This window comes from Anolis sagrei, chromosome 7 (genome assembly GCF_037176765.1).
Source record: "Anolis sagrei isolate rAnoSag1 chromosome 7, rAnoSag1.mat, whole genome shotgun sequence".
NCBI classification, from domain to species: domain Eukaryota; kingdom Metazoa; phylum Chordata; class Lepidosauria; order Squamata; family Dactyloidae; genus Anolis; species Anolis sagrei.
The window spans coordinates 32,798,560-32,870,648 of NC_090027.1; the positions used below are offsets into that span (position 1 = coordinate 32,798,560).

General features: G+C 43.2%; 1 protein-coding gene across 1 annotated transcript; it reads left to right on the top strand.

The window, feature by feature from the left end:
- The first annotated feature begins 21,352 nt into the window (after positions 1 to 21,352).
- On the top strand, positions 21,353 to 55,827 carry ADAMTS8 (ADAM metallopeptidase with thrombospondin type 1 motif 8). Its single transcript, XM_060787545.2, has 9 exons — positions 21,353 to 22,083; positions 42,743 to 42,982; positions 43,924 to 44,056; positions 45,531 to 45,698; positions 48,036 to 48,334; positions 50,008 to 50,191; positions 51,727 to 51,899; positions 53,279 to 53,454; positions 54,244 to 55,827. The coding sequence occupies exons 1-9, from the start codon at positions 21,415 to 21,417 to the stop codon at positions 54,992 to 54,994; spliced, it is 2,793 nt and encodes a 930-aa protein (XP_060643528.2). The 5' UTR covers positions 21,353 to 21,414; the 3' UTR covers positions 54,995 to 55,827.
- The last annotated feature ends 16,262 nt before the right edge of the window (positions 55,828 to 72,089 follow it).

Genomic DNA, 72,089 nt, shown 5'->3' on the forward strand with positions numbered 1-72,089 from the left:
CCTACAGGGTCCAATCCACCTATGCAAAACAAAACAAGCTAACCAAAGATGTGTTGGTTCGTTTTACAAGAAAATACATCAGAGACCAGGTGCTTAGAAAATCCAATCAAAACCCAATAACTTATGAAGGGGGAAAAATCATCGTCCTTAAGGAAATCCCCAAGCAAGTTCTGGATAGACGCAAGAAGTACAACTTTCTGACGCAAGAACTTAAAAGACTTCACTGTAAGTTTAGATGGGATAGAACGGAAGGTCTCATGACCACTATTAACGATCAGAGGTACTGGATCAACGATGTAGAGAAGGCCAATGATCTCCTAATACTCTTGAAAGATCATGCAAAGAACACAAATACAGAAGAATTAACCACAAAAGGTAATATGAGGAAAAGAGCCCGTCCAGACTCTCCCTCTAAGGAAGAAGAAACTGAGGAAACTACACCGAGAACGACTGGGAAATCGGATATCGGTAAAAAGGAGGAGGGACCAGGGGGAGGTATGAATTAACTACAACCATGTTGGAACGCCAAATAAAATGCTATTCGTTAAATGTAAACGGCCTTAACTCTGTCTGTAAAAGAAAACGAATCTTTCAAAAATTAAATAAAGGTAATTACCAAATTATTGCACTGCAGGAGACCCATATATGTACTAGACATGTTGCTCATCTGACTCAGAGGAAAATTGGCAGAGAGTTCTATTCAGCCGCAGACACAAAAAAAAGAGGAGTAGTAATATACGTTAAAGAGGACATACCAGCCGAACTATGCTTCAGAGACCAGGATGGCAGATTTGTCGCAGTTAAGGTCAAATTAGACAATACAACCGTACTGATATGTAACATCTACTCGCCAAATGGCACGAAAACGAAGTTTCTTGACTCCTTGAAGGAGAAACTATCAGAGGTAGAATATGATAGCCTAATAGTAATGGGCGATTTCAATGGTATTTTAGACCAAAATCTGGACAAAAGCCCAAACTGCAAGAAAAAGAAAGATAGGTCCCTGCTCCCGAAAAAATTCATCTCATTCAAAGAAGAGTTCGACCTCTGTGACACCTGGAGACACTGCCACCCGGATAAAAAAGAATACACATATTTTTCATCCCGCCACAGATCATGGACTAGGATAGAGTTGATCTGGGCCTCTAACTCGATTATCTCTAAGATACATAGTATAAAAACAAATGCGAGAGAACTATCAGATCATTGTTCTTTGGAAATGTGTATTTACAAAAAGGCAGAAGCCAGAAGGTGGAGACTGAATGATAACCTCCTCAAAACAGAGCAAGATATAAAGAAAAACAAAGAACTGGTAAGGGATTTCTTTAAGCAAAATATTACACCCGACATCTCCCCGCTGATAGTGTGGGACACACTTAAAGCGGTAATGAGGGGGCTCTTTATTCAGCAAAATGCAATTAAGAATAAAAATAAAAACCTTGAGATTAAAAAATTGGAAAAAAGAATCTCGGAACGAGAACAAGACCTAAAAAGAAACCCGGAAAACATAAAAATAGAAAGGCACTTAAGTTGGCTGAAAAAAAGGAAACACCATCTAGAGATTGAATCTCTGGAAAAAAAATATAAATATATCAAACAACTTGAATTTGAACATGCCAATAAGCCCGGGAAATGGATGGCAAGAAAAGTGAGAAAAAAAAAAGAAGCACAACGGATAACAAAAATAAAGAAAGGAGAACACTATTTAACAAAGGAGGAAGATATAATCGAGGTTTTCCAGGAATATTATACAAACATATACAATAAAGATGACACCCAGGAAATACAAATCACAAGCTATCTAGCAAAACAAAAACTGGGAAAAATTACAGAAGCACAGAGAGAGGCTCTAAATAAAGAAATTTCAATCCAGGAAATCAAAGAGGCGATTGCAAACATGGCCGCCAACAAAGCCCCAGGCCCCGACGGCTTCTCGGCCTGTTTTTACAAGACTCTGAAAGAGGAATTAGTCCCTCACCTCCAAAAAGTTCTTAACTTAGCCCTCAGCACGGGCCAAATCCCAGAGTCCTGGAAAGAGGCGGAGATCGTACTAATTAGTAAAGGTAATACAGATCAGACAGACAAACGGAATTATAGACCGATTTCTTTATTGAACTCGGACTACAAAATCTTTGCGACAATCCTCGCAAAGAGACTAAAAGAATTCCTGTCAGACTGGATAGGAGAGGAACAAGCTGGGTTCCTCCCTGGGAGAAGCACAAAGGACAACATAAGAACCATAGTTAACACTGTAGAATATTATGACCAAAACATCCAACAGAAGCTAGCGTTACTCTCCCTAGATGCCGAAAAAGCTTTCGACAACTTAAGTTGGAAATTCATGAAGCTTTTGTTAGAGGAGATTGACATAGGATATGCATTTAGAAATGCTATTGAGGCCATCTACTCAAAACAAAAGGCGAAACTCCGGATAAATGACCAACTGTCGAAAGCAATACAGATTACAAAAGGCACTAGACAGGGTTGTCCCCTGTCCCCGCTCCTCTTCATTATGGCGTTAGAGACTCTGCTAAAAGCAGTCAAAGAAGATAAGAACATCAAAGGCATGAAAATCGCCAAACAGGAATATAAGATCAGGGCGTATGCAGACGACGTCATCTGCATCATCGATGACCCCATAAAAAACATACGGAGCTGGTTGGAGAAGCTAGAAGAATACGGTACAGTATCAGGTTTCAAGATCAACAAAAACAAAACTACATTGCTAACGAAAAATATACCAGCTGACATGAAAGAAGAATTAAAAAAACGATCTGGCCTCACAATTAACAACAAAATAAAGTACCTAGGGATCTGGATTACGGCTAAAAATGCCCAGCTACTTAAGAACAACTATGAGGCAACATGGAAAAAGGTTAAGACAGATTTGGTAAAATGGAAACCCCTGAACCTATCCTTGCTAGGGAGAATAGGATTAATTAAAATGAACATCCTACCGAGAATATTATATCTAATGCAGAATTTACCAATAATAAGAAATAATAAAATCTTCGATCAATGGAATAGAGACTTAGCCAAGTTCATCTGGAACGGGAAGAAGCCCAGGATCAAACACCGAATTATGATTGATAGGAAAGAAAGAGGAGGATTCGGCCTCCCCAGCTTGAAAACCTATTTCGAGGCATGCGCCCTGGTCTGGGTAAAGGACTGGATTACCCTGGAAAAAGAAAATACCTTGACACTGGAAGGATTCAATCTTAGGGCGGGGTGGCACGCGTACCTTTGGTACGATAGGGCCAGAATAGAGGCAAACTTTGGTAACCACTTTGTAAGGTCTACCCTCCTAAAAGTATGGTTGAAATACAAAAAATACTTCCATGAAAAAACTCCCCTGTGGCTTTCGCCACTCGAAGCAAAGCAAAGACGCCTGTTAGGCTGGCAGCAATGGCCAACCTACAGAGAGCTACTCACCAAAAACGTAAAAGAAAATACATGGAAATTAAAGCCACAGGAAGAACTCGTGATATCCTTTAAAAATCTGACTTGGCTTCAATACTTTCAACTCCACGAAACATACAAACTAGACGAGAGGATTGGCTTCGAAGGAAGAACCACACCCTGGGAAACTACTCTGAAAACAGGAAAAAAAGTAATTACGAAATTGTACAACCAATTGCTAATCTGGGAAACAGAAACTGAGGAGATCAAGAACTGTATGATCCTCTGGGCTAAAAACATCGGACGCCCAATCAAACTTCACGAGTGGCAGTTGATATGGCGAAAAAAGTTAAAATACACCTACTCCTCTTCGCTAAAAGAAAATTGGCTGAAAACCTTCCACCGATGGTATTTAACACCACACAAATTAAGCCAAATGTACTCAAATTATCAAAACACATGCTGGAAATGCAGGGCCCACCCCGGCACTTATTTCCACATGTGGTGGACCTGCCCAAAAGTCCAGAAATTCTGGATAGAGCTTCAAGCAGAAGCACAGAAAATCCTCAAGAAACGTTTCCCCAGAAAACCGGAATACTTTCTATTAGGGTTGACGGACGAAGACTTCCAGCTCGATAATAATGAAGACATTCTATGGACATACTTTTCCACCGCAGCAAGAATAGTCCTGGCAAGACACTGGAAAGGTGAGCATATCCCAAATACCGAAGAATGGATAGACAAAATCCTGGAAGTGAAAGATATGGATAAACTGACGTTCCTTTTGAGGTCCAGTTCTGGAGGCCCAGTCAGGATGACAGACTGGACGCCCTTGGAAGAATATGAAAAACAGAGATATAAGTGACGAGAGGAAGCAAAAGAAAGAAGAGACACAGAGGTAAAGACTACTGGATAGTAAGGTGTAAAACAATGAAGGAAGTTCAAATTAGATCTCGGGAGAGAAACCGAGCACACTCTGTATGGAATCCAAACGGAAGTCGTTTTTAATCTCCCTACCCCCCCCTTTCCCACAAAGGGCAGGAGGAGGACCGAAGCTCCCTAAAGGATTAAATTTGTCAATGGTCCTACGGACTACGCTCTGTAAACTAATAAAACAGCCACTAAGGCTAAGGTTTCAAGACTGTCTCTCTCATGCAACATGTAGAGGCAACCACACGACAGCTACTAAAAGAAACATAACAGGGAACTTCCCCCCCCCCCCCCCAACCTGACCCATCTGGTCAAATTGTTCATACCTTAGAAACCAACTGCCCCTCCCCCCCTTAACCCCCCCCCCTCTACTTTCTTGTACTTACCTAACCCCCCCCCCACACCTTTCCCCTCCCCCTTTACCCCCCCCCACCCCCACCCCCCCTTTCCCCCCCTTCTTTCCCTAAGTGTATCTTTGTATTGTATTTTGTATTGTGCATTTTGTAACTAAAATCAAAACCAATAAAGATTATTTATAAAAAAAAAGAAAAGTTCTGTATTAGGGAGTAAACTACAGTCTGAATGAACACATATACTGCAAAACCAAACCCAAAGTTACTCCAAGGCCTAAAGCAAAAGGGAGAAGTTTCCCATTTGCTACTGTTCCAAATGGTTTACTTCTTATATTTCAGATTTTGGATTGCATCTAAATTGCAGAATACTTACTTACTTACTTACTTAGGTGATTCCTCATAGCTCAAGGATGATGGTCTTCCAGATGTAGTGTCTTGGTGGTAGGTCCATAGGTGGCTGTGGAGCCCTATTCTTGATCCGCATGTTCTCCCACAGTGTGGACATTGGTTTCCAGGTGGAAGGCAGTCCCAGTCAGGGTTGGCTTGATGTGCCTTCCTCTTGGCACTTTTCTCCCTTTCACCCTCCATTTGCGCCTCTTCGAATTCTGCAACACTGCTGATTTCCAGTCAGAGTGCTCAAGGGCCAGGGCTTCCCAGTTCTTGGTGTCTATGCCACAGTTTTTGAGGTTGGCTTTAAGCCCATCTTTAAATTTCTTTTCCTGTTCACCAATGTTATGTTTCCCGTTCTTGAGTTCGGAGTAGAGTAACTGCTTTGCAGAATACCATGCTAGCCAATGAAGTGTCACTGGGACAGGTAGCAGATAATTTTACTCCTGTTGCAATACAAATATGGTCCTTCACTGCTCTCCATAGATGGTATTCAATCATGGAGATTAATTCCAAGGATGCTTCCTCTGGGAATGGGGCTTAAACCAGTGACTGTCTCTGAGGTCGGCTGTGACCAGCAGTGCTGCAGAATTTGAAGAGGCACGAATGAAGGGCAAAAGAGAGAAATGTGCCAAGAGGAAGGTGCGTCAAGCCAACCCCGACCGAGACTGCCTTCCACCTGTAAACCAATGCCCTCACTGTGGGAGAAGATGCAGATCAAGAATAGGTCTCCACAGTCACTTACAGACCCACCAGAAGACTGATCCTGGAAGACGATCCTACTCAGCCAGGGAGGGATCAAGTAAGTAAGTAAGTAAGTCCCTGAAAAGACCTGCAATGAAGAACAGAGCTAGCCGCCAGCTGTATACTGAGCTTGGATTTCTTGGTCTCGCAAGAGTGTGGGGGGATCTGAGGAAATGCCTTTTTAATATACATACACAGTATACTTTAATTTGTGGAGTTCATTACCCCTCAATTTTTACATCCATTTTTGCAGTGAAAGTCAGAGACAGTAAGACAACACTGACATCTGCTGGTAGTTTTTTGGTGACAAAAAGATTAAGAACTTGAAGTCATTAGGTAGAGTTATGAGGTTGAGTCATCGCCTATAGTTTTGTATTGTCATGGATGATCTCTGATATGTCTTCTGGCATAATAACTTTGGATACATAAATAGAGAATCATCTTTGCGGACCATAAGACATATGTGGATCTGACAACACCATCAACTTATTTCCCTTTCATTGGATGTCTTTCTACCATCTTTGCTGGATTCAATCCCTGTGCCGGCAGGACTGAAGACCGACAGGTCGCATGTTTGAATCCGGGGAGAGTGCGGATGAGCTCCCTCTATCAGCTCCAGCTCCTCATGCGGGGACATGAGAGAAGCCTCCCACAAGGATGATAAAACATCAAATCATCCGGCCGTACCCTGGGCAACGTCCTTTCAGACGGCCAATTCTCTCACACCAGAAGCAACTTGCAGTTTCTCAAGTTGCTCCTGACACAACAAAAAACAATCTTTGCTGGATGAAGAAGATGCCTATGAAGCTTCAAAAGCTAGCTAAAAAGTTCTGTGTCTTTTGACTGATAAAAGCATCACCATAACATGGCATTTGGACACTCAAGTGTTTCTGCTAGTCCTTTGCTAGTCTCCACCCCACTAAAGTATTTATTTAGTTAGTTAGTTAGTTAGTTACAGCTTTTATATTCTGCCCTTCTCACCCCGCAGGGGACTCAGGGCAGATTGCAGTGTACACATATATGGCAAACATTCAATGCCAATTTTTGACATACAAACATACAGACATACACATAGGCTATTTAACTTTTTCTGGCCGCCAGGGGAGCTGTCACTTTCATCATCCATCTGCGACGCTGATGAAGCACTTCCGCATTCCCCGCATGCTTCCCCGCTGGAGTGCTTTGCTGGAGTCTTCTTTATGGCCTCATAAATCAGTTAATTTAGCCTCCCCACACTTTAAGGTGGTACCTAATTTTCCTACTTGACAGATGCAACTGTCTTTCTGGTTGCAAAGGTTGACAACAGGCTACACACAATTGGTTGGAAACCCACTCCAACCTGGGCTGGCTTCAAACTCATGACCTTTTGGTCAGAGTGATCTTAAAGCAGCTGACACTCAGCCTGCTGCGCCACAATCCCAGTGCTAAGTATCATAGATGATAAATATAACAACAGAATGCCTGTAAAGATATTAAATTTCAAGGGGGAAATTGTCTTTTTTGTTGTTGAGTTGATGCTTGAGATGAAGAAACGCATGCTGAGATAAATACACTGGAGAAGTCAATACCATTCCAAGGTACTGCAAATTCAGGAATAACTGTATTGGTTCTGGGCCATATGAAAAGTCTATACAGTCCAGTAATCTGTTTCATACTATGATCATCTAGATGACTCTTGGCAATACAGAATCCAAATAAGAAGGAAGTAGTTTTCTCCCTCTATTGCTGTTCAGCAATTGGCATTCTCAGGCATGCAACCATTGCGACCATTTTGTTTGTTGCTAAAGTCATCTCCAACTTCTGGCAACACTAAGGCAACTCAATCATGTGGTTTATCTGGGTGAGGTTTGTTCACAAGTGATTTACCTTTGTCTTCCTCTAAATCTGAGGGAGTGTGACTTGCTCAAGGTCACCAGTGGGTTTCATGACTGAGCAGGGATTTGAACTCTGATCTCCACAGTTGCAGCCCAACCATTAGCCACCGGCTAGTTAGCCAGCATCTAAACATTGCCCAATACTCATTTAAAGCTGCATATTTGCCCTATATTGACTATTGACTATGTAATATATGAAAATGCACTTCATTGTAACTCAAAACCCCTGAATTTCAATATCATTGGCAGGCCAGATAAAACCCCAAGGAATACATGTGGTGAAGACCCTTTGAAACTACCACAATACGTATTGCCACCATCTAAAACACTTTGGAGCCAGACAATAACTGCATCATTGATTAAAGTGTACATATTTGAGATATTGTTTAAACCTCTATTTCTGTTTTTTATTGCATTAACAACATTTGAAACTTAAATGCCTAATTTGGGGAGGGGGGGGGGGGACAGGACAGTTATCCACACTATATATAATTAATATATAATCTCAGAATTTTCCAACATCAACATTGTCAACTTCAAGCAAAACAAGGACAGCCTCAAGTGATCTAATTTTCTGTTGTTGTTGTTGATGACGATGACGATGATGATGATGATGCAAAAACTCACCGTAAATCCACAGCTTCAGCACATAGGAAGCAAATTATTCTTATTTATTTATTTATTTATTTACAGAATAAATACTTCTCACCCTGAAGGGGACTTGGAGTGGCTTGCAGAATATACACATATGGTAAACATTCAATGTTATATGTGTATATTCGGTAATACCGATTATATGATTATATGATTACACCTAACACGGACAGACAACACAAATAAAGTTAAAGGCAATGTTTCCCATCTTATTTCCAGCATCTTGGAGGCTGTGCTTGACTCTGGCCACAGGGGAGTGACTGTCTCTCCATCTTCGGTGCCAAAGAGCTTTCCTTGAATCGTTCAGTGTCCTTAAAGGTGCCTTTATTATCTCTTAAAAGCGGTACCTATTTATCTATTCAAATTTCTGCTTTCAGACTGCTAGCTGGGCAGGTAAGGTACCAGTAGGTACTACTCCAATGGGAAGGTAACAGCGCTCCATGCCGTCACGCCGGCCACATGACCTTGGACGTGTCTATCGACAACGCCGGCTCTTCAGCTTAGAAATGGAAATCAGCACCAACCCCCAGAGTCAGAAACGACTGGACTTAATGTCAGGGGAAAACCTTTACCCTAGCTGGGCAGGTGAGCTGGGGCTAAGACAGTGCTTCTCAACCTGGGGGTTGGGACCCCTGGGGGGGGGTCGTGAGGGGGTGTCAAAGGGGTCACCAAAGAGAATTAGAAAACACAGTATTTTCCATTGGTCGTGGGGGTTCCGTATGGGGTCGTGGGGGTTCTCATTGATGGAGTTCAGAATGCTCTTTGATTATAGGTGAACTATAAATCCCAGCAACTATAACTCCCAAATTCCAAGGTCTATCTTCCCCAAACCCCATCAGTGTCCACATTTGGGCTTATTGAGTATTCGTGCCAAGTTTGGGCCAGATGCATCAGTGCTCTCTGGATGTAAGTGAACTATAACTCCAAAGCCCAAGGCCAGTGACCACCAAACCCTTCCAATATTTTCTGTTAGTCATGGGAGCTCTGTGTCCCAAGTTTGGTTCAATTCCATCATTGGTGGAGTTCAGAATGCCCTTTGATATTGTAGGTGAACTATAAATCCCAGCAACTACAACTCCCAAATGACAAAAATCAACCCTCCCCTCAACGCCATCAGTATTCAAATCAGGGCGTATCGAGTATTTGTGCCAAATGAATGAAAATACATCCTTCATATCGGATATTTACAAGATGATTCATAACAGGACCAAAATTACAGTTGTGAAGTAGCAATGAAAATAATGTTATGGTTTGGGGTCACCACAACATAAGGAACTGTATTAAGGGATCGTGGCATTGGGAAGATTGAGAACCACTGGACTAAGAGCAGGCGCTCACCCCAACTTGGGATCAAACTGCTGACCTTGCGATTGGCAGGATTTTTCTGCAACAGGGCAGTTTAGCCTGTTGTACTAAACTGGCTGGTTGTTAAGACATTATAGCATGAATATGGTGAGCCAGTGTCTTAACAGCCAGCCAGTGGCTCCTTGCAAAACTGATCATTGTCCCTGCATGACTTCTGGTGCTTCAGAGGCAATGACCTAATGGCTGGCTACCAAGACACACTTGAGTGTTATTTCGCATCCACAGCTGTTACTCCTGCATCTGCATTCACAGGGACTAAATAATTTGTCTGCTGGCAGCCAACAGCTGTCAGAAAGCACCAGCCGCTGGCACCTTGGGGTGTTTTTCTTCAAAAGAGATGCATATCACTCCATTTGCCTTATGTTAACATCCGTGAGATACTGGACCACCCCGGCTTGCTTTCATGAATGCAGAGATGTGGGAGATTGATGCTCACATCTGGAAAGCCCTGTCCCTGCGTATAATGTGAGAACCAGCCTCAAACAGATGCCTGATTTAGGACAGATCAAAGTAATCGCAGCCGGTGCCACACTTGATGAAAAGAAGCATGTAAGATCCATGCAACAAAATAATAGTAATAATAATAATAATAATAATAATAATAATAATATGTATTGTCTAAGGCTTTCATGGCCAGAATCACTGGGTTGTTGTAGGTTTTTTCGGGCTGTATGGCCATGGTCTAGAGGCATTATCTCCTGATGTTTCACCTGCATCTATGGCAAGCATCCTCAGAGGTAGTGAGGTCTGTTGGAACTAGGAAAAAGGGTTTATATATCTGTGGAATGACCAGGGTGAGACAAAGGACTCTTGTCTGCTGGTGTGAATGTTTCAACTGACCACCTTGATTAGCATACAGTGGGCTGACTGTGCCTGGAGCAAACTTTTGTTGAGAGGTAATTAGATGTCCCTGCCTGCTTCCTCTCTGTTGTTTTGCTGTTGCAATTTTAGAGTTTTTTTAATACTGGTAGCCAGATTTTGTCCATTTTCATGGTTTCCTCCTTTCTGTTGAAATGGTCCACATGTTTGTGTATTTCACTGGCTTCTCTGTGTAGTCGGACATGGTGGTTGTGAGAGTGGTCCAGCATTTCTGTGTTCTCCAATAATATGCTGTGTCCAGGTTGGTTCATCAGATGCTCTGCTATGGCTGATTTCTCTGGTTGATATATTAAAAAACTCTAAAATTGCAACAGCACAACAACAGAGAGGAAGCAGGCACTACCTCTGAAGATGCTTGCCATAGATGCAGGCGAAACGTCAGTTAAGAATGCCTCTACACCATGGCCATACAGCCCGAAAAAACCTACAACAACCCAATAATAATAATAATAATAATAATAATAATAACAACAACAACAACAACAACAACAACAACTTTATTTATACCCCGCCACCATCTCCCCAAGGGGACTCGGAGCAGCTTACATGAGGCCAAGCCCAACAACACATCAATAAAAACAACAAGCAATAAGCAAATAAAACAATACAATTAATGTAACTCAACATATAGACAATAATACGCAAGGGTTTAAAAACCTATGGCCAGGCCAGATGTAATAGTTTGAACTTTAAAAAAAAAATCACTGGGCATGAACAGAGGTAGGTAGGATGTATCTAGTAAAAGGTAAAGGTAGTCCCCTGACATTAAGTCCAGTCATGTCTGACTCTGGGGTATGGTGCTCATCTCCATTTCTAAGCCGAAGAGCCAGCGTTGTCCGTAGACACCTCCAAGGTCATGTGGCCAGCATGATTGCATGGAGCGCCGTTACCTTCCCGCCGGAGCGGTACCTATTGATCTACTCACATTTACATGTTTTCGAACTGCAAGGTTGGCAGAAGCTAGGGCTGACAGCGGAAGCTCACGCCGCTCCCTGGAATCGAACCTGCGACCTTTCGATCAACAAGCTCAGCAGCTCAGTGCTTTAACCCACTGCGCCACCAGGAGGGTTTTAAAGGAAATGTTGGGAGAACAACCCAACAGATTGTTAAAGTGCTTCTGAGGACATTTTGCAGGGAATTATTTCCTTTATTCAGGGAAGGCACACTGGAACAGCCACATTTTCAGGCTCCTCCAAAAGAGTGCCAATGTGGGGGCTTGCCTGATATCCTTTGGAAGTGAGTTCCAGAGTTCCATTAGCACACATCAAGTGGTACAAGTGAAATGTTCCCTTGTGCTTTTGGAGACAAATGCAGAATAGAACACTTTACAGCACAAAAAGAGTGAGATGAATGAATCAGGTGATTACTTCCCCAAATCTGGAGATGCTTCTTTTTGGACTATCGATCTCAGAATCCTTGATCCAATATAGAAAGAGGCCATAATGGTTAAGGTTCTGCATGTTGTAGCTCTGCTTTAAACTTTCAGGGAGTTTTGCTATTTACTTCTGCTCCCCTAGTTAAAAATGGCACTTAAATAAAATAGTAGTTTTGCTTGCCTGGAGCTGTCTTGGGCTATTCTTCCAAAGGCACTTTAATCAGCCCTTGGGGGGCTGCCTGAAACGACCAGAAATTCCACGCCACCATTTAATGAAACTAATGAAAACGGAGACCACCTAGAATAAAAAACCACCAACGGTGTTCTCAGAGGTCAAAAGCAAAAGGAGGGCATGGGAATGAAATGCATCCTGCGGCAAAGCATTGTGTGCAAGCATCATGCGGGCAGGACTTTGTGTTCTTGCCGCTTTCAAACTAAGTATTTATTGATTGACTGATTCGTTTGCCAATAGCCAGCAGATGAGGTGTTTGTAGATGCACATAGATGGCAAGTTACAACAGAGTGGTCTGGCTTGCCTCCTATGTCTTTAGCAATGCAGATATTTGTTGGACTAAGAAAAATATAAGATGTCAATGAGCCAGAAAAGAGGGTGGATCTACCCAGCACAGGAATCTCTCCTCACCTGAGGTCCCTTCCACACAGTTGAATAAAATCCTACATGATTCGCTTTGTACTAGAATATATGGCAGTGTGGACTCAGATAACCCAGTTCAAAGCAGATATTCTAGAATTTTCAGCCTTGATATTCTGTGTAATAATAATAATAATAATAACACTTTAGTTATATTCTGCCCTTCTCACTCCGAAGGGTACTCAGGGCAGATCACAGTACACATATACAGCAAACATTCAATGCCACTTTGTATAGACAATATACAGACAGACAGAACAGAAGGAGGTGCCATGGATGGTTGGGCTTAAGTTCAGGGGTGCTGTTGCTCTATCTTCTATGACAGTGTTTCTCAACCTGGGGGTTGGGACCCCCAGAGGGGTCATGAGGGGGTGTCAGAGGGGTCGCCAAAGACCATCAGAAAACATAGTATTTTCTGTTGGTCATGGGGATTCTGTGTGGGTCGTTTGGCCCAATTCTATCATTGGTGAGGTTCAGAATGCTTTTTGATTGTAGGTGAACTATACATCCCACCAACTACAACTCCCATATGTCAAGGTCTGTTTTCAAGATCAATGCCCACCAAACCCTTCCAGCATTTTCTGTTGGCCATGGGAGTTATGTGTGCCAAGTTTGGTTCCATTTCATCGTTAGTGGAGTTCAGAATGCTCTTTGATTGTACAACTCCAAAATGACAAAATTAACTCTCCTCTCCTAATCCCACCAGTATTCAAATTTGGGTGTATCAAGTATCTGTGCCACGTTTGGTCCAGTGAATGAAAATACATCCTGCATATTAGATATTTACATTATTTTTCATAACAGTAGCAACATTGCAGTTATGACGTAGCAGCAAAATAATGTTATGGCTGGGAGTCACCACAACATGAGGAACTGTATTAAGGGGTCGCGGCATTAGGAAGATTGAGAAACACTGTTCTATGACGAAGAACCATCAAGATTTCCTCCTTCCTTTTGGTCGCCCAGCATTTTCTGATCTTCTTTCTTTATGGTGTCATAAGACAACTCCCCCGCTTTTAGCGGTATCTAATTTTTAGCTAAAGCTATTTTCGAATTGCTAGGTAAACAATGAGCTAGGCTGACAGTTGGCAGCTCACACCAACTCAAGGCCTCAACTCAGGGCTTCGAACTTGCAACCTTTTGGTTGATAGATCTTATAATTGCAAATGTTTTACCAGCTGTCCTAAACCTGACTGTGTAGAAGGGCCCTGGGTATAGAGAGACTTCCAGAATGCATCTTTTCCCTGCAAAAGGCTCTTATAGAACAGGTTTCAACTAAAATGTGACCGAGCCAACTTAGTTGGATCTCAGTGCTTCCTCAATTGAAGGCAGATTTTGAGAGTGTTATTTTTTGTGAACTACAAAACACTATTTGTGTCTTAATATTTGCACTAAAATGTGCAATGCAAGGCCAAAAAGTTATTTTTGTTCTTTACAATATGTTCTTTACAATATGTTCTGTTTACTTGATCTTTATGAAACAAATTGCATTTATTAAGTCCTGACATTAAGTCCAGTTGTATCCAACTCTGGGGGTTGATGATCATCTCAATTTCTAAGCCGAAGAGCTGGCGTTGTCCATAGACACCTCCACGGTCATGTGGCCATCAGGACTGCATGGAGCTCTGGTACCTTCCCACCACATGTACTCACATTTGCATATTTGCTCTTTTTTCAAATATTTTTATTGATTAGTTTTATAGAATTAATAGATGTACTGAGATTTTTAACATCGAAAGTGGGAGAACATAGTAATTGTTGATAGGAAATCAGTGGAAAAAGAAAGAATAGTAATCTATATAAATAAAAATGTAATGTTAGTTTGTGGGATTAACAGAACTCAAAAACCACTGGATGAATTGACACCAAATTTGGACACAAGACACCTAACAACCCAATGTATGTCCTTCACTCAAAAAAAATTTTTTTTTCATTTGGGAGTTGTAGTTGCTGGGATTTATAGTTCACCTACAATCAAAGAGCATTCTGAACCCCAACAATGATAGAATTGGGCCAAACCTCCCACGCAGAACCCCCATGTGGGCGACAGCAACATGTTGCAGGGGACGGCTAGTTTACTAAGAAAAAAAGAAGTAAAAAAAAGAGAAAAAAGATAGAGAAAAGTTAGCAAAAAGTTAGTACAAAAAGTATCAAAAATATGAAAAGTTCCCAAAAAAAGAGGACTTCCATCAAGTCTTTGAGGGTCTTTAGTGTCTTTTTTCTGCGTTGTGAAATATATTGCTTCCCTGCTGTTGTCTTCTCTGTCTGTGATTTACTTTCTTTAAGTAATAATCTCTATTTTCCATATTTGCATATTTTCGAACAGCTAGGTTGGCAGAAGCTGGGGCTAAAAGCGGGAGCTTACCCCGCTCCCCAGATTCGAACCTGCGACTTTTGGTCAGCAAGTTGAACAGGTTAGGGGTTTAATCCACTGCACCACTTTTATTTTTTGTAATGTCAGGGGTGACCTGAGAAACTGCAAGTCACTTCTGGTGTGAGAGAATTGGCTGTCTGCAAGGACGTTGCTCAGGGGATGCCCGGATGATTTGATGTTTTATCATCCTTGTGGGAGGCTTCTCTCATGTCCCCGCATGAGGAGCTGGAGCTGATAGAGGGAGCTCATCCACCTCTCCCCGAATTCGAACCTGCGACCTGTCGGTCTTCAGTCCTGCCGGCACAAGGGTTTAACACAATGCGCCACCTGGGGCTCCTCCTGCACCACTAGAGGCGCAGTTATTATAGAACTGCATTATAGGGCAGTGTAGATGGGGGCTTAAACAGCTGAGAGCATTTGCAGCTTGACTTTCCAGCTCATGGGCTTTCTGATTTCAGCACAAGGAAGCACACAATTACTTTGAAAGCCAAATATCTGGCAGGAAGACTTTCTAGTGTCCGAGCACTTTACTGATTTATCAATCCAGACAGCTATCTTTCAGTGAACTATCTTCAGTGACAGCTATCTTTCAGTGAACTATTTTGCTAAAGATACCAGCAGAGGGCTCCTTTCTTCCCAGTCTATTAGACTTCCAGGAACAGCATATATGATAGATCTTCAGGTCAATCCTAAAATAGTAAAGAGTAGAGACATCACACTGGCAACAAAGATCTGCCTAGTCAAAGCTATGGTATTCCCTGTAGTCACCTACGGATGTGAGAGCTGGACCTTAGGGAAGGCTGAGCGAAGGAAGATCGATGCTTTTGGAGGAAAGCGCTGAGAGTGCCTTGGACTGAGAGAAGATCCAACCAGTCCATCCTCCAGGAAATAAAGCCCGGCTGCTCATTGGAGGGAAGGATACTAGAGACAAAGTTGAAGTCCTTTGGCCACATCATGAGGAGACAGCAAAGCCTGGAGAAGACAATTATGCTGGGGAAGGTGTAAGTTAAAAGGAAGAGGGGCCGACCAAGGGCAAGATGGATGGATGGCATCCTTGAAGTGACTGGACTGACCTTGAAGGAGCTGGGGGTGGTGACGGCCGACAGGGAGCTCTGGTGTGGGCTGGTCCATGAGGTCACGAAGAGTCGGAGACGATTGAACGAATGAACAACAACAACAGGTCAATCCAAAGTTTACCCTGTGGGCCAGATTCCTTGCAGCAATTCATGAGAGGCTGCAGGTTTCAACCCATGCTTTTTAACATATCAATATTATTGCAACTGTGATATCAGCTTAGGAATCTGAAATGCCCAACCCAGTGAGCACCCATTTTGGCTTTGCATTGTTGTTATTTTTGAGCAGTTGTTTTCTAAACCACCCTAAAGAGCTGCACTTTATAAAAAGACATCCAGGCATTAGAAATGTTGGGCCCCAGGGCATCAGGTGGCTATTTCGAGACACAGCTCGTGTGCGTCTGAGTATACGAAGGGGGCTTTTCAGCCATGATGAGCAGATGGAGATGCTCTTCCCCCAACAGTCACACCAGACATTTATGCAGAGTCAAAGGTCTTTTAAACATTGACCCTCATCCCCAAGACTTTCCCATAAAGCTGATTTCCTAGCTCCCAGGGAGGTAGGTATCTGGAACCTCAAAACACTGCTTATATTATTCGTTCAAATATTTGGGGGGATTACAGCTTTAAATAGCGCGTTGCAAAGGGGGAGGTAGGGACCACTTTGCGGGATTGCTCCAATCCTGATAACCTGCAACTCCCTTGGGAATTAAAGTGAGGAGGGGGGGCGCGGAACTATTAGGTGCTTATCACTAGGCAAAATTGACTCCATTAAATGGGATGGGGATGAGACTGCAGAAAACTGCACTGCAGAAGGGTTACAGAACAAATGCATGCATAGAACTGATATTTGGTGCTGTTCATTAATTTGAGATTTGGAGGGGCATGTTATTATTTTTTCTTTAAAAAGCCCCACTGGATTATTGGAATTATACCTGGAAACCTAGGGCCCCTGATGGTGCAGCAGGTTAAACCACTGAGCTGCTGAACTTGTTAGGTTCTGGAGAAGATGGTTGCCTCGCAGCTTCAGGGATTCCTTGATGACACCGATTTTCTGGATCGTTCGCAGTCTGGCTTCAGGCCTGGGCACAGTACCGAGATGACTTTGATCGCCTTGATGGATGACCTCCGCAAGGAACTGGACAGGGGGAGTGTGACCCTGCTTGTTCTCTTGGATATCTCAGCGGCTTTCGATACCATTGACCATGGTATCCTTCTGGGGAGGCTCGCTGGGATGGGACTCGGGGGCACAGTTTTACTGTGGCTCCAGTCCTTCCTGGAGGGTCGTTCCTAGTTGGTGAAGCTGGGGGACTCCTGCTCGGACCCCTGGCCATTGACCTGTGGGGTCCCGCAAGGTTCTATTCTGTCCCCCATGCTATTTAACATCTCCCACAGGGAGAGGTCATCCAGAGTTTTGGAGAATGGTGCCACCTCTATGCAGATGACACCCAACTCCACTACTCTTTTCCATCAGAATCCAAGGAAGCCCCGAGGATACTGGACCGGTGCCCAGGGGATGGCCGAATGTGTTACCATCCTGTCAGAGGCTTCTCTCATGTCCTTGCATGGGAAGCTAGATCTGACAGATGGAAGCTCACCCCATCTCGCGGACTCAAGCCACCGACCTTCAGGTCAGCAGTTCAGCTGGAACAAGGGTTTAACCCACTGTGCCACCGGGGGCTCCATTTTAATACAATGGACACATAACCAAAGATGCAGTCCCACATTCTGTTTGTCACTTTTTTCAAAGCTTGGTGAAGAAAGTCTATGAAAACAAATCCAGGGACAGCATGTTCTGCACAAAGTCATGATGTTCCACAAGAAAAGACAGTCGGGCTTTAGAACAGCTGGTAAATCACCAGCAATGATAAGATTTTCCAACCGAGAGGTTGCCAGTTCGAAGTCCCAGGTGGGCATGAACTCCTGACTGTCAGCTCAGCTTACTGTTGATCTAAGCAGTTCGAAAACAGATTGAGCTGTAAGTAGAATTGTGGGAGTTAAAGTCCAAAACATTTGGAGGGCCAAAGTTTGCCCATGCCTGCTGTAAGTAATCAAAGACATTTTATAAATAAAGACAGAACCAGATTGCAGAGATCGGGAACAAGAAAAGGTCATATTTTGGGATGTTATTGTCCTCCCAACCTTGTTATATGCCTGCAAAACATGGACTGTCTACAGATGTCACACTCAAATCCTGGAACAATTCCATCAGCATTGCCTCTGAAAAATCCAGCAAATCTCTTGGAAAGACAGGTGGACAAATGTCAGCATGCTGGAAGAAGCAAACACCACTAGCCTTGAAGCAATGCTCCTACGCTATCAACTCTGCTGGACTGGCCATGTTGTCCAAATGCCCAATCACCATCTCCCAAAGCAGTTACTATACTCCCAACTAAGGAACAGGAAATGTAATGTTGGTGGACAGGAAAAGAGTTTTAAAGATGGGCTTAAAGCCAACTTCAAAAACTGTGACATAGACATTGGGAAGCCCTGGCCCTTGAGCGCTCTAGCTGGAAGTCAGCTGTGACCAGCAATGCTGCAGAATTCAAAGAGGCACGAACGGAGGGCGAAATGGAGAAACATGCCAAGAGGAAGACACGACAAGCCAACCCTGACCAGGACCGCCTTCCACTTGGAAACATGTGGATCAAGAATAGCACTCCACAGCCATTCCACACCACAACTCCCATGTTTAAGGAGCTCCACTGGCTGCCATTTATTTTCTGATCCCAATTCAAGGTACAGGTTATCACTTATAAAGCCCTAAACGGTTTGGGACCCGCCTACCTTCGTGATCATATCTCGCTCCATGTACCAACTCTGGCCCTTCAATCTTTGGGGGAGGCCCTCCTTTCCCCCCTACCAATCTCACAAGCTCGCCGTGTGGGCACAAGGGAGAGAGCCTGTGGTCTCCCAACTCTGGAACTTATTACCTGGAGAGATCAGGAAAGCTCCTTCACTAGAAACGTTCAAAAAGAATCTTAAAACCTGGCTCTTCCACTGCACCTTTGGCGAGTAGGTGTACAACATGATACCATTGCTTCCCTCAACACTTCTGCCACTGGAGTTCATGCCCTCCAAATGTGAAGTTTAGTTTCACAACTCTGTTTGTTTTTATGAGCTCCCTGCAAATAACCTGCTCCTATTTTTATCTCATTAGAGTCTTTTAATTGTTTTGTCCTGTACATGTGGCCCGCCCACTGTTATTGTGACTGTGTTTATTGGAATGTTTTTTTAATGTAATTTTGATGATGTTGTTTGTTATTTATGTTTTTGGTTTTATTCCACTGTAATATGTTGTCCGGGCTTGGCCCCATGTAAGCCGCTCTGAGTCCCCACTGGGGAGATGGTGGCAGGGTATAAATAAAGTTTATTATTATGAGGCCGTGCTCACGCTCCCACCTCCATTGCAGGCACGATTGGTGGGGATGAGGGAGAGGGCCTTCTCGGTGGTGGCCCCACGACTCTGGAAATCACTTCCCAAGGACATCCGGGATGCCCCAACTCTGGCAATCTTTAGGAGGAGCCTGAAAACATGGTTGTTCCAGTGTGCCTTTCCAGAATAATTGAAACTCTCAGCTTTATGGCCCCAAAATGCACTTTATTTTTGATTTAGGATTGATTTACATGCCCTATCCCATCCAGAATTTTTATCCCAGTTATATTCTACCTTGCCCATGTCCAGCATTATTTTTTTAAAAAATATTATTGATGTATTGTGGGCTCGGCCTCATGTAAGCCGCACCGAGTCCCTTGGGGAGATGGTAAAGGTAAAGGTAGTCCCCTGACATTAAGCCCAGTCATGTCTGACTCTGGGGTGTGGTGCTCATCTCCATTTCCAAGCCGAAGAGCCAGCGTTGTCCGTAGACACCTCCAAGGTCATGTGGCCGGCATGACTGCATGGAGCGCCGTTACCTTCCCGCCGGAGCGGTACCTATTGATCTACTCACATTTGCATGTTTTCGAACTGCTAGGTTGGCAGAAGCTAGGGCTGACAGCGGAAGCTCACGCCGCTCCCCGGAATCGAACCTGCGACCTTTCGATCAACAAGCTCAGCAGCTCAGTGCTTTAACCCACTGCGCCACTGGGGAGATGGTAGCAGAGTATAAATAAAGTATTATTATTATTATTACGGACTCACCACCAAGACACTTCACTTGGAGGACCATCATCCTCGGCCAACGAGGGATAACCTAAGTAAGAAAGTAATCAAAAGCAAACTCAAAGTACTTTTCCTTCCCATTCCTGCAGAGGGAAGTTCTTTTCCTTTCTATCCCTGCGATGAACATAACCTGGCAAGGAGGGGAGGAAGAACAGATTGTACTAAGTCAGATTTTCCTTTTCTGAAAACGAAATGACGTCCCACAGAGTATATATCCCTTCTTTGAATGTGGAACAATCCAAGCCATTATTCCATTTCCATGCAACCACTATAAATCATGCCTTTACCTACTCAGTGGTGCCCTTTCCTTATTTCCAAGCTGCAATCATAATAAATAGTAAAGGTTTTCCCCATGACAACTTTTTTCCCTTGGAATAAAAAACATGACAGAACAAGGAAAGGAAGAAAGGGGGGGATAATAATTGGAAAGGACTCATTATTCCAACTTCAGGCCTTGGAAGGGTTAACTCCAAGAGAATGGAGAGGGGGAGCCTTTGGGTTGACACTGAAGCAAGAGAGGCGGGTCTTCCCAGCTCAGATTGCATCCCAAACCTCCCCCCCTTCCCATACATACAGATACACACCCGCTTTTTCATTCTCCTCCTCCTCCTCCTCTTCTAGGTCCCAGGGGAGGGGAATGTGGGATCGTGAGATCAAAAATAACCCTCTTATGTCAAAGCAGGGGGAAGAAAGTATAAATACCGAGGGCTGAGCAGCCTGCTTTGGTGCTTCCAAGGCTGAGGAAGGAAGGAAGGAAGGAAGGAGCTATCCATCCAGGGAGAGCTGCCTTGCATCACAAGCTCTCCAAGCCTCCTGCAGCTCGACACTCTTTTCCAAAGGGACGACTCTCCTTCCTCCTCTTTCTGCTGCTATTTTTTGCATGACACTGTGTTGGAAAGGAGCTTGGGTATCAGAAGATCCACTCTTTTTTGGGGAGCAGAAAGAGCACTTTGCCTACTTTTTCCCTCCCACACTTGGGCAAATTGCGCCATCCAGCTAGCAACAATCTCACCAATCTCTTTCCCATTTCTCTCTCTATCCATTTCTCTTTCCTATCAGTTTTGATTTAACCCAGAGCCTTCACTGCCCTCTCAGACTGCAGTTTGCAGATTTGCAGTGTGAGTTTGCTTCTCTCTGTCTGTCTCTTTCTCCCAACCCAAGCCTTCCTCTGCCTTTCCAGGCTTCCTGCCTCTATGCCCGCTTCTTCTATTCCCTCTTCTTCTGGCAGGCTGGCACCTGCTCTTGTCTCCCCTTGGGTGCTCTTCTGGATGCTCCTGCCCCATGCCCTGGCCTTGTCCATCCCCAGCGGAGACTCCCAGGAGGTGGTGCCAGTCTGGTTGGCAACCCCTATGAGCAGCAGGGAAGGGCAGGTGTCCTTCTCCCTGACCGCCTTCGGGAGGGAATTTGTGCTGCACTTGGAGCCCGATGCCAGCTTCTTGGCACCCGGGCTGAAGATCCAACACATTGGAAAGAAGGAGCCCACCGCAGAGTTTCTGGCCGAAGAAGAAGATGCAAGGCTGCAGAGAAGGTGCTTCTATTCAGGGACTGTCAACTCGCAGCCAGACTCCTTGGTGGCCGTCAGCTTGTGCCAAGGCATCCATGGCTCCTTCTTGGTGGACGGAGAGAAGTATGTCATCCAACCTCAAGGTCAAGGGAGCAGAGAGCTCCTGCTGCAGGTCCACCAGCTCCAGAAGCAGGGCTGGGCAAAAGAGGCCCCTGAGGACATTCCAGAAGGGGACACTCAGGCCAAACTGGACAGCAGTAACAGCAGAGCCAAGCGGTTCACCTCTCAGGCTCGCTATGTGGAGACCCTGCTAGTGGCAGACACATCAATGCTCCGGTTCTACGGGGAAGACCTGACGGTAAGGTGCTCTTTTGCTCCCTCTTCTTTCACAAAGCTGGAAACTGGCACAGATGGGCTGGGGCATGCAAGTTGGCTGGGAAAGTCCTTGGCATGGGAACTTCTTGTGGTAGTAACTCTCCTGTGACTGGTAGCATGCCATGTATAAACTCATAAGCCAAGAAAGTCCTCCATTCCTGCCTTGCCAGGCTTAACTGTCACTACACAGCCTCAGACAGACTATGAGTTTGAATCTGGAGCCTCCCCACTGTTGTATGGAGCTAATAATCATTCTGATGTGCTTCAAAAGCTTGTTTGGACAGTAACTAGGGCAATCCCTAGGACGTCCTTAGAACACCATAAAGCCACGGCAAGTTGCCCAATGGTCTCAGGATGCTTCAAACTATAATTTGTCAGTCACTGGCTATCTCAAGGACACTACTTTAACTGCCATGGCTCACTGCTGTGGAATCCCGGGACCTTGTAAAACAACAACTCCCAGGATTTCATATCATTGAGCCATGGCAGTTATGGCAATTGCAAACGTCATTGCTTTTACATTGCTAGACTGTTTGCTCCTGTCTAATGCATGAGTAAGTGAAAATAAAAAGAGAGAAGAAGGCCACAATAGACAGGAGAAGGGAACATGTATCTCCCCTAACGTTAGTACTGTCATTTCCATTGCTCCTTAATATGTGAGGCCTGATGGAGTTTGCAGTCCTACTAAAACTTGCAGAGTACACTTCACCTATCCCAGATAGGTAGCTGCGAGACAACAGGCACCTTCTTGTGGTGTCATTTGCTTCTTTCCTGTTTCTTAGCATAGAGCAAGGAGCCCCTGTGGTGCAGTGGTTTGAACCCTGTGCTGGCAGGACTGAAAACAGACAGGTCAGAGGTTCGAATCCGGGGAGAGCTCAGATGAGCTCCCTCTGTCAGCTCTAGCTCCCCATGCAGGGACATGAGAGAAGCCTCCCACAAGGATGGTAAACCATCCAAACATCCGGGTGTCCCCTGGGCAATGTCCTTGCAGACGGCCAATTCTCTCACACCAGAAGCACCTTGCAGTTTCTCAAGTCGCTCCTGACATGGGAAAAAGTGTAGAGCGGTAGTATGCATTTTTTTTGTTGTGTCAGGAGCATCCTGTTGTGAGATAATTGGCCATTTGCAAGGACATTGCCCAGGTGATGCCCGGATGATATTGATGTTTTTTCATCCTTATGGGAGGTTTCTCTCATGTCCCCACATGAGGAGCTGGAGCTGATAGAGGGAGCTCATCCGCCGCTCCCTGGATTCGAACCTGCGACCTGTCGGTCTTCAGTCCTGCTGGCACAGGGCTTTAACCCACTGCGCCACCGGGGGCTCAACAGTAGTATGCATTAACAGATGTGGAGCTGCTTCCAGAGACTCGTCTTGTATTGAGGTCCCTCTCCAAAGTGCTGTATGACACCCTATCATTTCTCACACACCATGATATCATCACATTCTTGATTTTCCCATCCCCACCTGCAGCTTTATATCACTGAGCATTGCCCAATAGACATTGGAGAAACCATGCGGTTAGGTGAAGTCATCCAACGTTTCTACAAGTTACATGTAAGAGCTTGACACCATGTTGCCATTTTTGGCAACAGTAACAAGTAGTTCCATCTTGTCTGTAAAGCTGTAGCTTTTGGAATTGGGGAATAGACTCAGGGTGGTGGGAGGCATCTGCATTTTAGTATAGTTTCCTCTCTGGTGTGCCTGGTAAAGTGTCTTGTAGACACTAAAAGCTGGCTAATTCCACTGCGGTTTGGTTCCGGGACAAACACACATGCCCTGTGGATACCAAAATCCATGGACGCCAGGCCCATAGCCAGGATTTTGATTCAGGGGGTGCTGAGTTAGATTCGGCGGGGGGGGGGGCTGAGTTTGATTCAAAGTGGGGGCTGAGGATCTACCCTAGCAAACCTTTTGTATCATTATCCCAATACCCCCGTGCATATGGGATATATTGAGCATAGTGATCAGATCATGATATGAATAAACATAGTTTAAATAATGTACTAGTAAGGCCTTCTCATGGACCACCCTGAGAATTTCGGGGGGAGGGGGCTGAAGCCCCTTAAGCCCCCCCCCCCCTCCTGGCTACATGCTTGATGGATGCTTAGTGTCATTATATGCAATGGTGTAGTAAAGTGCTTTCCCTTCTACTAAATGGTATAATCAAGGTTTGCTTTTGATATTTCTCATCCACCCACCCTGCTCCCAAGTCATGGACAGTTGAATCTATGGATACAGCCAGGGGCGGCTCAACCCATTACGCAAAGTAAGCATTTGCAGTATAGTTGATTTTGCCCAGGGGTGCTCTTGAGGCACTCTTTGGGGGAAATAGACCTTGACATATGCGAGTTGTAGTTACTGGGATGTATAGTTCATCTACAATCAAAGAGCATTCTGAACTCCACCAATGATGGAATTGAACCAAATATGGCACACAGAACTCCCACGATGAACAGAAAATATATATCAGTGATTGGTTGGGGGGGGGGGGGGTGCCAAATTACTGTTTGCTTACCGTTGAAAATTACCTAGGGCCGCCTCTGGATACAGAATCTCGGATCCCCGAGAGCATGTTTTGGTGTGTATGTGTGTGTGGTGGGGGGGGGGGGGGGGGACGGGACTTCTCCTTCTCTTGTGCAGTCAATGGAAGAAGAGAACCATTTAAAGCACAAGTTCCATTTATTTCAGACCATTGGCACAAAGAAATTCATATCAGGCAGTGTTAAAATCTATTTATTTATTTGTTTATTTACCATATTTATACCTCGCCTTTCTCAATCCCACAAGGGACTCAAAGTGGCTTACACATATAGGCAGCAATTCGATGCCAGAAACACACATAATTAGAATATATACATTAAAACAATAATTAAAAACATATAAAACCTTCAAACCACTTGTTTAAAATCATGCAATCCAAAATCTAATTCAAATATATATCCTCAAGGAGTTAAAAAGTGCCGAAGGAGAGTCTGTCTACAAGGAAAAACCACTTTTCTACTGTGCTACTATCTTCACAGTGGAGAAATTAAACAGCAATTGTATTAAGAGCATTGCATTAAAAGGGGAATGAAAACAGATGTGCATAGTTCATACCAGTGGCCTTTGCTAGTGAATGAATGTGTTGTTGTTTTCTATCTACATCCAGATAAGAATGTTTTAGGATTGGAGTTATTTTGTCTGGGGAATTAATGGCAAAAGGGCATTGGGACAAATTGGATTTATGGTGAAGAAACTTCTCTTTATGCATACAGTTGATGGAACTGCAGAAATGCTAAACATAGTCATCTGTTCCACTAAGACTCATGGAAGATCTCCATTATTATTATTTCCATGTCAGGAGTGATTTGAGAAACTGCAAGTCGCTTCTGGTGTGAGAGAATTGGCCATCTGCAAAGATGTTGCCCAGGGCAGGCTCAGATGTTTTACCATCCTGTGGGAAGCTTCTCTTATGTCCCCACATGAAAAGCTAGAGCTGGCAGATGGGAGCTCACCCCGTTCCCTGGATTCGAACCACTGAGCTTTTGGTCAGCAGTCCTGCTGGCACCCATTGCGCCACTGGGGCTCCATTATGTATTCTGTTCAAATAGAACCAAATGCAGATAGGATGGCTGGACAAATAAAACATGGAGCTTAAGGATGAAGAGAGCAGAAAAGCTTTTGAAATGTGGAGGTGAAACCAGATTAAGACTTTGTGTCCCATGCAAACATACATGCATCTTATCTCACTATTACTCCAAATCAAATAAACTCTGTGGATTTTCTAAATCAATTCAAAGAATCTCCTAGCAAGGATGAAATTAGGATGAATTGCTGAATAACAACAATTTATTTTATTTTATTTTATTTACAACATTTATATGCCTCCCTTCTCACCCCGAAGGGGACTCAGAGTGGCTTACAAGTAGTATGCAAATAGAATATATTATATTATTATCATAGCACAATATTTGAATTATATATTACTATATTGTACTATATCATTATACTGTAATATTATTAGTAATATTACATGCAATATAAAATATATAATTATAATACTGTATTAGTAGTAGTGTTATATTGTATTACATTATAATATTATCAATATTATATGTATATTATATGTATATGTATATATATTTATATATGTATATATATTATATTATTATATTATATTATATTATATTATATTATATTATATTATATTATAAGCAATCCCCCTTATCAAATGATTTCAACTTGGGATGGAGGGAAGCAGGTGCAGGAAGAAGGTTCTATATTATACTTGCTCAAGTTCAATCAATTTCATCCATCTTCTTGCTTTGAAATTGATCTGCTTCAAACATCTGGCTTAATCCTTTAACCTTTATCTTCAAACTGAAGTATAAGCACACATATATTATCCATTTGCCCCGATACCCTTGCCTCTTCCTTTTCTCCATTCTCACTTGTTTCCTCGACCTTCTGAAATTCTAGTCAGTGTTTCTCAACCTGGGGTTCGGGACCCCTGGGGGGGGGGGTCATGAGAGGGTGTCAGAGGGGCCACCAAAGACCATCAGAACACAGTATTTTCTGGGTTGTTGTAGATTTTTTCCGGCTATATGGCCATGTTCTAGAGGCATTCTCTTTTGACGTTTCTCCTGCATCTATGGCAAGCATCCTCAGAGTTAGTATTTTTTGTTGGTCATGGGGGTTCTGTGTGGAAAGTAGCCCAATTCTATCATTGGTGGGGTTCAGAATGCTTTTTGATTGTAGGTGAACTATAAATCCCAGATACTACAACTACCAAATGTCAAGGTCTATTATTCCCAAACTCCACCAGTGTTCACATTTGGGCATATTGAGTATTCGTGCCAAGTTTGGTCCAGATCTATCATTGTTTGAGACCACAGTGTTCTCTGGATGTAGGTGAACTACAACTCCAAAACTCGAGGTTAATGCCCACCAAATCCTTCCAGTATTTGGGAGTTCTTTGTGCCAAGTTTGGTTCAAATCCATCTTTAGTGAAATTCAGAATGCTTTTTAATTGTAGGTGAACTATGAATCCCAGCAACTACAGCTCCCAAATGGCAAAATCAATCCTCCTCAATGTATTGTTGAAGGCTTTCATGGCCAGAATCACTGGGTTGTTGTAGTTTTTTCAGGCTATATGGCCATGTTCTAGAAGCATTCTCTCCTGACGTTTCGCCTGCATCTATGGCAAGCAACCTCTGAGGATGCTTGCCATAGATGCAGGCGAAACATCAGGAGAGAATGCCTCTAGACCATGGCCATATAGCCCGAAAAAACTACAACAACCCAATCCTCCTCAACCTCGCTAGTATTCAAATTTGGGCGTATCAGGTATTTGTGCCAAATTTGGTCCAGTGAATGAAAATGCATTTTGCGTATCAGATATTTGCATTAGAATTCATAACCATAGCAAAATTACGGTTATGAAGTAGCAACAAAAATAATTTTATGGCTGGGGGTCACCACAACACTATATTAAGGGGTCGTAGCATTAAGAAGGTTGAGAGCCACTGTTCTAGTTGCTCCTTTGCAAAATGCCAGGGATATTGGATAGCACTGTGAATAAATAATAGTCCAGACAGATAAATCATTAAGCTAAACTCTGGCTTATTTTATAGATTCCCTGCTAGAATGTCAAACCTTTACAGCCCCCTTATATCCAGACATCATGTGGATCTGGGAACCTTGCCTACAATGGTGGAATGTCTAAGCAGGGCAGAACATGAATCATAAATGTGTACAGTGGCTGAGAAGCATAATGCATTTCTCAAAAAATAAAATAAAATAGAGGAATGCTACATTCAAAAGAACTCTGCATTTAAAAAGTATCATCCTTATCACAAATTAGATATAATTTATCCATTTATTTGATTTATACACTGACCTTGCTCTCTAGTGGAACTCTGGCTGGCCTAGACTGGATTCCCAAGCGTTTTCCCCTTCCAGCATTGAATCAACTTTCGACTTTCCTACATTTCACCTATTTAATATATCAGTGTTATTTTTACTCTGGTTTATGAAGTATGATAATAAACCAGTGTTTCTCAAACTAGGGGTCGAGACTCCTGAGGGGGTCATGAGGGGGTGTCAAGCAAAAGACCATCAGAAAACACAGTATTTTCTGTTGGTCATGTGGATTCTGTGTGGGAAGTTTGACCCAATTCTATTGTTGGTCGATTGTAGGTGAACTATAAATCCCAGCAAATGTCAAGGTCTATTTTCCCCAGACTCCATCAGTGTTCACATTTGGGCATATCGAGTATTCGTGCCAAGTTTGGTACAGATCCATCATTGCGTGAATCCACAGTGTTCCTCTGGATATAGGTGAACTACAACTCCCAATCTCAAGGTCAATGCCCACCAAACTCTTCCAGTGTTTTCTGTTGGTCATGGGAGCTCGGTGTGCCAAGTTCAGCTCAAATCCGCCGCTGGTGGAGTTCAGAATGCTCTTTGATTATAAGTGGACTATAAATCCCAGCAACTACAACTCCCAAATTACAAAATCAATCCTCCCCCAACTCCACTAGCATTCACATTTGGGCGTATTGGGTATTTGTGCTCAGTTTGGTCCAGTGAATGAAAATACATCCTGCATATCGGATATTTACACCTTATAATAGTAGTAAAATGACAGATATCAATTAGCAATGAAAACAACATTATGGTTGGGGGTCACCATAACATGAGGAACTGTATTAAGGGGTCACGGTATTAGGAAGGTTGAGAACCACTGTATTAAACTATGATATCATTATGGAAGCAAAAACGTAAATTGATGAACAACTCGGAATCCTTTGGTTAGCCCCATTACGCACAGTGGGATTTACCTAGATGTCGAAGTCATTATTCAGTAACCAATTTAACAGTTCTGCTCTAGTTGGAGCCTCTTGTATGGTTGAGAGTGTGTGATTGAAGTCAGATTGGAGTCAGATTGATAGCTGATCCAGACCTGGCCTTTGAATGACCTGCTAACCATTTTATAAATATCTACCCTTCTTTCCCACAGCGGAACTGGTAGTGCTGCATTAGAAGGGAAAATATGTTTGCAATAGTTTAGTCTAATGTATCAGGTGGGCATGTAAGAGAAATATTGAGTCAGAAAAGGCCATGTTTACTCAGGTTTGTGTACAGTCCTTAAAGTTCTGTTTTTATTTACTAAACATTAAAATGTCAAGAGGAACAGTGTTTGTGAGTTACTTCCTGAGATGAATTGAATCCCAGAAGGCCCACGAAACAGCTCCAAAGGAACACTCAGAGGAACATACTTGGTCCTTGTTTTGTCTTTGTTTATCCCTTACACAGCCATTTCTTTTTGCATGTAAAGCAGTGGTTCCCAACCTCTGTGCCTCCAGGTGTTTGGACTTCAGCTCCCACAGTTCCTAACAGCTGGTAAACTGGCTGGAATTTTTGGGAGTTTAAGTCCAAAATGTTGCCGAACAATTTAGAATGGCTGTGGATTAGGCCCAAGTCATTGTAGGTTGCCTGGTGAGAAAAAAGAAGGCAATATTCCAGAATAAATCTCACCAAGTTGAAGCAGAAGCCACCAGCTGGAGCAGATGTCAAACTGCAATCATTTGCCAAAGCCGACATAGTTTGCAAAGAGAAATATTACAGTTTTTATAGGAAATACAGAGCTGTCAATTTCAAATTTCCCGCTCCCGCCCCCCTTGCTAGCTTTGCACTGATTGGTTGGAGTCATCAGCTGGCTGGGAGGTGCGGGTGGCTTAGCCACGCCTCAGCCAATCAGGGAGCCAGCACCGCTTCGGCCTCTCAGCCAATGGGAAGGAAGGAGGCGGTCCAGGCAGGAAACAAAGAATCGGGAGGAAAAGATGAATGGATTAAATGACTAATGTTTGTATAATTGCTGGCAATAGCTTTTCCTAAGCTCTCGAGCTGGCTTGGCAATTGTCTTTGGTTCCTGGAAATATTTCTTTGACTGATTAGGAAGTCTGTCCCTTTGTGGTCCTTGGGCCCTGGATATGGGGTCTGTTGATGATATCTTGGATCAGTATCGGCCAAAGGAATTGACACAGTGGAAATATCATAAAAGTTCATAAGAGTTTGGTATAGGGGCCATAAGAGTTCCAAAGTCCATGAAAAATTGATTAAAGGTTTCTAAAAGTTCATAGAAAGTCCATAAAGTGTGAGTTACAGGGAATTGCCATGTGGAAAGAGCCTTAGGTTCCCACATGGGGGAGAGATAGGGGATTATGGGTTCATTCCAGCCTGGTGCCCTTGGTAAAACTATGGATTCCTTGGTTTTGAACCATCTTTTACAGAGTCTTGGGGGGGGGGGTCACCTCTGATATCATTAACACCTGGGGGCCCAAAGGTTGGGAACCACTGACGTAAAGGGTAACCACAAGATGTCTTGGAGAGCCTGCATGATTGAGACATGAGGATTGGACAAGACCCTGGGGGCCAAGGAATCAGATCTCTATCCAGCCTGCAGAACCCACTGGGTGACCTTGGACAAGTACTGCTCTCTCGGCCTCAGAGGAAGGCAAATCTCTGAACAAATCTTCCCAAGAAAATTCGGAAGGCATGCAACAACAGACTGTGAACCTGTGTCATCATGTGCATCCCACTACTGGTTTGTCTCTCCTCCTTCCTGTGATGCTCCCATACTTAGCTGTTGGCCAATAAAGCCCATCAATAGCTCCCCATCCCACTGCATTCTCATCACCCACTTCAGGGAAGATGGGCCCCTTCTGCTTCTGTGCTAGTGTGTCATCGCTAAAGTGATGTCAAGGGACAAGATTTTTTAAAATATTGAAATTACACAATTGTAAAAATAAAAAAAACGGAACCACAGTAGAAGGTGAGGTTATGAGAGTGTACACAAGTATGATCACAAGAACACAAATCAATGAATCAGTGCAACTGTGTAATATTGAAGGTGCTCAGTGCAGTATGTATTCATTGCATAGCCAAATACACATGAAAAATTCTTAGTGTCAGTTTTTAGGCCTGTTCCCGGGCTTCTTTGTGGTGCTGATTCAGAAAATTGCATTAGATAGATTGCATCAACTCTAGTTTCTTAGATAGGGTTATCATGATTTTCTATGGGAGAGCAGATGAAGACTGGTATGTGGCATATGTTCTGCATCTCAAAAACTGATAGGAGAAAACTGGTGCCGTTTTTGGAATCAGCAAGTCAAAAATATAGAGAAGCAGATCTCACATTTGAGACACCAAAATGTGCCTTGACCAGTGTTATCTATCTATGTCAGTGGTTCTTAACCTGTGGACCGTGGACCACCAGTGGCCCACGAGGACAAAAATCTGGTCTGCAGGCCTCCTTCCTCTTTATTATTTTTTTAGCTCAGCTCCTTTTGTGCTACTTGTCACTCCTTCCCTGTCACTGTTTATGGCATATGTTCTGTATCAGAAACTAGAGCTCATGTGGTCTATCCAATGCAATTTTCTGAATCAGCACCCAAAACAGAATCTAAAGTTGACAAAAAACTGATTTGCAACCCTTTTGGTACTAATGTTAGAGAGTGGTCCCTGGTCAAAGTGGTCCCTGGTAAAAAAAAAAAGTTTGGGAACCACTGATCTATGCTAATATGACTGTATCAGGATAGTAGGCTGGTGTGATACAGTCCAGTGACAAAGAAACTTTGGGGAATTTCAGCCCACTTCATCATTAGAGGCCTTATCCTAGAAATGTCTTTGCCACTATTAGTCTCAAGGGTGTTATAGGCTTCCTTTATATCTGTTTATTTCCAGCCATGGTTCAGCTTCTTACACACTCGACACATACACACACCAAGGGCACCAGATTCTTCTCCACTTCCTCCCCTACATTCCATGTAATGTTTAACAGCTGCCACAATCCGCCTCTGGAGCGGCTGCTGGCAAAGCAGCTCCTGATTATGAAGCACTCCGGTATGAAAAACGCACCACTCAAGTGAACTTTGTTATTTTGAAGACAAGGGCTAAGGAGGCGTTGTGAGTAAGCGCCAGGCAGAAATGCTGTCTGTTGTGATATCATTTCCTGATATCTTGCCAGGTTCTAATGCTTTCAGATTGTCCACGGAAATCATTTCTCTGTAACCGCAATGCTTGCAACATCTGAAGCTCTCCATTCCTGAAAAGGGGAAACCATGTGGACTGCCAGGTGCTGATGGATTGCAACTTCCAGTATTCATTACTATTGGTTATTCTGGCTAGGACTGGTATGTGCACAGTTCAACAACATCAGGAGGACCTCATGGCTGTCACCCATAACCTCGTACCTGTCACCAGAGGCAGTATACCTAGTCTGCCTATTGGGAGAGATGGTCCAGGTCTACAACATTCCAGTGTAATGAAGTCCTAGTATAGCTCTATTATCATTATATAATAATAAACAATTGAAAAAAGAGGATAAAGAAGCGATAACAAATTTATTAACAATAGCAAGACTGCTTATAGCAAGGAACTGGAAAAAAGAAATAAATATACAAATCGACGAACGGTACAAGGAAGTATGGAAATTGGCAATAAATGATAAGCTGACATGTATATTAAAAGTTAAAAGAGGTATATGGAAACAAAGTGATTTTGATGATGTTTGGAGAAAATTTATTGAAAAAGGATTTAAAAATAAAGAAGATAATACAGATGACATGTAAAAACTGTGGCTTGGGGGGGAGGGGAGCACAATGGTGAGGGATAGAAAAATGTATAATCAGAAAAATAACACTAGATGCCAAAAGTATGGTAGGTTGTATTGAATAATATGTATCTGCTGTAAAACAAACAATGTATAACAAATGTATTAAACCATGATAAAATAATAAAAAAATATTTTTTTTTAAAAAAAAGGAAATTTGTGGGTGATCAAGTCCCATTCCATGCAATGGCACAGTAAAATTTATTTTTATTTCGTATCAAAAGCATTGCATAAATTAGTATAAAACTGATAAAAATAGAAGACGCGCAGGCGGCTAAATATCTTTTGACCAAAAACGGGCAACAGCAACAGCACGGTCTGTGCTGTTCATTCGTTCAGTCGTCTCCGACTCTTCGTGACCTCATGGACCAGCTAATGTCTGTAGCCTCCAACAATTCTTCCTCTGTACATGAGGCAGGGCACAGTGAACAAGCATACAGATGTGGAGTTGTCTGTTCTGCTCCACAGTCACACAAGGTGCCATTTTGCTGCGTTGTGTTTTGATCTGCCCAGTCCGCTTCTGAGTCTATTCATGGACTTCCAAGTTGCCCATTCTTGGTTTGCCCCTCACAGAGGGGGGGGGGGGCATCCAGTTGGGATTTCCTGGTTTAGCTGCCCAGAGGGATACCCTTGCTGTTGCTGGAGGGACGCCAAGAGGAGTGGTAGTTCTCATGGAGCTTTTCCTTGATTTGAGTCTGTAAATGATACATGATAAAGTATCTTAAAGCCTGGATGGTGGAATCCATGGGTGCAGATTCCATGGATACAGAGGGCTGACTGCATCGACTACATAGGCATGTTCTTTTGTACAGAATCTTTCCTTATGTCACACTTGCAATACAATGAAATCCATCTTGTGAATTATGGGTCTGTTCGCATTCTGCTTGTAGCAGGACATAGCATCTAGCCAAAGGATTCCTAACCAGTTAGTCAGAAGACTCAAAACAAAATTCACAAGTGAATTACTGGGAACAGCTTCTGTGGGTGATTCATCGGGATGTTGCAAAAGCTATGCAGAAGGCAAGGAGGTTTAGAGGCCAGATTTGGGTCAGGGAGCGTGATGAGCAGGTGCAGTCCAAGATTGTGGTGGGAAAGTCCATTGAATAGCCATTTCTGAGGAATTATTGCAAATATATACTTGGAATAGGTTTTCCTGGGTTTTTTTGTCTACTTTAGATGTTGGGGGGAGGAGAGGTCTCTTATTTGGTTGTTTATTTTTCCATATTATAATTTTATTCCTTTTGTAATAAGATAGTTTCAGTTTTCATAGCCAAGCTTAATGTTGTATAGAAAGAAAACATGGCTAGCGGGACACTAGGGAGATTTTCAAGTTAATTTGCACAACCAAACATCATTTTGTTGTTGTTCCTTCAAGTCGGTCACCCTAAAGTGAACCTATCATAAGAGTTTTCCTGGCAATATTTGTTCAAAGGGGGCTTGCCATTATCTTCCTGAGAAAGAGTGACTTGTCCAAATGGGTTTTGTGGCTGAGTGATCCAAAGTCCTGGTCCAGCACTCAAACCACTAAACCACACCTCTATTATATGTTGAAAGGGAAGACGACATAGCAAATACTCCTAAAATTATTGCTCTTGTGTCATTTAAGTTTGAATGTACCCAAGTACAGTTGGACATTCGAACTCAAGGGAGGGAATTCGGTGAACCTGCGCATGTGACTGGTTACAGATTGGATTACTGTAACACACTCTACGTGGGGCTGCCCTTGAAGACGGCTCAGAAATTTCAGTTGGTACAACAGGCGGCAGCCAGGTTACTAACCGGTGCTTCTTACAGGGGGCGGTCAACCCTCCTGTTTAAGGAGCTCCACTGGCTGCCATTCATCTTCTGGTCCCAATTCAAGGTGCAGGTTCTTACCTACAAAGCCCTGAATGGTTTGGGACCCGCCTATCTGCGTGACCGCATTTCTGTGTACAAACCCACACGATCTCTTCGATCATCTGGAGAGGCCCTTCTCACACTCCCACCTCCTTTGCAGGTGCAAATAGTGGGGACGAGGGAGAAGGCCTTCTTGGTGGTGGCCCCTCGACTCTGGAATTCACTCCCTAAGGACATCAGACATGCCCCAATGTTGGCAGTCTTTAGGAGGAGCCTGAAAACGTGGTTGGTCCAGTGTGCCTTCCCAGAATAAGGAAAACTCTTAGCAATATGTCCTCACATGCACTTTAATATTGATTTAGGATTGTCTGCGTGCCCTCATCTTTCTTTAAAAACCCTATCCTAGTTGACCCTACCTTGTTCATGCCCATCATTTTAAATTTTAATTATTACATTTGGCCCGGCCATAGGTTTTTAAATGCTGTATGTTATTGTTATTGCTGATTGCTTATTGTGTATTTTGTGTTTTTGTGTTTTATTTTAACTGTTTTGTATTGATCATTTGTTATCGCTTTTGTTTATTGATGTGCTGTGGGCTTGGCCTCATGTAAGCCGCACTGAGTCCCTTGGGGAGATGGTAGCGAGGTACAAATAAAGTTTATTATTATTATTATTATTATTATTATTATTATTATTATTATTACAACTCCCAAAATGCTTCAGCATTGACTGTGCTAGCTAGGGCTTCACTGAGTTTCAATCCATTGACATTTGGAGAGGCAGAGACAAGGAGGAGGAGAAAGCAAAGAGCTAAGTTCTTGTCTGCAATGATCAAGAAGTGGACAGGGATCTGAAAGAATGTTGGAAGCCAGAGAAAGGCATTTGCTTTAAAAGGCAAAATGCAAGAGAGTTGCGATCCTGGCAGGATGGAGAAGCAGTGTGCCAAAAAAGCGCTGCTCCTCGGCCTCTCCAGCTGCCTCATGCCCACTTGGCTGGGGCTCCTCTTGGCTACGTGTGACGAAATTCCTGGCATACACTTCAAACTGACGAAGGAGGTGTGATATTTGAGGTGGGAGCCAAGACCCTTGCAGAAACCAGCAGAAGTTGGGGAGATAGGCTGGTAAACAGTGCAACAGGCTATTCACTTCTCTGCCCTCTCTCCTCCAAGGCAAGCCATTCTGGAAAGCTGAATCTTATTAGCAGCGCTTCAATAGTGCCAGGGCAGCTTCTCAGTTCAGTCCTGTGTGGTCAGTTGCGGTTTGGCCTTCCCACAGGCATGATGTAGGCTTGCTTGCATCTCTGCTGCCAAAGAGACAACAGCAGATATGTGCATTTGCTCTTCTTCCTGCCTGATGCTTCTCAGGTGTGGGCTTACAACAGGTTGCAAATACACTGCCCGGAAGCTTCAGCTAGTTCAACGAGCGGCAGCCAGACTACTAACAGGAGCGGGGTACAGGGAGCATACTACTCCTCTGTTGCGTCAGCTCCACTGGCTGTCAATTAGCTTCCAAGCACAATTCAAAGTGCTGGTGTTGACCTATAAATCCCTAAACGACTCCGGCCCAGTTTACCTGTTCCGAACGGATTCTCCCCTATGAACCATCAAGGTTGTTAAGATATTCTGGAGGGGCCCTGCTCTCGGTCCCACCACCTTCGCAATCGTGTTTGGTGGGGACGAGGGACAGGGCCTTCTCGGTGGTGGCCCCTCGGCTCTGGAACGCTCTCCTGTTGGAGATTAGATCTGCCCCTTGCCTCCTGACCTTCAGAAAGCTGGTAAAATCTTGGATTTGGAATATGGCATTTGCAGAATGATGATCGAGTCAGTAACGGCTGCCCACACTGGCGGATGGTGATGAATTTGTGATTGTACTCTGACGACCTGGCTTTTGTAATTGTATGATATTGTGTGATCTGTATTTTAATGTAATTTTTATTAATGTATTATGATGCCATTATGTTTACTCTGTTTGTGTATGAATTTTCTGCTGTTAGCTGGCCTGAGTCCCTCTTCAGAGGTCGAGAAGACCACGTTATAAAAGCTCTAAATAAATAATGCATTTATTATTGTCGTTGCTAGTGTTGTTGCCTTCACTGCAAAAATTATTGTTCTTTTCCAATATACCTCTTGACTTAGACTTTTATAGAGCAACATAAATCAGTCTAAGGGTATTAACAGTCCAACTCCAATCTTGTGGTCTTGGATTTTGGCTGGTTGTGGTTTGTGGCAAGTGAGGCTGGACTGATTTATGCACTTAGTCATTTAGTGAAGCAGAAACTATTAGGAGACATGTTTTATTGAACCAAGCCATTAGAATCTAACTTGGCTAGCACCATCTCTGTGAAAATCTATATCAAAGGTTATACTGGCATTATGAAAAGGAATGGGATTTGGGGGGAGGTAGGTATGCATTTTATTTATGTACGCAAAATGTGTAGCCCATTACTGAATAATAAATAATAATGGTCTCATCTGCTTAAAATATTTTAGAGAATACTCATCAGCAAGTGCTAAGCTCACTCCACTGGAGTGCCAGATGGATTGTTTCCACTCCATTTCGGAGAGTGAGCCAAGTGAATGCCAAGGATATGAGTACAGTTCAGTGAGTCATTGTTTCGTGCCACATCTGTACACTCTTGCTTTTTGTTCAGGTGGAATTGACTCACTGTAAGAATTCCACAATTATTGTCACAACAACAAACCCATTGTAAGAAGTCTGATATGATGACCTTTTGTATTAAACTCTGACCTGAAGTTCAGGTCAATAAAATGCTGTTGAAACAGTCTTTGGGTGGTCATGAGGAAGTTCTCTCAGCGTCTTTCTTAGATGGTGTTAGTGTTGGAATGTAATCAGAAAAGCTCTTGGGGAGCAGAAGCAATTGAGGGAAGAATCCTATCTTGGTGGTGGAGAAGGTGCTTTGTATGCAGCTGGTCACGGTTCAAACTTTTGCCTCTTTCCTAGAATAGAGGTGGGAAGAGGTTTATGAACTGCAGTCAGACCTCAATATTTCTCATCATTTGCTATGCTGCTGGGACATGTGATCTACCCAACATCTGCAAGGCTAAATGACCCCCACCTGTATCCTAAATGGAGAAGGTAGAGAGCCAGAATAGTGCAGTGTGGAACTACAACTCTGAAGACCAAGGACAACCATTGAGACTCACTGTGGGTTACTCACACATTCTCGGCCTCAGAAAACCCCATAATAACTTCATCCTAGGGCAGTGGTTCTCAACTTTCCTAATGCTGTGACCCATTAATACAGTTTCTCATGTTGTGGTGACCCCCAAGCATAAAATTATTTTTGTTTGTTGTTACTCCATAACTTAATTTTGCTGCTGTTATTAATCATAGTGTACAAATCTGATATGTAGGATGTATTTTCATTCACTGGACTAAATTTGGCACAAATTCACGATATGTCCAAATTTGAATACTGGTCAGGTTGGGGAGGGGGGATTGATTTTGTTATTTGAGAGTTGTAGTTGCTGGGATGTATAGTTAACCTACCATCAAAGAGCGTTCCGAACTCCAACCACAATGGAATTGAACCAAATTGAACCTGATACACCCAAATTGGAATACGGGTGGGGTTGGAGAGTATTGATTTTGTTACATGGGAAATGTAGTTGCTGGGATTTATAGTTAACCAACAATCAAAGAGCATTCTGAACTCCACAACAATGGAATTGAACCAAACTTTGGCACACAGAACTCACATGACCAACAGAAAATACTGGTAGGGTTTGGTGGTCATTGACCTTGAGTTTTGAAGTTGTAGTTCAACTACATCCAGAGCAAACTGTGGACACAAATAGTGATAGATCTGGACCAAACTTGGCACGAATACTCAATATGCCCAAATAAGAACACTAGTGAAGTTGGAGGAAAATAGACCTTGACATTTGGGAGTTGTAGTTGCTGGGATTTAGTTTGCCTATAATCAAAGAGCATTCTGAACCCCACCAATGAGAGAATTAAGCAAAACTTCCCACACAGAACCCCCATGTCTTGAAGGGACTCACATGCGCGAGCCTCCCTCCAGCTTTGCACATAACAAATGAAAAAGATCTATGTCTGAAAACATTACTTATAATAGTTCATTTTTGTATTGCAGTCCACCCAAATTATTTAGCTAACATGACTCCTGGGAGCTTTGCACTGTTGAGCACTGGGGCAAGGAAATTGAGACATCAGCCTGTGAGGACAGGGACACAGTTCATTTTGGAGCCAGTCTGTTGTCCACACTCTGTCCAAAGTGCAGGGCTTCTCCAAAGTTTCCTAAGTTTTTTCCAACTGGGGCCCCTTCTACACAGCTGTATAAAATCCACGTTGAACTAGATTATATGGCAATGTGGACTCAGATAATACAGTTCAAAGCAAATATTGTGGATTATCTTGATATTCTGGATTATATGGTTGTGTGGAAGAGCCCTTACCTGAATATGGGGCTAAGGCTAGGGCCAATTCACCCTGTGTTAAGGACTAGAATGCACTGTTAAAACTGGATGTCATCTGGATATCTAGCTTTGATGTTTGGTTCACTTTGGGTCATAGACAAATTCCCAGCAAGGCAGAAATAAGTAGCAGGAGTAAGCAGGGAAAGAGAACTGGTCTCTTTCATCTGTCCTCAATTCTAGCCTATATAATTTAATTAAACAGGGATTCATGAATTTGCAAAGCAAAGAACATTACAAAGCAAAGTGAGGAACAAAGTGACCCTTTTCTGTTCCTCAGTTGCTTCATGGTTGTGTAACAACTACATTTTTGTCTTGTGAACGCGTTCCTATGGGCCAATGCCAAAAGGAGTCAGAATTCCGACTCGCTGATAAGATGTTAGCATCAGGCTTCGAAATAGCTGGCGTGCCTGCCATATGAAGTCATCTCCTCTCTGTCTCATTGACCCAAACATGAGGTGCTGTGGGGTAAACACTTGAGTGCGTACGCAAAGGGCCTGCATGGAAATAGGTCCCATTCACAAATATGTCACTGGTGTTTATCTCCCATGTAGCCTGCGGAAGGCAACGGTCGTCATAATACTCCCTGTAGTAAAACGCCTTCCTGTGTTTCTTGGAAATGGGCTGCTAGAATGAATGAATGTCCGTGCTGGATGCCTCCAAAGGTCCATCTGGTCTGGCATCCTGTTTCCATCAATGGTCAGTCAGATGCTTCTAAGTTGGTATATTCTAGGGAGGTAAAATCAAATAGCTTCCGGGGTTTTTTTTTACCCATGTCTATGGTTATGTCCAATTGCAGGGGGTGAGGAGTCCATGGCTAAGAGCAGACAAATGCCTTCACATCGGCTTTCAGTGCACATTTAAAAACATATGCTAAAGTCACTAAATGAAGGATCAATGGCTTCTATATTGGCCTGACCTAGTGAATTTCCCCTCACCCCAAATATATGCTTACCCTCTATCCCAGTGTTTCTCAACCTTCCTAATGCCGCGACCCCTTAACACAGATCCTCATGTTGTAGTGACCCCCAACCATAACGTCATTTTTGTTGCTACTTCATAACTGGAATTTCACTACTGTTATGAATTGTAATGTAAATATTTGATATGCGGGATGTATTTTCATGCACTGGACCAAATTTGGCACAAATACCCGAAACACCCAAATTTGAATACTGGTGAGGTTGGGGGGGGGGGGGGGAATGATTTTGTCATTTGGGAGTTGTAGTTGCTGGGATTCATAGTTCACTTACAATCAAAGAGCATTCTGAACCCCACCAACGACAGAATTGACACACAGAACTCCCATGATCAGCAAAAAACATTGGAAGGATTTGGTAGGCATTGACCTTGAATTTGGGAGTTGTAGTTCACCTACATCCAGAAAGTATTGTGGACCCAAACTTGACACAAATACTCAGTATGCCCAAATGTGAACACTGGCATAGTTTGGAGGGGAATAGATCTTGACATTTGGGAGTTGTCGTTGCTGGGATTTATAGTTCACCTACAATCAAAGAGCATTCTGAACCCCACCAATGATAGGATTGGGCCAAACTTCCCACACAGAACCCCCATGACCAACAGAAAAGACTGTGTTTTCTGATGGTCTTTGGCGACCCCTCTAACCCCCCCCCCCCCTTGTGCCCCCCCCCCCGCCCCAGGGGTCCCGACCCCCAGGTTGAGAAACACTGCTCTATCCTGATCCACCGGAGCTCCGGGTGGCACAATGTGCTAAACTTTTGTGCAGGCAGGACTGCTGATCAAAAGGTTAGCAGTTTGAATTTAGGGAGCGGTGTGAGCTCCCGTCTGTCAGCAGGGACATGAGGAAAACCTCTCACAGGATGGTAAAACATCAGGGCATCCCCTGGACAACATCCGTGTAAATAACCAGTGCTCTCACACCAGAAGCGACTTGCAGTTTTTCAAGTCACTCCTGACATGAGAAAAAACCATCCTGATCTTGAATTCTGGAAAAGTTTGTTTTATAACATAATAAAAGGTATTGTGCTAGTATGAATTTTGGATTTAGAGAACAGAGCAATCAGGGCAAAATGCTATACAGTGATTTGTAGAAAGTGAACAATCTCAAAGCAAACTGATACTGCAAGGGAAACATTTGTTCTCCCTGCCTCTACAAAGCAAACAATTATTCCTGTACTAATTCTTAATTAGGAATGTGCGGAGGAAGTGGGGAGGGAAAGTTGGCTAAAATTATGTACCATGACATCTTAATTTCTAAATTCATTTCAATACATGAGAACTTGAAATTGCCTGTCAGTTTTTGTTTTTGTTTTGTTTTGTTTTGTTTTGTTTGTGTCAGAAGCGACTTGAGAAACTGCAAGTCGCTTCTGATGTGAGAGAATTGGCTGTCTGCAAGGACATTGCCCAGGGGACACCCAGATGTTTGGATGTTTTTACCATCCTTGTGGGAGGCTTCTCTCATGTCCCTGCATGAGGAGCTGGAGCTGATAGAGGGAGCTCATCCGCACTCTCCCCGGATTCGAGCCTGTGACCTGTCGGTCTTCAGTCCTGCTGGTACAGGGGTTTAACCCACTGCACCACGGGGAGCTCCAGCCTGTCAGTTAAAGGATGATCACACCTCATGCAATTAGCTTGGCATCAAAAGTGTTTTTTAAAGATGCTCCGAGGGTAAAATTATGCACATGTGGTGCTTTTTGTCATGGCCTTGGGCTTGTACAATAAACTATTTTGTATTGTATTGTAAATAGGTCAGGTATATTCATGGAGCACAAATATATCAATGGTTACTAGTTGTCATGGTTATATGCTCTGTCCAGGATCTGGATGCCAGCTACGGAGGCAGAAGAGCAAGAGTGTTATTGCTCTTATCTCCTTCCCATAGTCTTCCCTTGTGTATCTGACTGAGCAGAGCAGATTTCTTGTGGATTTTATTATTTACTAGCCATCTCCTGCCACACATTGCTGGGCCCAGTCTGTGTTTGTGTTTTGTGTGTATATATGTGTGTATATGTGTGTGTGTATTTGTGTATATGTGTGTTTGCATATGTGTGTGTGTGGATTTGCACATGCATTGTAATGTATTTTGGGGGTTTTGGGGTTTGTTTGTTTTTTTGCTTTTGAGGTCTCTTCTGCTGTGTTTTTCAGTGTTTTTATGAGTGATGGTTACTCGTTGGCCTGATAGGTGTCTTGTGTCCAAATTTGGTGTCAATTCTTCCAGTGGTTTTTGAGTTATGTTAATCCCACAAACGAACATTACATTTTTATTTATATAGATTTGACCACAGTTAAATATATTCTGGACATTTTATTTCTAATCCTGGAGAAAGCTGGAGCTTGTATATGATGCTTTACTAGGAAACACTATTGTCCTCCTACAATTCTGCGGAAAACACTGCCTACACCAAACTTTGTAATCTAAAGAGTAAATAAAAACAAAGATGTTATTTTTGTCTTTTGTGTTTATTTCCATTTGGTTCATGACAAACCAAAGCCTTATCTCAATGTTTCTCAAACTTTGGTCTTCTGGGTGTTTTGGACTTCAGCTCTCAGAATGCCTGACTCTTGGCCAAGTTGGCAAAGGCTTTGGTTTGTTGATGTCCAAAATCACTGGAGAGCAAGGTTTGGGAATCACTGTCTTAACCTCTATAGCTTTGTCTGCTTGCAGGATATTTACCTGATGTGTCATTTCTTTTATCCGTTGCCATCTTTCAGAATCATATCCTCACTTTAATGTCTGTAGCTGCTCAAATCTACAAACACCCCAGCCTGAAGAACTCTATCAATTTGGTGGTAGTGAAGGTGCTGCTGGTGGAAGACGAGAAGGCTGGGCCGGAGGTCTCGGACAACGGAGGGCTCATGCTGCGTAACTTCTGCAACTGGCAACAGCAGTTCAATCCTGCAAGCGACCGTCACTCCGAACACTATGACACAGCAATCCTCTTGACAAGACAGGTATGGAAAAGGCCTGCTGGCAGACTCCCTCAGGTGCATTCAGGCTGAACTGGGGGAAGGACAGAGAAGAATCTATTTATTGCCTAGGTCCTGTTCTTTCAGGACTAACCCATGCATTGTACTGTGCTCACTTGGTCATCTAAAGGTGATTCTGGCTTAATACTGGTGACCAGGTATTATTAACACAGTTTAACACCACTTTAATTACGATGGATCAATACTATGAAAGCATAGGAGTGGTAGTTTTACAAGGTCTTTAGCTCACTCTACCAAAGAGTGCTATTGCCTCACCAAATTCCGACTCCTATGATTCCATAGCATTGACGCATGGCAGTTAAACTGGTATCAATCTGCATTAATTCTTCAGTTGTGTGACCTTTACAAACCTGAAATATATCTGGAATGGGGATAGGGGAGACTCTGTACTGACACCATCATGTCTAAATAAAATCGTCCATACAAACTCAAAGCCCACCAGAGATACGTCAAGGCCTTTTGGCATCTGCTTGGTCCCAAAACATAACATCCAGATGACTACCCCATACCAATAAATACCAATTTTCTGCCAATTAGAATAAAAAGAAATTAAAACATACATTCATCCATACGGGACAGTTAAAATCTTCATGGTGGCTTTAAAAGATGAGTGATATCAAAAGAGGTCTTCAAACCATGTATGAATAAAATGATATTTATTTGATCTATTGTAAATTGTTGTTTTTTCTATGTTTTGTACACCGCCACGAGTCGCCCTTGGGCTGAGAGTGGCGGTTAACAAGTGCAAATAATAAATAAATAAATAAATAAATAAGAACACTTTGGGGCAGAGGGAAATTGATCCGACCAATATCTGATTCCATATATGTGTGTAAGAATATTCACTAGGAAAATCACAGGAGTCTTACAAGTATTTTACATCTCACATTTTTCTTTACTTGCAGGATTTCTGTGGACACCAGAGCTGCAGTACTCTTGGAGTGGCTGAGACTGGCACCATGTGTGACCCCAACAAAAGCTGTTCTGTGATTGAAGATGAGGGCCTCCAGGCTGCCTACACTTTGGCCCATGAACTAGGTAGCTACCCTGCCCATAGAGATAGGTTGTGCCAGAATCAAAAGATGTTTCCTGGATCATACCTACTTACCTAGGTGTCAAATTATTCTCAAAATCAAGTGTGTGGCAGAAAATAATAGCTCAGGAGGGAAAACAGAATAGTTTCACTGAGTGAAATATGCAAGAATAAGCACGCCATCACCCAAGTACCATCCCATGTGGCACAAAGTGTGTTTTGTGCTCATGGGTATTTTAAAATGTCAAATATGGATGTTGTCATAGAGACATATCTGCTGTAATTCTCAAACCGTATTCTAAGACTTTCTGGGAGAACATTCATATCTTACAAAACCATTACAAAATGGTGGCGCAATGGGTTAAAGCGCTGAGCTGCTGAACTTGTTGACCAGAAGGTTGCAGGTTGACCAGAAGGTCACAGAGTGGGGTGAGCTCCCACAGTTAGCCCCAGCTTCTGACAACCTAGCAATTTGAAAAAGATGCAGATGTGAGTAGATCAATAGATACTGCTTAAGTGGGAAGATAACGGTGCTACATGCAGTCATGCTGGCCACATGACCTTGGAGGTGTCTACGGACAATGCCAGCTCTTCAGCTTAGAAATGGAAATGAACACTAAGCTGTAGAGTTTGACACGACTGGACTTTTCCCATGTCATGGGAAAAACTTTACCTTTACCTATTCTAAGGCTTTTTGGGAGAACACTCATATCTTCTAAAACCATTACTCATATATATATATATATATATATATATATATATATGATACTGATCCCATTTTGCCGAGCCCCCGGTGGCGCAGTGGGTTAAACCCCTGTGCCGGCAGGACTGAAGGCTGACAGGTCACAGGTTTGAATCCGGGGAGAGGCGGATGAGCTCCCTCTATCAGCTCCAGCTCCTCATGTGGGGACATGAGAGAAGCCTCCCACAAAGATGATAAAAACATCAAATCATCCAAGCGTCCCCTGGACAACGTCCTTACAGAAGGCCAATTCTCTCATACCAGAAGCGACTTGCAGTTTCTCAAGTTGCTCCTGACACGATAAAAAAAATCTCATTTTGCCAGTGGAGTGATATTTCAGTATGGCTTTTGCTCCGCTGTTTCTTAGAAGAGTTATGTTGGTAATCCATTTAGTATTTAAAGTCATGCTGTGTCATTAATTTTGTAGAATGCTTCAGCCTTAGTAAAGACTATGGATGCCTTCACACTACACACATACAACACTATGATTCCACTTTAACTGCTATGATATCATCGTACCAACGTCTGGGATTTACAGTTTAGGGAGGAGTACTTAGAATTCTCAGCTAGAGAGCTGTAGTGCCCCACTAGACTACAAACTCTAGGACTATACAGTACGACCTCCATATCTACACGATCAGGATTTGATGTTTATATACATCCGAGAAAGTGTGTCATCTCTTGGCCTTTTCTAGGTCCATCTATTGACTTCTCCTTTCTGTTTTCTCCTATTCCAGGGCACGTACTCAGCATGCCCCACGATGATCACAAGACCTGTGAGAGACTCTTTGGGAGTTTGGGAAAGCATCACATGATGGCTCCTCTCTTTATCCAACTTAACAAAACTCTGCCATGGTCACCATGCAGTGCCATGTACATCACAGAATTTTTGGATGGAGGACATGGTAAGGATCATTTCACTATCCATTTGGGATTGTTTGTTGCTGGGACTATTCTACTGATGTTCACTATTAGAGAGATGAGTAGAGATGAGTGTCCCTATGATCTGGGAAGGAACATATTACTTTGGACATATTCCATTGTTGACAATAGCTGACGAGGCTTCTGGAGGTGGTTCAAAAGCCAAAAACGGGTGGTATTTAATCCATTCATTTGATTTATATCATGTGTTCCTCCTCAAAGTGAAATTCCATGAAATTCACACCATGATTCACTAAAACAATATATAAGCAACTTCATGAGTTATAGAACAGGTGGGTAAAACATTACAATTAGTGGTACTATTATTACAAAATTAAATAATCCGTGATATTAAAATAATTGCTGAATGGAACACAATTTAAAACTACATCTCATCCTCATGGTCAGTCTCACCAAGGTCATCATATTTCTATTTTCTATATATCTGTGTAGAAGCTGGTGAAGAAAGCTGATAGGAAAAAAATCAATTTGTGGACAATATGGCCCAGAGAAGAGTTTTATGGATACCATAAATGGTTAATAGAACAAATGAATGGATCTCAGAGCAAACCAAGCTCATTTTTTTGCAAGTAAAGAAAACCAGTGTTTCTCAACCTTCATAAGGCCGCAACCCCTTAATACCGTTCCTCATATTGTTGTGACCCCCAACCATAACATTTTTTTGTTGCTACTTCAGAAACGTAATTTTGCTACTGTTATGAATCGTAATGTCAATATCTGATATGCAGGATGTATTTTCGTTCACTGGACCAAATTTGGTACAAATACCTGATACACCCAAATTTGAATACTGGTGGGGTGGGGGGGGGGGTTGATTTTGTCAGTTGGGAGTTGTAATTGCTGGGATTTATAATTCACCTACAATCAAACAGCATTCTGAACTCCACCAATAATGGAATTGAACCAAACTTGGCACACAGAACTCCCATGACCAACAGAGAATACTGGAAAGGTTTGGTGGGCATTGACCTTGAGTTTTGAAGTTGTAGTTCTCCTACATCCAGAGAGCACTGTGGACCCAAACAAAGATGGATCTGGACCAAACTGGGCACGAAATATGCCCAAATGTGAGAGAAATATGCCCAAATGTGAACGCTGGTGGAGTTTGAGGAAAATAGACTTTGACATTTGGGAGTTGTAGTTGCTGAGATTTATAGTTCACCTACAATCAAAGAGCATTCTGAACCCCACCAATGATAGAATTGGGCCAAATGTCCCATACAGAATCCCCATGACCAATATAAAATACTGTGTTTTCCGAATGGGCTTTGGTGACCCCTCTGACACCCCCTCGCGACCCCCGTCCCCAGGAGTCCGGACCCCCAGGTTGAGAAACGTGGGATTAAACTAAAAATGTCATACTGGGTTGAAGCAAACAAGAACAACAACTGATTAAAATCCTCTAAAACCATTTATTTTTGAAACAGCTACCTGAATTTTAAAAGGTCTTTGCTTTTTGGAGAAAAGGAGTAGAATTTCTGTCTCCTTCTCTTTCTGATAACCTCCCTCCCTTTCATTTCTTTCTCCCATTTCCTTATTACCACTACTCTTAGCCATGAATACATATATTAGAAATGAGTTCACAAAACATCAGTTGACATAGCACCTTTCTGGGTACTTCTTCCTTTCTCAGTAACAGGTTTTACATATTACTTTGTCCATGTATTTAGCTATTACCAAACAAGATAATCAACATTTGGGCTGAAATCTTTTTGATTATTCCTAGCTAGAGTCTTGGTGGCACAGTGGGTTGAACTACTGAGTTGCTAAACTTGTTTACCAAAAGGTCACAGGTTCTAATTTGGAGAGCAGCGTAAGTTCCTCCTGTCAGCCCCAGCTTCTGCCAACCTAGCAGTTTGAAAACATGCAAATGTGAGTAGATCAATAGGTACCACTTCTGCGGGAAGGTAATGACACTCCATGCAGTCATGCCAGCCATATGACCTTGGAGGTGTCTATGGACAACACCGGTTCTTCGCTTAGAAATGGAGATGAGCATCAATCTCCAGATTTGGACATGACTGGACTGAATGTCAGGGGAAAACCTTGACCTTTTCCTTAGCTAGAGTAGAACCATCCATTAAATCAATTGTTGAATGGTGAGTCAACATACACCTAAATACAATGAATCATTGGATTTACACTGAGCAGGTTAAGTTTTTGAACTATTGTCTCCCTTTTTGCTGCTATTCCCCAATTTGGCTCCTTCAGGACAGAACCTCTCTCTTTTGGTTTACAATTAAACAACAACGTTAACACAACCTGCACTACAACCTTCTCATACTTTTCTCACTCAATAGGTGACTGTCTGCTTGATGAACCAGCTGAGCCTATTGCCTTCCCCACAGACCTCCCCGGCCAAGTGGCCTTATATAACTTGGATCGTCAGTGCCAACAAATCTTCGGCAAAGAGTTCCAACATTGCCCAAATGCCTCTCAGGAGGACATCTGCTCCCAGCTCTGGTGCAAGATGGAAACAGGGGAGCGCCTGTGCCACACCAAAAATGGCAGCTTGCCTTGGGCAGATGGAACGCCTTGTGGAGAGGAGAAGATGTGCTTGGATGGCCGTTGTGTAGCGCAGGATGCCGTGATTCCTGAGGTAATCTCATAGTAGGAATCAGGCTACTCTTCCATGGGGCACTGGTGCAAATCCTCTTCCCATTGTTGTAATAAAATGCATTAGAAGGAGTCTGAACTTGAACCAGAAGGATTGGCATGGGGAAGAGATGCATCATCTTTCCTCTTGGGTCATTTCCAAGAAATATAGACCAATGTTTCTTAAGCTATGGGTCCTGGCCTCAAAAGGGGATTCCCTTAGTTCAATGTTGGGGTTCTGAAAAATTTGGAAACTGTTAAGTTTTCTGAATACCACCTAATGGCTGTTTCAGACATTTTATTTATTTATTTACAGTATTTATATTCGGCCGTTCTCACTCCGCAGGGGACTGAGGGCGGATTACAATGCACATATACATGGCAAACATTCAGTGCCATTTAGACATACAACCTATATAGACAGACACAGAGGCAATGTAACATTCCAGCTTTTCCGGCTTCATGAGGGTATGCTTGGTTCTGGCCACAGGGGGAGCTGCTGCTTCACTATCCACGTGTGACACCAAGTCCTTCGATGGAGTACTTCCTCATTCTTCTGTAGGCTGCTGGAAGGTTTTATGGCATCATAAATTTATTATTTATTTATTTGTTACCATATTTATATACCGCCTCTCTCAGCCTGAAAGTGGACTCGGGGTGGTTTACAATCAGCAATCAGTGCCTCCAACATGTAAAATATAGTTTAAAACATTAACATATAATTTATTTATTTCTCGTGTCAGGGGCAACCAGACAATTGTATTACATTTCTAACAGAACAAAACCAACAAACAAACCAAACACAAAATTTGCAAGCTTGGTAGTTAATTAAATGTCCTTTGACCAGTATCTGGCCACTTGGAGTGCCTCTGGTGTTGCCACAAGAAGGTCCTCCATTGTGCATGTGGCAGGGCTCAGGTTGCATTGCAGCAGGTGGTCTGTAGTTTGCTCTTCTCCACACTCGCATGTCGTGGATTCCACTTTGTAGCCCCATTAATATATAATAGAAACTATATAAAAGCAGTAGAAACAATAAAACACCATAAAACAGGAGTCCTCAGCGTCTCATTACTAAAATCATTTTCCCGTCGTTTCAGACATTTTATTTATTTATTTATTTATTTATTTATTTATTTATTTACAGTTTTTATATTCCGCCCTACTCACCCCTCAGGGGACTCGGGGCACATAAATTTGTTAAATTAGCCTCCCTTCATAAAGCGGTCCCTAAATTTCCTACTTGACAGATGCAACTGTCTTTCAGGCTGCATAGGTCAATAGCAAGCTACACTGTTAATGGTCGGGAGCTTACTCTGACCCGGGCTGGCTTTGAACTCATGACCTCTTGGTCAGTAGCAATTTAATGCAGTTGGCGACTAACTAGCTGTGCCACAGCCTGGTCCGAATGTGTTGTGCGGTGTTTACAGTAGACACTGCAGAAGATGCTTCAGCTGTACTTCATGAAAAGGAAAATGAGACAAAATGATTTGTCATCAGTAAAAGTTTGGTTTTTATACCTATTTTATATACCTATATACCCAGGGTCACATGAAGATTTCTCAGGTGAAAAGGGGTCCTGATTAGTTTTCCCATTGTGATGATTTTCTTCCTGAGGACAGTCTTCCAGTAGCAAATCGCAAAGGAGATGAGCCATAACCTGAGATTTCTGTCTTTCAGCCTCCGGTGGATGGAAACTGGGGTCCCTGGAGCTCTTGGGGACCGTGTTCCAGGACCTGTGGTGGAGGAGTGCATTTCTCCTACAGAGGCTGTGACAGCCCCGTGCCTAAGAATGGGGGCAAATACTGTGAGGGCCAAAGAGTCCAATATGAGTCATGCAACACAGAAGAGTGCCCACCTAATGGTAAATATCAACTGTTTATAAGTGGAGGTCATGTTGTACTGCATTGCAAGTAGTGTTGTTCAATGCGACTAGCCCTCCTTGTAATGAGGGCATAACAACGTCTCCGTTCAAAATGAATGTGACAGAAAAGAATGTGGTTAATGGAAGGGTATACCAAACATTTCCTAGTTGTTTTCTAGGGCATTTGGAAATGTATTAAAGCATTGAAAAGACTTTAAGGAGAATAATAATGTTTCATCAACACTTTTTATTTCTATCTACCCCAAAAGCAGTAATTAACATAGCATGCATTGCAATGAGATATATTCATCCCAAGTTGCAACATTTGTTTAGGATTTATGTCAATGGGCACTTTGGTTGTACTTACTTAGGCGATCCCTTGTTGTCCGAGTAGGATTGTCTTCCAATATCGGTGTCCTGGCAGTGGGTCCGTAGGTGACTGTGGAGCCCTATTCTTGATCTGCATCTTCTCCCACAGTGAGGGCATTGGTTTCCAAGTGGAAGGCGGTCCCGGTCAGGGTTGGCTTGACACGCCTTCCTCTTGGCATGTTTCTCTCTTTCGCCCTCCATTCGTGCCTCTTCAAATTCTGCAGCACTGCTGGTCACAGCATCTTTAAATCTTTAAATCTCTTTTCCTGCCCACCAACATTCTGTTTTCTGTTCTTGAGTTCAGAGTAGAGCAACTGCTTTGGGAGAAGGTGGTCGGGCATCCGGACAATGTGGCCAGTCCAGTGGAGTTGATGGCAGAGGGCCATTGCTTTAATGCTGGTGGTATTTGCTAATTCCAGCATTTTGACATTTGTCCGCTTGTCTTCCCAAGAGATTTGCAGGATTTTTTGGAGGCAACGCTGATGGAATCATTCCAGGAGTTGCATATGATGTCTGTAGATAGTCCATGTCTCGCAGGTGTATAGCAGGGTTGGGAGGACAATCGCTTTATAAACAAGCACCTTGGTATCCCTATGGATGTCTCGGTTTTCAAACATTCTTCATTTGGAAAAATGCTGCACTCGCAGAGCTCAGGTAGTGTTGTATTTTGGTATCAGTGTTGACTTTTGTGGAGAGGTGGTTGCCAAGGGAGCGGAAATGGTCAACATTTTCTAATGTTACACCATTAAGCTATATTTTTGGCATTGGAGAGGGATTGGCTTGTGACTGCTGGAAGAGCACTTTGGTTTTCTCGATGTTCAATGACAGGCCGAGCTTCTCGTATGCTTCTGCGAAGGTGTTTAGAGTGGCTTGTGGGTCTTCTTCTAAATGCGCACAGACAACATTGTCATCAGCATATTGGAGTTCTATAACAGATGTTGTTGTAACCTTGGTTTTGGCTTTCAGTCTGCTGAGGTTCAATAGCTTACCATGTAGTCATAACAGCAATAGCCAACAGCCACTCAGCAATAATCATTCAAAACTTTCAGGTCAGGGATATGAAATGCAATTATAATCCAACTATAGGTTTGAAGTGGAACATGATAGTTCTCCACGTCCATGTTTTCAGTGATGTGTGTTTCTAATCCTCTTCCATTTCTTTGTAGACAAGAGCTTTCGAGAGCAACAGTGTGAAAAATATAATAGATACAACTACACAGACATGAATGGGAATCTGCTGGAGTGGACCCCTAAGTATGCAGGCGTATCACCTCGGGATCGCTGCAAGCTGGTCTGCCAGGCTAAGCGAGGGAATGAATTCAAAGTGTTTGAGACTAAAGTAAGAACTCTCTTTTTGCATCCACTGTCATGCTTTGAGGGTGACCACAAAAGCTCTCGGGCACTTAAAACACTCTGAAGGTTCCCTCTTTCTCTGTGTGACTATGGCATTCATCATGCAAGGCAGGGAAATTGCAATTACAGCATTACTTGGACTTCTCACTCCTTCCTTGCTGATCTTCTGGTAGGAGAATGGGTGGAAAGCACTTCAATTACAAATACAAATCATCTGCTAATAATCCCCATTTGTAAAAAGAAATACCTCTCACCAGGAGAGCAGCAGGAAAGGATTGAGGTTACATGATAAATCCAAAGCAAAGATGCTTTTGTCCTGCTGTAATTGCAATTCGCTGATCTTGTGTGATAAATTCCTATGAGTACTTCCATTCTTTCCTGGACATGTGGAAGTCACTTTTCTTACTTACATACTTAGGCGATCCCTTGTAGCTTGAGGATGATGGTCCTCCAAGTGTAGTGTCTTGATGGTGGGTCCGTAGGTGGCTGTGGAGCCCTATTCTTGACCCACAGTGAGGACATCAGTTTCCAGGTGGAAGGTGGTCCCGGTCATGGTTGGCTTGATGTGCCTTCCTCTTGGCACATTTCTCCCTTTCAACTTCCATTCATGCCTCTTCAAATCTGCAGCACTGCTGGTCACAGCTGACCTCCAGTTAGAGTGCTCACTTTTCTAGGGCAGTGGTTCTCAACCTGGGGTCCCCAGATGTTTTTGGCCTTCAACTCCCAGAAATCCTAACAGCTGGTAAACTGGCTAGAATTTCTGGGAGTTGTAGGCCAAAAACATCTGGGCACCCCAGGTTAAGAACCACTGTTCTAGGGGTAATGGAACAGCCCAAGCAAGTTGGCGAGGAACTCCAGCCAACCTGAACCCGAGACCATAACTTTACTCTTTACCATAACTGAGACCACCAACTTCACTTGTAAGTTGGTGGTCTCAGGTTCGGTCCACAGCTTTTCCAGGCTGGGTAGGAAAAAGACCTGTCTGAAATCACAGAGAGTGTTTTCCACTTAGCATGGATAATACTGAGAAAGATTCTTTAATTCAGCATAAAGCAGATTCCTACAGGAATTCACCTTGATGGTGTGGATGATCAATATGCCAACGGCTGTAACTTAAGTCAGGAAAATTACATTGACGATGCGGGCAAGCAGTATAAAGGTTGCCACTCACAAAGCAAAATTCTCCTACAACTGGCAGTAGGATGGAGTTTCTAAATAGCACTTGCAACTGGCATTAATATGACAGGAAGGAAACACAGAAGGAAGCCACTTGTAAATGAAACATCGATCATAGCCATTGGAAGATCTGTCATGCTGTGATAGACAATATGTTCTTACTTTGTTTTTCTTTTATATATATATCAGGTGATTGATGGGACCGTCTGTGCACCGGATACCCTCTCTGTTTGTGTACATGGTCAGTGCATCAAGGCTGGCTGTGACCACATTATTGGGTCACTGAAGAAATTAGACAAGTGTGGGGTTTGCGGTGGCAATGGTTCGTCTTGCAGGAAAATAACTGGTTCACTCAACAGATCCAAGTAAGAGACACACTGGATCAGCTTCAGTTGATCCAAGTAATTCAAAGGAGGGGGGGGTGGAAGTGTAAAGGACGGCTGCCTAGGGCTGATTTGCATCCTTATTTAGTATGCTTCTGAAGCTGAGATTTAAGCATATTTCTTCCTAAGCACAAGGTTATATATATCAGTCAGGCATTGGCTCGGTGACAAAATGCAGCTGAGCTAAGGAATCCAAGAAGGACAGCTTTGGCAAGCATACTAAACCAGAAGTTTGCCAGCTTCCTTTGCTTGGGATAATGGATGAGGCACCTGCAAGTGTGATGTGATGCCCAAAGTTCTTCTCAAAACAGAATAACAATATTTCTTTATTGCTTTGAGTTTTCCTTTTACAGTAGTGTTTAAGAAGAATTCTTAGTCCTATCCCACTTATGATCCAAACATGCTTTTGTCTTCTCTGCCCAATTTTCTTCTTACTCCCAAAATCAAATAGATATATGTCAAGAGTGCTGTGCCAAATGTAGCAATATTACTAAGTTAAACAGTGCCTTCAATAATCCTAGGACCTAACAGTTAGGTGATGACATTGGGATTATGTTGAAGGCTCTTATTTCCCACCTTAAATAATCAAATACTTCTCAAAGTCCCTGGAGTAAGGTAACAGTTTAAGTATCAGTCTACAGTATAAGTATTTGTCACAGATTGTAAGAGTTAGATTCAGAAACCAGATTTTTTTCTTGACATATCAACAAAAATATTCTTGTGCACCTTGCCTATATCTGAGGGTAACAACAATCTCTTTGGTCCCTATAGGTTTGGGTATAATGACATTGTCACAATTCCTGCGGGAGCAACCAACATTGATATCAAGCAACACAGCCGCCGAGGGGTGAGGCACGATGGGAACTATTTAGCTTTGAGGGCACTGGATGGTAAATACCTCTTGAATGGAAACTTCACTGTTTCTGCCATGGAACAAGACATTTTCATGAAAGGGACTGTCCTGAGATACAGTGGCTCCCTTACAACCCTGGAACGCCTTCAGAGTTACCAGCGACTCCCAGAACCCATTACTGTCCAAGTGCTGTCAGTTTCCAGTGAGATGTTCCTCCCCAAGGTATTCCCTTCTCCAAAGGTGAGGTACACCTTCTTTATCCCCAAGGACACCTACTTTAGCAAGCAGAAGAGCAAGGAGAAGAGCTTGGCCAATGTCATCAAACCCATGTTGACATCGCAGTGGGTGCTGGGAGACTGGTCTGAGTGCTCCAAATCCTGCGGCTCCGGATGGCAGAGACGAACAGTTGAATGCCTAGACGTAGATGGTCAGAGCTCCTTGACCTGTGACAAGGGCCTCAAGCCAGAGGACATCAAGCCCTGCAGCGACCTCCCATGCCCGATCTGGCAGATGGGGCCTTGGTCCCCCTGTTCCCAGACGTGTGGAGTTGGAGTGCGGACACGAAGTGCCTTGTGCACTGACTATGTGGGGAAGCCTATTGCCTCAGAGAAATGCAGCTCACCACGTCCACCGCCAGCCACCAGTCCCTGCATGCTCCAGGAGTGCTGAGGCAAAACCAAAAGTCTGACACATGAGAGGCATGTGTAACATAGGCTAACTACTAACCCAAACCCAGGCTTGGTCTGGCCAAGCAGGGCTGTAGGTTTTAAAGGCAGATGTGCACTAACTGGCCTGAAGAGGCCCTTGCCAGGTAGATCTATTGAAAGATTAGGAGGCATTGAAGGTCAGCCACTCTTTCTTTCCCTCTTTCTTCTTCCTGCTTTGCCTTCCTCCAAAGTGACATCTACCTCAGTGGGGGGAAATGGCATGGGAGTTTTTGACTTTTTAAAATTTTCTTCAGGGAGCTGGGGATTATGGGCTTATATTTAACAACTATGAAAAATAGAAATGTCTCTTAGGTGTGAGCAGAAGGTAGATGAACCAATAAGATCCAGCTACACTCCAAAATCTTTCCTCTTTCCCAGGGTGTGCCACCTTAATAATCTGGAGAGGAGCAACAAAGGCTGGTCTGAGTGGCAACTAAACCACTTTCTACAGCACTTGTCCTTCTCCTCTGTGCCTCCTAGGCTGCTTCCAAAGATGGCCTGAATCTCACCTACAATTCCTACAAGTCTCTTTGTGGATCTTATCACAAAGCCATCACTTCTGATGGAATGATGACTTTCATTATTATGCATCTCAAACACCAACAAGGGCCTATAACTTTTAACTCAGCATCAATAGACGTGTCTCCTGGTCAGTGAGATTCATCTGGAATAACTACCTTTCCTGCTCTCGCCTTACGTTTATGAAGCTATAGAATGAGGCTGGGGATGCAAACCTGTTTCACAGGCTTTTGACCAGGTTGAGTGAAGGCTTGCATAAAGCTTCTAAGGTAAACATGAGAAGTTCCTCCTTTCTGTGGCTTGTTAGATCTCGCCTGCAGTTGACTCGTCCTCCAGGAGACTGGAATAGCACCCCCTTTTAGAGTGTGTTACAGGAAATGGCATTGCCATGTCTAAGGTGAGTCCCCACCCATAGCGCTTTACATCTTCTGGGGCGGGGGGGGGGGGGGGGGATATAGTAAAGCCATAACTTTGAAAACAAATGGAGAACATGCCACCTACTCTCTTTCTTTTTTGTGGAGTTGGGTACGATTGACTTCATTTCTTCTCCCTCTACCCATCTTTTAAGACATGGCCACAGAACTAGTAAATATGACTAAAGTCCAATAATTCTTGCTTTGCTTGTTTTGTTTTGCTTTCAAGAGATTAACCAAGTGACAATCTTATCAACCAATGTCTTCTTGAGGTCTGAAAGTAACATCCCATATTTGAGCCTGGCCTTCTTTAGATGTGTGGCATCATGCTCACAGAGGATTTAAAAAAAAACAAACCATATTAATTAAATCCAGTCTATGCTTTTGAGACAGATAGAGTTTATTTTCATAGTTTGCCCAGATTTTGAAAAGAACTTGGAAAGAGCCAGCAGCGTTTCCATTTCTGGCATTGGTTGTGTTCCTTATTAAGATATATGTTCCTTGACTTCACTATCAATATCTTTCCATCTCAGTGAAGTGGAGCCCCCAGGGGCGCAGTGGGTTAAACCCTTATGCCGACAGGACTGAAGGTTCAAATCCGGGGAGAGTGCAGATGAGCTCCCTCTGTCAGCTCCAGCTCTCCATGAGGGAACATGAGAGAAGCCTCCCACAAGGATGGTAAAACATCAAAACATCCCGGTGTCCCCTGGGCAACATCCTTGCAGATGGCCAGTTCTCTCACACCAGAAGCAACTTGCAATTTCAGTTGCAGTCCCTCCTGACATGAAAAAAACCCAGTGAAATAGCATTCTAATGGCATCCCACTCAATGTATACCTGGTCACCCATGTGACTATATTAGGGAGGAGAAAGAAGTCGCTATATGGCTACTGTGCTGATGCTAATATAGCCAAGGGAAATAACAGACACAACTGGAGGAGGAACTGTTATTTAGAAAATATCTGTGCTCATCAGAATAACTGGTTTCTTCCTGGGTTGAATTCAGCATTAAGTAAGTCAGATATCTTTAGACAGAGTCCTCTCTCAGGAGAGAGGTTGTGTTTCTGCCTTTACTCCAGAGCCATAACTTGCTCATTCATCTCCATCACGGTCATTATCCTGTATTTGTCTCTCCTTTGCCATCTGCTGCTGAGCAGGCAAATAGTCTTCCTGACTGAGGTGGGAGCTCTTCCTTCCCAACCAGGAGCTTGGCCAAAACAGAACAGAACAGCCAAAATATCTCTCTCTGACCCAGACTGTCTGGCCCAAGGGTAGACACCCAATCAGCCCATGAACTTTCGCCCTTTCCAGCAAGTTGCCTTCAAGTGAACTTGTACCAGGACAAAAAGATCCTAGCAGCGAGAGGTGTCTTAGAAAAGATCTGCAAGGCAACTGAGAAGTGTTGTATTTGGAGGCCTTTGAGAACAGCATGTGCCTGTATGTGCCTTCAAGTTGCTTGTCAGCTTATGACAAACCCATGAATTTCATAACGTTTTCCTAGGAAGGAGTTGTTTGCCATTGTCTTCTTCTGAAATATAGTCAACAACACTTGACATTCTTAGACCAGTCTTCCATCCGAGTGCTAACCAGAGCTAACCTTGCTTAGTTTCCAAGATCAGACAGGATCTGGTGCTTTCAGAGTATTTAGGTGTCAGGAAGAGACAAAGCCATGAAACAATTTAACATTACTTTCTCAGCAATTTTTATCCTACTTACCAGTTTTCCCCAGTTGCGTGCATTTTTGCTTCCGAACGAAAGCCATTGGGCACTCAGCTGTCATTACTCTCATTATCTCTCTTTGCTTTGTTCTTTAAAAAAATAATAAGATGTGAGATTTTCAGGCTGTGTTTCTTCATCTTGTTCCAAAATTGTCCCTGGCAACAGCAGATAGACTTTGGCATTTATAAGCAGATCAGCTCAGGGGAAGGTGTCCAGCTTGGCTTTCTAAGCATCAGGCTTCTGCATGTATGGACAAGTGCAGCATGCCAGCCTCCTGCTGGATCAGCTCCTTCATCTATCAGTCTGTGAAGCACATACAGTGCCCTAATGCTCAAGTGATAAAACTAAGGCACATCCGGATGCGTTGACAGACTGACACCAAAGGGCACCAGCTTGCCAATGGAAATGTCAGGTTTGGAACAGGTCATCTTGCTGGCATGGCCCATCCTCACATGTAAAATCCTTTATGTTGACACAACCTCTGGGAGGCTTGCTGAAAGTAACTGCTGGCACTTTTTCTCACAAACACATCAAGCACAGTCCCAGGCATTTGGAGACAATTAAGAATATTTTGATGAGCCCTTTGTGCCTTGGAAATGTAAGACTTTCTGTTGGTGTAGACAGAAAACTAGAGCCATTCTAAACATTAGAAAACATTTCTGGACTTGAACCATTTTGGAGTGTACTTACTTACTTACTTCGGTGATCCCTCGTAGTTCAAGGACTTTTTTTTTTTGTCGTGTCAGGAGCGACTTGAGAAACTGCAAGTCGCTTCTGGTGTGAGAGAATTGGCCGTCTGCAAGGATGTTTCCCAGGGGATGCCCGGATGTTTTGATGTTTTATCATCCTTGTGGGAGGCTTCTCTCATGTCCCTGCATGAGGAGCTGGAGCTGATAGAGGGAGCTCATCCGTGCTCTCCCCGGATTCGAACCTGCGACCTGTCAGTCTTCAGTCCTGCTGGCACAGGGGTTCAACCCACTGCACCACTGGAGGCCCCTAGTTCAAGGATGATGGTCCTCCAAGTGATGTGTCTTGGTGGTGGGTCCATAGATGCCTATGGAGCCCTATTCTTGATCCACATGTTCTCCCGTAGTGAGGACACAGCTTTCCAGGTGGAAGGTGGTTCCGGTCAGGGTTGGCTTGATGTGCCTTCCTCTTGGCACATTTCTCCCTTTCGCCCTCCATTCGTGCCTCTTCAAATTTTGCAGCACTGCTGATCACAGCTGACCTCCAGTTAGAGCACTCAAGGGCCATTGCTTCCCAGTTCTCAGTCTTTATGCCACAGTTTTTGAGATTGGCTTTAAGCCCATCTTTACATCTCTTTTTCCTGTCCACCAATATTACATTTCCCATTCTTGAGTTGGGAGTATAGTAACTACTTTGGGAGACAGTGATCGGACATTCAGACAATGTAGCCAGTCCAGCAGAGTTGATGGTGTAAGAAAATTGCTCAGGCTTTGGACAACATGAGCAGTTCAGTGGGGTTGATGGCATAGGAGCATCGCTTCAATGCTGGTGGTCTTTGCATCTTCCAGCACACTGACATTATGGAGTGTATGGGGGAGGAGATAATATTTTTTTTCCTGAAATACCTATCACACATTTCTTTTAAATATGCGCTGTTTATGCAGACAGGAAAGTGCTATATGTTTCATCTTGGTGTGATAGATTTGGATAGTTTCTTTACATGAAGGCATTCCGATCCTCTCTCTGATGGTATATAGTCCAAAAGCTGGCCAACTCACTGGGTGTAATGGATGGAAGAATTTGCTGCTGCTGTGCAACATCCATCAACAAATGAATGGTGTGGTCCCAGAAAGTGCTCTGTTTCTTTCCCCTTTGTTCCTTTACCTCCCAGAAAATCCCATATGCGCAGACTTTGGAGCCAGGAATAAGCACATGGATAATTTTTAATGCCAGTATTGAAGGCCATTGCGCTGTGCATCTGGCTTTTGTAGGACATTGTGAGTGACGTGGTCCATTCTTGGGAAATCCACTGTGATGCTTGGCTCTTCTCTCTTAGTCCATAGCAGAGCAGAATGTGCTCTGGCCATCTCCAGGAAGGGCTTCCTGCCGACAGCAGCCTCTCCAACAAAGCTGTTCGGCACAATCTCCGTGTGTTTTAAGCACGGATCTCTTGTTCTCTTCTTCGGCCATTGTTGCTCTGGCCAAGCATGAAGAGTTAGTTCTGCCTGTGTGAAAAGGAAGGGAAAGCCTTTCACAGCGGATCTGCCATGAAGCAAGGCCCCTGACCCTTGGCACCTTCCCGGACAATAGAAAGGAAGCTGGTTTTGTTCCTCTTGAACAGAGCAAGTTAATGACTGCCTAAAGGGTCTCTCTCTGGAACAACCCCAGGAGGGAGACAGCTGAAGCCTCAAACATATATATTAGGGAGAAGTTGGGAGGATGGGGATTTGGGCACAACACAGACGCTTGGTCAAGAATTCACTGGGTGGCCTCGGATGAGGGACTGTCTCTCTTGACCCCTCGTATCCACCACACACAGATAATAGTGGCCCATGACACTGAGCCATTGTGGGAAGGATAGTTGGGGGAACGCGAAGCACAAAAACATCCAAACAGTAGAAACAACAGAGACTGACTGCATCATCCTATACATGTCTATGCAGAAATAAACCCCACTGTGATCAGAGAGAGCCGCTTCCATAGGACTGTAGCCGCATGCACTGTTTGTTATTAAGCTGGCACCACATCACTTTTTAGTGTGGCTTTTGCTACAACAGGCAAATACCACTAGCTCTCTTTGAAAGTTTGTAAAATATCATCCAACTCTTTCCATTTATATGATTAGTTCTACTAAATGTGGAGCATTTTGGGTACAAAGTTTTTTTTCCCCTTTGCATTGTCTGAGTGAATACCCTGAAGTTGCCAAATCCTGTCTGATTTTCGACATTAAGCAAAACCAGGCTAATATTTGTAAGGGAGATCACCAGGGAACACTAAAGGCAGTGGCCTCTATTTCAGAAGCAAACTATGATACCTCTACTCAAGGAAACCCAATGAGTACAAAATATTGTCGAAGGCTTTCATGGCTGGAATCACTGGGTTGTTGTAGGCTTTTTCGAGCTATATGGCCATGTTCTAAAGGCATTTTCTCCTGACGTTTCGCCTGCATCTATGGCAAGCATCCTCTGAGGATGCTTGCCATAGATGCAGGTGAAACATCAGGAGAAAATGCCTTTAGAACATGGCCATATAGCTCGAAAAAAACCTACAACAACCCAGTACAAAATATGTTTGCACTTTGAACTTAGTTTGCAGGAAGTGGAGAGACATGAGAACAAAGGGGGAAAGTGGGGTGAGTCTTCTTGAGGAGAGAAAAAGTGGGGTATAAACAAGCATGATGATGAGGATGATGATTGAAGGCATATCCTTTAAAACAAAGGAAAAAGCAAAGCCTGCAGCTTGTGCTTTTAAGAGGGCGACCTAAGCTTAATGTAATTGTATATTCCTAGACAGAAAACCTTGAATGCTTCCATTGCTTTTCAGGGTTCTCCTCGATGCAACCTGAAATAGAAAATTCTAAATAGTAAGATGAAAGGCATTTCAAGGAAGCAATTTAGGAAACGCTGTGACTCACGGCGTCAACTTCTGGCCAGAACATTTTTCATTGTCAGACGGCTCTTAATTTTCTTAGTCCCAAAACATTCGGCAGCCGTCCCAGTCTCGCTTAGCAGGATGTAGAGGTTTTTATCGAAGCCAAGAATATTTCTTATCCTGTGGATAAGGGTTGGAGGGAAGGTAGGATTCCTTATGGCATGCAGTCAGTTTTCTGAGCCAAACAATTAGACTTGCAGTTTTTGCTCTCTTTCAGGTATACTAGAGAATCCTTGGGTGTAGTTGTCCATTTGCAAGAGATCATTCCTCTTCTGAAGTAACCCTTCCTTCACTTCTTTTCTTACTTTTATAAATCAAAGGACCATCTTCCAATACAGCTGTGGATTTTTTTAAAAAAAAACTTTCTTTTTTAGCATATATTTACCAAAAGGTTGCGGGTTTGAATCCAGGGAGCGGCGTGAGCTACAGCTGTTAGCCCCAGCTTCTGCCAACCTAGCAGTTCAAAAATATGCAAATGTGAGTAGATCAATAAGTAATGCTCTGGCAGAAAGGTAATGGCGCTCCATGCAGTCAAGCCGACCACATGACCTTGGAGGTGTCTATAGACAACGCCGGCTCTTCGGCTTCAAAATGGAGATGAGCACCAACCCCTGACTTTATGTCCTTTACCTTTACCTTAGCATATATCCTTTTACTGACATTTTAAAAATCCATTAAAGAAAATAGTAGCTCAAGACCCATGTTCTCTCTTGGGTAAAATGGGGTAAAATGCAAAATGATGGCTGTATAATCCAATTTTCTGGTTTGCCCCCTTTTAAGAAACCAGAAGGCAGTTGCCACATTTGGATCGACGTACCTTTCTTATTGTCTAAGGCTTTCATGGCCGGAATCACTGGGTTATTGTAGGGTTTTTTCGGGCTATATGACCATGTTCTAGAGGCACTCTCTCCTGACGTTTCGCCTGCATCTATGGCAAGCATCCTCAGAGGTTGTGAGGTTTCAGACCTCGCTACCTCTGAGGATGCTTGCCATAGATGCGGGCAAAACGTCAGGACAGAATACCTCTAGAACATGGCCATATAACCCGAAAAAATGTACAACAACCCAGTTCCTTTCTTATTCCATACTATTTAGGTCCACTGCTACTGGCCACAGAAAGCTTTCAGTTATCAAGGGTCACATTTGAAATATGCAAAATTGGAGGCAGCAAAAGCATAATTCTAATTATAATTCAATCATAATGTGAAGCTATCTGGAGATCAGTATTATCATCATTTTATGGAGACTGACAACATGAATGAGAGTCCTTAAAGATCTCTGGTCATCACTTGCTCTGCTCAAGTCTTGCAAACTCAACCATGTCCTGCATCAATTCAACTGTAGTGTGCTCTCCCTCTTTTCCTATTACCTTTCATTTTACCAAACCTTAGCTCAATATGCAAGTTTGCAAAACTGAAGATTTGATAGTGGAAGTGGTGCTTTATTTAGAGGTGAAGATAAGGCATACGATTACGTACCTAATTGTGCCTTCTTCTGTAGCAGAGAGAATCTGGCTTTTCATCTTGCCTTCCACACATTACTTATGTTACTAAATCAAATGTTGGGCCAAAGCAGTCCTTTCTGCATTTTATTGATTCATGCCACCTCCTTTCGCCTTACAAAAAGGTCACTGTTGCAGAAGAGAAAGGTGATGTGATGGACTTTTGCCACTAGGACTAACTATAGCCAGCATCTCCCTGGCATCTCAGAGACTCTTAAACCAATCTCCCTTTCTCAAGTCAGCAAAGGTGCATTCCAGCCACTTCTGTCATGTTAAAAAGGCTGCATCCATCTTCACCCTGTGCTGAAGGCTATCCACCAGAAGTAAAATTCCATATATTTCGACAGTCTGCTGGATGCTGTCATTTTTCTCGATTCATTATTCTCTCCAGCACAGTATTTCCAAACTCAAAAGGTCACCGCATGCGTCTTTTCTCTTTGCCTGTAACTAACACCTCTTTGGAATATGCCCGGCATTCTAGTCTGACATTTCCCGGAGGCTACGTTAGAGATACGCACGTTGTCAGAAAAGCCGGTGCGAGAATCAGAATTGGGGAGTGCAACATCTCATCCATCAAGGCTGTCAGGGTAGTCTGCTCTTTGGTTTTCCCTTTTACAGAAAAAAAATCAATCTCAGTCTGTGAGCTGCTGTTTCTAAACCCCAATTTGGTCCCCTGCTCTGCTTGTGTGTGTCTTCCTGAGGGAGGGAAGGAAGGAGAGGAAGGAAGGAAGTGAAATGTATACAAATGCCTCCTGAAACCAGTGTGGCCTGTGGGATGCCAACTGGCAAGCACCCATGGCACCAACAATGGCCTCACAGAGTGAGGGAGGAGGTTTCCCACCAGAGGATCATTGCTAAGGGAGGTGCAAGGCTTTCCTGGACTCAGAGAATAGAGAATGGCTTTTCCTATCTACAGCTACGTGCCCATTTATTCCTTGACCCACAATATTGAACAGTGGCAGAGCTTTCCCTTTGTTTTTACAAGGCAGGATCTTGGGCTCTATTTTTGGGAGGATAATAAATCTGGCCCTGGTTTTGTCATCATTTTATGGTTCCCCTTCCTTTGGAGTTTTTCATCAAAAGCCTGAGAACTGTTGTGCATAGTCTGGGCTGCATTTTGGGTTGGCAGAAAGCTCACCATGTGTAGAGCTTGGCCATGATCCACAAAATTATAAGGTTCCCAACACTTCCCCCTTCTTTTTCTGCACAGAAATGGATGGAAGACCATTGGGCAGGAGTTACACATTTGTACAGCTCTTCTTTTAAAAAAGAGGATGCAGGGGGTTATTTTCAGGCACTTTACATGCCACTCAACCCCTTCCTCCAATAGCTGTCAAGCCAATGTGGAGGCATTGCTTCTTACCAGTGGGCAAGCACTGGTAAGAATATCACATGGTCTTAGCTCCAGAGGGAAGGGAAATGGAGGCATACTCCATCTCATAATGCACTTTCCTTTCTCCTTCACAACCAAGACCACCTAGATCAGTGGTTCTCAACCTGTGGGTCCCCAGGTGTTTTGGCCTACAACTCCCAGAAATCCCAGCCAGTTTACCAGCTATTAGAATTTCTGGGAGTTGAAGGCCAAAACATCTGGGGGTCCATAGGTTGAGCACCACTGACTTAGATCATCTTTGTCTAAATTCCTTCTCCTGTGGGATCTGACAGTCTTAGTGTGGGGAGGAGATAGAACCATTTGACCCAGGATCTTGACTAATGAATAGTCAAGATCCTAATGTTTCTTGGCAGGGGGTTGGACTGGATGGCCACGAGGTCTCTTCAAACTCTATGATTCTATGAAAAGCAAATAAATAAACTTCCTCACGATTCAAAGGAACTCCAAGGTTTAGATGGGAATGGCATTGCTCTTCAGAGGAAACGTTTGAGGGAATACAACGTAATTTGCTGCCTGGGGAGCACAACAAGATGTTGCCCATGTTCATGGCATTTCCAAAGATGGAGAGGACTTTTGAGCCTTATGCCAACACAAGCCATAGAATCATAGACTTGGAAGAGACCTCATGGGTCATCCAGTCCAACCCCCTGCCAAGAAGCAGAAAAATGGCATTCAAAGCACCCCTGACAGATGGCCATCCAGCCTCTGCTTAGAAGCCTTCAAAGGAATCTCCATCACACTCCAGGGTAGAGAGTTCCACTGCTGAACAGCTCTCAGTCATGAAACAGCAAGAAGACTAACAACAGAGGGAAAGGGTGAGATTGTATACATCTAAACACTTCCCAGAATGGGGTGTGAATGTGCCTTCAAGTCACCTTTCAACTTACACTGACCTCATGCATTTCGTAGGGTTTTCTTGGGAAAGAAATAGTCAAAGGTGGTTTTGCCAGTTCCTTCCTTTGAAATATAACCTATAAGAACTGGTATAATTGGCAGTAGGGTGACTCTTACATACCTTCCAAGATCAGACAGCATCTGATGCCTTGAGGGAGTTAATTCGTAGTCTCAGAAGCAACACTCCTATTTAAAAAGAATTGTCTATGGTATAAAGATGCCTTCTTCTGGTTGTTCTCATCCAGTCTTCTGGCTGACAGCCATCTCTCCAGTTCAGTAATGCTGGCATCCAACAACATTTGGAATGCCTACCTGACTGTCTTTCTTTCAAATAAACACAAAACATGTAGCATTTATGACGATGTACGTAAAATAAGTTATATATAGGATTTATATGTATATATGTTTCCCTTCAGTGAAGGATTTTAGCATTATACTGAGCCTCTTGTAAAAGCTATTTATTTTGTGTACAGTGACTGTTTTTAAGCAGCAGGAGAGAAAGGGCAACTGCATTCGACAACGCTGCTGCCTCTCCTTCCTTTTGCGTTGAGGAATCAAGAAATCTTGCTCCTTTCTCCTAACGGCTTAGTTGTACAGCTAGTATATCAATACAGTTTGGCATGTAAACATAGAAAGCTGGTTCCAGTGAAGATCTGCAGTAAATAAAAAAAGAGCATCCTAATCTCCTTTTTTTCTTTTGCAAAAAAAAAAAACCCCAAACAAACCCTATTTTCTTTCTCTCCTCTCCCACTTTTAATCTTTATGAACAGATAGCCAGATTGTAATAAGACTGTACTAGCCTTTGGCTGTGAATAAAAGACTTCCTCAGTTTAATTCCCTTTGTTTTGTTTTGTTTTGTATTCTTGATTCGCCATTACAATTCGTTGAATTTCCTCTGCCATCAGGCCTCATAATTATATGTGTGTCTTTCATGTTTAACATGGAATGAAAACAGACCCACCTGCCGATGAACGGCTACAGAGGGTTGCTTTAAGTTTTTTGGGCTGTATGGCCATGCTTGTGCCGTCGCTGCCTGGGGATCTATAGTGAAAAAACAAGGACGTGCAACTTTTCCCCAGGGGATTGCTTCTTGCCTTCCTTTAGACAACTAGAACTCTCGAGGATCAACAAGACACTATAGATAACTCGAAATAGGCTTTATTGTTTATAAAGGGTTATCTTTCTGAGGCATTAAACTTGATGTTCTAAAAGGGGTAAAGGAAACATACATTACAGTCTCTGGTTGTCTTGGGTCCAAGGAGTTTTCCAGCTGAGTATTATTATTATTTCACTTTATTTGTACCCCGCTAGCATCTCCCGAAGGACTCGATGGGGCTTACAAAGGCCAAGGCCTCGACACACAAAATAACAATACAACACCTAAGGCAAATTAAAAACAATTAAAGCAATATAAACAACAAGCAATAAACAATACGCTAAGACACAATAAAACTGGGCCAGAGTAATGGGTACAGAATTAAAAGTGCTGATGTGACAGGTGGTATATAAGGCTTATAGGGCAAGTGCAGTGTGCGGTGTGCAGCATTGCAGTAGTCCAATCTGGAGGTGACCAAGGCATGGACCACCCCGGCCTGATCAGCCTTCGCGAGGTACGGTCGCAGTTGGCGCACGAGTCTCAATTGTGCGAGTAGCTTCCAAGTTCCCTCTTTCTCAATGGCTATGAAGTCGAAACATTCACAACCCCAGACCAATGACCTATATTGAAGGCACAAAGTCTTCCTCTTGATGCCAAAGGACTGGTTTGAAGGCACTTAAGATTCCTCAACGTCGTCCAGATGAGCTGGGCATGAAGTATGAATCTTAAGGGTATAAACTTAAGAATTGGTGGTAAGAAATGACTTGACCAAAGGCTTTGAGCCAAGACTTTAGCACGTCCATGTGTTAAGCTTTTTGGTGGTGGAATGAAAAGGAAAGCACTGTCCTCCTCCCTAGGAAGGGATGGAGCCAAACTATTGAGCTGGGGAGCAAGCCAATTGATGTAAAACAACATTGATAGACAGCTGTAAATAACCAAACAATTCAACTATATATTTACATAGCAGTGGCACCAGTCGCACCGTCACAATGCTCCAGAAGCATTATCTCCTGACGTTTCAACTGCATCTATGGCAGGCATCCTCAGACGTGAGATCTGTTGGAAACTAGGAAAATTGAGTTTATATATCTGTGGAATGTCCAGGGTGGGAGAAAGAACTCTTGTCTGTTGGAGGTAGGTGTGAATGTTTCACTTGGACACCTTGAGTAGCATTTAATGGCCTAGCAGTTTCAAGGTGTGGCTTCTTACTGCCTGGGGAATCCTTGGTTGAAAGGTTATTAGCTATTCCTGATTGTTGTCTAAACTCTAAAATCATAACAGTAAATAAAGAACAACACTCAAAAACAGGGGAACTCAAGACAAGAAACAATCAGGGGCAGCTAATCACCTCTCGACAAAAGATTCCCCTAGGCAGTAAGAAGCCACACCTTGAAACTGCTAGGCCATGAAGTGCCAATCAAGGTGGCCAATTGAAACAATCACACCTGCCTCAAACAGAAAAGAGTTTTTTCTCCCACCCTGGACATTCCACTGATATATAGACTCCATTTCCCTAGTTTCCAACAGACCTCACAACCTCTGTGGATACCTGCCATAGATGTGGGTGGAATGTCAGGAGAGAATGCTTCTGGAACATGGCCACACAGCCCAAAAAACTTACAACTCAATAAGAATGTAATTCCATTTTAACCAGTCATGAAAGCCTTCGACAATGCAACTACAAAGCTTGATGTGTGTGTGTATATGTGTCTTGAGGATTAAATGGGCAAAGAACAAGCAACAAATGGGCACTTAACCTTTATTTCATCCCATTCCCAGTCAGTCCCAGATGTAATCCCATTGGGGCAACAGAGGGGAAAGGAGCAATCAATAGTCATAGGTCAATATTATTGATTCCAGTTGAGCAAATCTTTTCCATTTCAAAGGTCTTTATTTAAAATTGTGCAAATTCTGGAAAGCTCTCAATAAAAAAAGAACAAATTCTCACCCAAAACAATGTTGGTGATGGTAGTATGCTTCACTTTAGATGCCAAAACATTGTGTGCCAGCAAGGCATGAGAACGAGCCTTCAGCCCCCTTGAAATGTCAGAAACCACTGACAAGGTTTGAATCCATGAGACAGGCACACAGCTGGAGATGCTGAAAGACAATTGAATCAGCCAAAAAGAGGGAAAAAAATGTAGTCTTAGTCAATGCTTCACATCCTTTTCAGTGTGTACTATAATATACACACACATACTCCTAACCCAAATTAGCCCATAAGCGTATTTTTATTGATGTGGGCATTTTGGATCACATGCGCTCCACTTTGGTAACACATCCATCTCTACAATTGCCCCTTGCTTAGGTCACACACTGGCTGGGTTTTATTTACAGAGCATGACATGATCGCTGATCTATTATTCTATTTATACGCAGAGCTCCAGCCAAAGATGTGTCTAGCATTCCATCTGGGGAAAGTAAAAATATATCTTGCAATACAATACACGGAAATGCATTTGTTCCCAAAAACTGGTTTCGTGCCTTCTTCGGAGAACTAATAATAAGGAGTCATGGAGCTGGAAAATGAAAAGAGAATGCAATCATAGCATTCCATTTCCAAAACAGGATGAGTCCACTGAAGACTCAACTCTTCTTGCGCCCTAATAATAGTACAATAATTGGAGTGCTGTCTAGGACTGAAAGGCATGGATTCAAATCCTTACAGGGTTGCTCTGGGGTTAAATAGGGTGCCGGGAGATACACACACACATACATACACTAGCTGTACCCGCCACACATTGCTGTGGCCAACCTTCCCTCTTTCTCTCCTCCCTTCCCTCCTTCTTTCCTTCCTTCCTTCCTTCCTTCCTTCCTTCCTTCCTTCCCATCTTTCCTTCTCTTCTTCCTTCCTTCTCTCTTTCCTTCTTTCCTTCCTTCCCTCTTTCTCTACATTCCCCCTTCCTTCGCTCCCTCTTTTCTTCTTTCCCTTTTTTCTTCTCTCCTTCCTTCCTTCTCTAACTTTCCTTCCTTCCCTTTTTCTTTCCCTCCCTCTTTCTCTCCTTTCTTCCTTCTCTACCTCTTTCCTTCCTCCCTTCTCTCTTTGCTTCCATGCTTCCTTCTCCCTTTCCTTCTTTCTTTCCCTCCCTCTTTCTTTTTTTCTTTTCTTTCTTTTCTTTTCTTTCTTTCTTTTCTCCCCTTCCCTCCCTCTTTCTTCCCTTTTTTCTGTATTGTCATTCAGCTTTTTGGGGCTTTTAAAGTCCCTCCTGATGTGTTTTTCAGTGTTTATATGAGTGAAGGACATACATTGGGTTATTAGGTGTATGCTGTCCAAATTTGGTGTCAATTGGTCCACTGGTTTTTGTGTTCTGTTAATCCCACAAACGAACATTACATTTTTATTTATATAGATGTGTGTATAAATGTAATGTTCGTTTGTGGGATTAACATAACTCAAAAACCACTTGATGAATTGACATGAAATTTGGACACTACACCCAAAACAGACCAACGAGTGACCATCACTTGTAAACCCCCCCCCCCCCAAAAAAAGAGTGGAAAGAACTTCACCCCCTACGCCCCCCACCCCCCCACCCTGAAAAGCTAAATGATGAAAAACTAAATGACAATACAAAAAAAAAAAAGGGAAGACGTGCCAGACGTGCTTGTGAAGCAGTTGGGATCGAGAGTAGGGCCTCCTCCGACGATCTCAAATCCCTAGTGGGTTCATAGGGGGAGATGCGTTTGGATAGATAAGCTGGGCCAGAACCGTTTAGGGCTTTATAGGCTAAAGCCAGCACTTTGAATTGTGCCCGGTAGCAAACTGGCAGCCAGTGGAGCTGATGCAACAGAAGAGTTGTGTGCTCCCTGAGCGCCGCTCCTGTTAGCAACCTGGCTGCCGCACGCTGGACCATTTGAAGCTTCTGAACAGTCTTCAAAGGCACATAGGAAACGTCCCTAGTTCATAACCTCTGAGGATGCCCGCCATAGATATGGCCTAACGTCAGGAGAGAATGCTTCTGCAACATGGCCACACAGCCCGAAAAACTTGCAACAACCCAAGAACAATGTAATTCCATTTTATCTGCCAGAAACAAGGTAAACTGAAATTTGTAGTAAAAAGGAAGCAACAGAGGCTTCATGTACACATGTACCCATATCTCCTATATAGAAAGATTTACACTATGGGGGTATCCCATCTGTTACATCCCATTGTTACTACTGCAAACACAAAAGGGATCTATGACATAGAAAATATCCTCCAAAGCTGGACATTTTTAAAAAAATTGTCATATTAGGAGGACGGGAAGCAAAGCAGGACAGATAAGAGAAATGACTTTCTGGCAAAAGGATGATTCCTGTCATTGTCCTCAGGGCGCCAGCTTTGAAGGATGAAAGCTCCACATGCCTCAAGTCAAAAATAAATCCCAGTCTTGGCGGCAGGAAGAACAAATACTGACATGAAAGGAAATGGCTTGGGTGGGGAAGAGGGTGATACGGATGCATGGGACCAATCCATCACAGATCTCGGTTGTCAGCAGTCATTACGAGGAAACCTGTGATATTGAAAAGGCAACTATGCTATGACAGGTATTGGCAAGCCAAGAGATAGGACTGGCCCCTCTGGGCCCCCATATTGTAGAGATTTGCCCAGTGAATGACCAAGGAAGTGCTGGGATAGGAGCTGTAGATTTAATGATCCTCCTCGCTGGTTTAAAATAATGATGAGGAAGATCAGGGTATTATTATTATCAGGGTTCAAGAGGCTATTTCTGGGAGTGGTGCGACAAAGTGTCCCTTATGAGTGTGTTTCACAGGAAGCGATTGCGAAGTGCTACAAGCTGTGAAGAGTGATACCCAACAGTTCTGATAAGCCATGATGGTGAGCTCCAGGCGATGGCTTCAAAGGGATTGGCAACAAATGTTCTTGCAACTGAGGCTCTGAGAGCAACAACTCACGATTAAGGGTGGGAGGGAGAGGCAATGCAGCGGACTATTTTGAGCCAAATGAATGGAGGAAACTATATGGAGGAAACCTCTGCTGTTGGCATTTTCATGGACAAAACTGATACAGGTCCCTCTGATGGTGAGACATATTGAGAATGTTGAGGATGATGTCACAAACGTAAGCAGTTCTGAACATTTCTGAAGAAAGTGCAAAATGGCAGGAGGAAACACAAGGTTATCTGGAAAATAAAGTTACATTTTTTTTAAAAAAAAATCCGAGAATCCACAGCCAACGTGATCAATGTGGGGTGAGAATAATATTGTACAGATGTACCTTTTGTGGTCAGCCAAAACAAGGGTCAGTTCTCAGGCGCGCTCCTTCACTCATCCCACTTGTGTGTGCTTTATGAGAGAAAGAGAGAATGTGCACAAATAAAACAAAATTGCTCTGTCCATTTATTTAACGTTTCTCATTTCCTCCACTCAGAAACATTAAAAGCCCATTTGGCAAAACTATGATTAGGCTAGCGATCTCATGACATCAAGCCACTTTTCAGTAGTGGCTGTAAAAAGGTTCCAGAGCATACATGATGCAAGAAAAGAAAAAGAATTTGGAGCTGGTTTATCCTGTTAAGATGTGCCTTTGGTATATATAGGTTTTAAAAGGAGTCAAGTTCTGGTCAACTAGATTCAGGGGTCCCTACTTATTTATTTATTGACTTACTTAGGCAATCTCTCGTAGCCCATGGATGATGGTCCTCCAAGTCTGGTGTCTTGGCAGTGGGTCCCTAGGTGGCTGTGGAGCCCTATTCTTTTTTCTTTTCTTTTCTTCCTTTTTTTTTTTTTTTTTGGTCGTGTCAGGAGTGACTTGAGAAACTGCAAGTCACTTCTGGTGTGAGAGAATTGGCCGTCTGCAAGGACATTGGCCAGGAGACTCCAGATGATTTAATTATGTCCCCACATGAGGAGCTGGAGCTGATAGAAAGAGCTCATCTGCCTCTCCCCGGATTTGAACCTG

Excerpts from the sequence above, each read along its gene's own strand:
- ADAMTS8 (XM_060787545.2), top strand. The coding sequence starts at position 21,415 with ATGCCCGCTTCTTCTATTCCCTCTTCTTCTGGCAGGCTGGCACCTGCT. Across the intron at positions 22,084-42,742 it reads TCTACGGGGAAGACCTGACG|AATCATATCCTCACTTTAAT; the intron begins GTAAGGTGCTCT and ends GCCATCTTTCAG. Across the intron at positions 50,192-51,726 it reads AGAAGAGTGCCCACCTAATG|ACAAGAGCTTTCGAGAGCAA; the intron begins GTAAATATCAAC and ends ATTTCTTTGTAG.